At 41.9% G+C, this 60,903-nt stretch overlaps 2 protein-coding genes across 3 annotated transcripts; both read left to right on the top strand.

The window, feature by feature from the left end:
• The first annotated feature begins 17,718 nt into the window (after positions 1-17,718).
• On the top strand, positions 17,719-28,962 carry mier2 (mesoderm induction early response 1, family member 2). Of its 2 annotated transcripts, none has more exons than XM_029501032.1 (13): positions 17,719-18,716; positions 18,951-19,119; positions 19,862-19,975; positions 20,718-20,829; positions 21,733-21,812; positions 22,159-22,228; positions 22,318-22,469; positions 22,616-22,697; positions 23,701-23,795; positions 23,929-24,059; positions 25,208-25,350; positions 25,962-26,058; positions 26,592-28,962. In XM_029501032.1, exons 2-12 carry the CDS (start codon positions 19,093-19,095, stop codon positions 26,015-26,017), a joined length of 1,062 nt encoding a protein of 353 aa, XP_029356892.1. In that variant the 5' UTR covers positions 17,719-18,716; positions 18,951-19,092; the 3' UTR covers positions 26,018-26,058; positions 26,592-28,962. The 2 variants fall into 2 exon arrangements, with proteins under 2 accessions (XP_029356892.1, XP_029356893.1); XM_029501033.1 differs by having other exon boundaries at positions 17,724-17,859.
• Positions 28,963-33,223: 4,261 nt separating this feature from the next.
• On the top strand, positions 33,224-52,539 carry plpp2b (phospholipid phosphatase 2b). Its single transcript, XM_029500901.1, has 6 exons — positions 33,224-33,652; positions 46,207-46,358; positions 46,559-46,821; positions 47,024-47,081; positions 48,228-48,404; positions 49,322-52,539. Exons 1-6 carry the CDS (start codon positions 33,577-33,579, stop codon positions 49,478-49,480), a joined length of 885 nt encoding a protein of 294 aa, XP_029356761.1. The 5' UTR covers positions 33,224-33,576; the 3' UTR covers positions 49,481-52,539.
• Positions 52,540-60,903: the final 8,364 nt, after the last annotated feature.

Here is a 60,903-nt window from a genome sequence, read left to right as displayed (position 1 = left end):
ATGAAAGTTAACGTTCTTTATATTTAACATGACAAAGTTGACGTGTTGGTATTACTGTAGCCATTACAATTAAGACCATCTTATCAGGATGTTTTCCTTAACCAAGGCCTAACCCTAACCCAACCATGACCGTTCTAATAGTTATCATAGCGATAAAGGCGGGAAGGCCGCTGTCTGTACACGTTCTGCATTTATTATTGTAACTGTGAGAACCCGGGTCTGGTACTCCTGTCGTCATCGGGTCACTATTTCAGGAAACACTTCCACGGTTAAAATAACCAGCCACATTGGTTGTTCAGGCTGGAGACCTTGTTGGTCCAATTACAGTGCACAGGCCAGGCCATGAGGTCATCTTGATGTCAGTCAGTCTGCAAAAGTGATGTTTTATTCGCAGCAGAAACGCTAATTGTGGTTGTGCGCATTAAACAACTACCTCAATGTGTCTGAGCTGGAATAACTCACCAGAACTACCCGGCAGCCGTAAAAACAAAGACTGCCATTATGCCAGGCAGAGCTTATGTCATCATATGAAACCTACATGACATGAGCTCTGTCAAAAATATAACTCCATAAACAAAACTTGTCATTGCGTACCATAGTATACCCTTGTGCGAAGCAGTGAGGCACGGGATGTTGTGGTGGATTGGGTCGGACATGCTGAGGACAGAGGTTTCAGCCATTCAGCCCTCTTCCTCTAATCTTCTTCTAAAGAGTAATGAGTTTGGGGGTACGCTGCGTGGGAATTAAGGCTGAGCACCGTGACGTTTCATTGATTTGGTACATTGACTGTTTACATGCAATTTATGACGATTTTCCCACGACAGTCACTGATTTTAGGGCCCATGGCTTCACTTTCATCCTGAGGCATCACTACAGGATGGAAAGATTCAGATTGGCGTCTTATGTACCAATTTATTTCTTTCAGATTGGCACCTCAGCTGGTTGTCTTCAGGACATTAAAGAAGAAAGATACACAAAATCTTTTCTGATTTTATTTTTGTATCTGACTCCTTTCCTTGTGCGATGGGCTAAAATAGCACAGGACAGGCCATGAATCGAGACAGTGATGGACGACTAACAGAGATCGAATGCATTACAAAAAAAAAAGGGAGGATGGAAGAGGGGCTAAGTAACAAGAGAACAGTCAGTTTTTTGTTTGTTTTTTGTCTTTTTCTTTTATTTATTTCTAGCAATCCCTGCAGTATCACTGATAGTGAAAGGTTGTGGGCAGTCTGGCCTCCTTGTACATGTCGGCACATGCATTGCAGATTAATGAATGACCCCCAGAACTGTTGACTTTACCCTGAGCAGCCAGAGATGTACAGACTCTCTGACAACCCATTTATAACTGTATGAAAACACCCCAGAGGTCCTGGCTCCATGTGATTGCAACACACTTCCTGGATGTTTGGTGCAGTGGTGGAAAGAGGAAATGTACCTACAGGTCACCACATCAGGAGAAATGATGTTGTTGTAAAGTCCAGTAAAAGTTTGTGTCACAACGGCACCATGGAATGTGTGTTTGTGTGTGTGTGTGTGTGTGTGGGGGGGGGGGGGGGGGGGGGGGTTGTGTGTCCATGTGCAGCAGCATTGTGAGTCAGGGCAAACTGACGCAGGCCTATGTGGTGAGTTAGTTGTTTGGGAATGCAAAGTGCAATGGGAAAGAAGGAAGAGTGGAAAGAAGGAAGGCCGTCACCTCACTTCCCTCCGCTCCTGCAGTTACCCAACCCCACTGCAAACTTTTCTAAAGGAATTTTACAAAGATGTTGGTGGTGAGAGACTCTTGATGCCAGGAATTGTTTCAGAGATATTAGTTACTTTGCAGTGCTGGTTTAGTTCCTGGTGGTATGTCTGGTTGTACAAGAGAAGGAAGTCTGAATTGTGGAGGAACTGAATATGATTGGCTCCTGAGTACATGGGACAAAAACTAATAGGAAATAGTGCATGCTTCAAACCAAATAAATATATGATAAGGACATTTTAGCTGTCTTGCGTGTAATAGCATTCATATTTAAAAATAGAACTGATTCCTGACCCAGCGTATTAAGACGATTAAAAATGACAAAACATTCTTGAAAAGTGTTACATCGATACTGCTAACCACACTTATTGTTTTCATTTGCATATATTCAGGATTCAGTTATTGCCATTTGAACTACATACTGTACAGGTAACGGTAGAACAAATTTACATTGCAGTGTTCTGCGTTTCACAGATCTTCTGCTGCGTACGGCCCCGTACCTCTTCCCTGAGGGTAGAGGGGCGAACAGTCTGTGGCCGGGGTGGGCGGTGTGTTGGAAGAACCTTGTGGCTTTGGACAGGTGGCAGCTGTGGGAAACTTTCTGCCGAGCCTTCTTCTCCACGGCACTGCAGCTTTAACGTCAGACGGAGATGCAGCTGGTTAATATGCTCTCCACAGTGCCTCTCTGAAATGTATGATGGATGGAAACGGGGAAGGTGGGCTCTTTTCGCCTGTGGCAGGAAAAGCAATTGTTGGTGGGGTTTTTTTTTTTTTTTTTTGGAGGGGGGGGGGTTAGATAGGTTGTATTCTGGGACCAGGTCAGGTCTTGGTGCTCTGGACAATCTCCACAGCAGCTTTCCCCTGAAGGTGACAATTATCTTCCTTCACTTTTTCAACAGGCAGGGCCAGATTATTTTGGCGGCACTCGTCCACCAAATGTTTTACCTCCTCTCTGTACTCCAGCACCTCATAGATGAGGCCCAGTACTGCCATCCCATCTGCATTTATTTTCCATAATTGTGATTATGGTCTGACCTTATTATTGTACATTATGCACTTAGTTGTTGTCTTTGTATGCAGCTAATAAGTGGACCACCATTACAGGAATTCAGGTCTAATTCTGGTTTAGGAGTCCACTTTGGTTCCAGAAATATTTTGTGCGGTGCACCTCAAGGTTCAGCCCTGGCCCTGTTTCATTTTTTCCCCTGTCTGTGTACGTTGCAATAAAACCTTGTCAAACTTGGGGCATGTTTCCACTGCTGTGCCCTATATCTGATGATCTACAGTCTGTCTGCAGTCTCCCAAATTACATTTCAAAGATTAGTCATTAAATGGCTGACTCTTTTTGGTTAAATAAGGATTAAGTTTCAGGGAATAGGCCAAAGGAGATAACATTTACGTGAAGCTCAATACAGAGATGGCAGTGATGAGTTTCCCTGTAGAGCTTTGAGAAGGGGGACCTCACTGAAAGGAGATTTCAAATTAGTGTTGTAGCGAACAATTACATTTTCAATTAACATAAAGACGATAAAGGCAATAAATAAAAATCTTAATTAATTTAATGAATGTGCATATTACCACACAGATACACTACGTGGTGTAATTTAAGCATTTATTCATGCTCTGTGGCAGGTATAAAATTAAGACCCTGTTGATTCTGACTGACTGGCAGGAGCGTTAGTCACAAAGACATCACAATTGGCCAGTTTTCTAAAGGGGACACTACATTTAGATTTATCTGCAAGACTGAGAAAATATCTTGCTTATGCCTATTTGAAGGTTCAGCGGTGCAACAACTGTATAGGCTGATGGACAAAAAAAGTAACATGCTCAAATGAGAAAATATCCAATCTTGTTGTACAATATCCACTATGTGTAAGCACTCACAAGACTTAAAAATGCATGATCTCTCCCTTATTTTCACCGAAAAATATCGCTTAACATAATCCAGCCAACAATTCTGTTGCCGGTGCCACACAACTGTAACTAGGAAAACAGTTATGTAAAATATACAAATTTTTTCCACGACATTGATACCTGCAGTAAATCCCTTTTTATGCACCTCTTTTTTTAGGGCTGTATTAATATGGTTTTCTTGTATCAGTCTTTTTGTGTGTAAAAATCTTTTGCGAAGCAACATTTCACCTTTTCTTGTTCAGAACGCCGGTTACATCTCTGGAGGAGGTGAGCAGAGTGCTGAGGACTGATAGTGTATCTAGAGCTGCGGTGCTGCTGGCGGGTTATCAGTGGTCTCTGCGAGCACAAGGTGACTGCTTGTCTGAGAACCGGCAATGCTGCTTCTGTTAGATAACCTTTTTATCTGCATCCAGCTCAAAATACCGACATCAAAAGATGCTCAGATGGAAGGATAAATGAATGGATGGAGGACCGATGGGGGCGTTTTCATGGTTAACTGGTAATATAGTTTACTGACCTGTGCAGCCAACTCTTATGATGATACCTGAAATGATAAGAAAGTGTAGATGGAAGGCAAAGAGATTAAAATTGATATTGACTTCATACTGGTCGTGAGCAGATATCTGGACAGGGGCACAGAAAGAGAACTTACCAGCAAGAAGGGGAAAAACAAGTAAACACAGAAAGATGAGGGTCATAATACTCATCTTAGGGAATTTGTAGCTGGGAAGTGGTATGACTCAAATACCATAATTTATTACTTTTCTTGGCGTGCAGTAGAACAATATGAAGAAGTTTGCAACCACAAAATAGCATTAAGTGCTCATAAACATCGTGCCATAGCTGACTCTTGACCACGACTCCTTCATCTTTAAAATGTCTCAGTGGGTTGTCACATAATTACTATGGAGCTAACAACGTCAAGATCTTTATGGCGTTATTTATTTTCTTTACGATAGAGGGCTGTCGACGTTGGACAGACTTTGAGCCCTTGCTTTGCCAAAATATGTTAAAAATAACTTGGACCTCAGTCATGTAAACAATCATGCCTGATTTTCTCAGAACTGCCTTTCTGATGTCTGGGAAAACTTGTTCAGGAATCCTGTGTGTGTGTGTGTGTGTGTGTGTGTGTGTGTGTGTGTGTGTGTGTGTGTGTGTGTGTGTGTGTGTGTGTGTGTGTGTGTGTAAGACTTATTAGTGTGTGAATTTAAACAGGAAATAAGGTGACTGTGGGCATGATACATGTCTGTGCCCGTTCACATGTGTCCGTGTTTGTGTATTCTTTGTTGTCATTTCTCCTTCACACCAAAACCGTGACTCCGTTCGCTGAACACACACATCAAGTGGGCGGCGGCCACTGGGGGGGGGTTGGGGGGCATGCAGCACCCTTTACATGCAGGAATTTCAATGTCTTGGCGGTACTTTGTCTGTCTCTTGGGTCAAAGGTATATTTCCCTTGAGACAGGCACAAATGATCACAGTCGATTGTGTGTTGCTCTGTACATGACCCACTGACCACCAATCGTACACCATCTACTACCCCCGCCTCGCCACTGATGTTTCTGAGTCCAGAGACCTCCCTTGCTCTTGCCCCAACCCCACACCCTCAGCGCTCTGAAGAAATGCAGCGGGAGCCTGAGAAAGAGCTAACCCACTGACAGAAACAGACCAGACTCCATCTCCACATGCCATCAGCGCATATTTAGAATCACTTCAACCTTTCAAAGTCGCTGTCGTGCTTTTTTTCCCCCTTTCACCATATCTTCACGGTGTAAGGTCAGGCTTTTATAGTAAGCAATGAGACCACAAAAACAGAACCCCAGAAACATTTGCAAGAGAATCAGACAAAGAAACAAAATCATTAGTAAACGTCGGGCATGCTTGAAGGTGAGCTTTGCTGCTCTTTCCTCTTTACTGTCTTCGTACCAACCCAACAAGCTGCTAGCAGTAAACTAGCCCTTTAATATGAAAATAACTTGATAATCGATATTACACTTAAGTGAATAAACTGCAAAAAACTTAATGGTTGTTATGATTATTATTTTCTCAGGCTTACGCTTGGGGATGACTCTCACTAAGATGATATTAAGATGAAGAAAAATTAAAAATACAGAAATCCATTTTTAATTTAAGATTTGAACAGATTTCTAAAATGTGCCACTGTTATCAGGCGAGCTGTTTGGGGTGGACTATATGTTGGCCTCAGGAACGTGTAGTTTTAGTAAGCACCCATTTTGAAGTCTACAAGTAATGTGAAGCAATTTTGTAATTAATTTAAGAGTGCTTTGTAACAAGATGTGTACCTTCTCATGGGCAGCCTGCTTTTCCATATAGAGTGCAATGATGGATATTGTGGGTCCACCAAGTGATAAATCTAAGTGGTATACGAGATCGGGGGGTGGTAGCAAGCGCATGTCTATAAATTATATCACAATAATCCAGGACAGAATGAAGTAAAGCTTCAACAATTCTTTGACCGCTGGAGACAAAAAGCCATTTCTATTCCTCCAAATGCAGCTAAATTTCATCGCCAGATGTTTTTTTACAGATTGTCAACATGAACTTAAAGTAAACTCAGTATTGATCCAGGTGGTTGAATATTTAGAATGTGGAACTTCTTCAATTGTGGTACGAAGTAAAGTCCTAATCTGGCCTTTGAAATATATTTTCCTGTACAGTTTTTCTCTTTCTCGTTTCTCAAAATATCTTTTCATCTAAAAGATTATTGCCAGTGTCAGCACATTGTGTGGTTTTGTTACACAATTAGTTTATTCTAAAAAAAAAATAAAACTACTAAAAATGGGGCCACAGAGATCTTCATTCCCACACCGCATTACTAAAGTCTCATATAAAGAAATCAAATCCATGAATAACATTGTCAGACGAGTGTCCTCATTGTTAAATGTTTCCAGATAAGCACAGTGAAACCTTTCAGTAATCTGAGAGTTACACACACACACACAGGAGTACGTGGGTGCATTCAAATTCTAGAGGTACTTTCCCAGCATGTGACCCAACTGTAATGGCCTGTGTGAAATGAATGGGGCGTGTTTGTGAATGACTGACTCTGTGAATCAGTCACAGCCGGGCTAACAGACTGTCCCTGACAGAGGGCTCTCTGGCCTGTGTGACACGGTGATGCTCCATATAAAGAAAGATTTCGATAGAGATCTGCAGAGGTAGTAGAGGCCACCATGGTGACCGCTCAACCAGCAACAACAATAAGACAGGCCGGCCATCGGGCACGGCCATCCTAAAGCTCCCTGGCTCCCAGGCTGAAAACACACTTCACATCTCATTAGACAGGGCTGCCGTGACTGTTGACCCGAAAGCCCACAGTGAAAGAAAACTCACCAAAATATTTATGACCTTCAAAATGCTAAATTTTAATTTAGCCAAATCCTGAAGGTATTTAATGGTCAAATTTATTTGACAGCTATATGAATGACCTTTACATTTTAAAAACAGAAAATATGATCATTACGTAAACTTTAACTCACTGCTAGCAATAAAAAATCTCCAAACGAATATAAAGTAGTTTGGTGGGCGCATTTCACTCTTCATTCAGTCAGTGTTTAATCAATGCAGGCGGTTAGCAAGGTATTCATATTAAATCTCCAAAACTCCATATCCCACCAACCGGAAGAAAGTGATGAGGAACATACGTTATTGGTATTGTATGACTTGTCAGTTGCCCTGATGTGAGGCCTTCCCATGAGGCCCTGAATCCCTGGCAGCATCCCCGCTTCCATCAATAATTTAAAAAATGACTTTCTGTCTTATGGATGAGCCCAATACACTTTGAGAACCCCAAAGGATGTATCTGGAAGGCAATATGTGCCTCAGTGAGACTCCAACACCATCAACAAGATCAATGACTGTTTATAAAAAACATGGACACACAGTGCAATGGGATAAACAGTGTCTGAAGACAGCTAATGCTCTTCATTTTGAATGGTCAGATGCTCAACGGTACACAGCCATGATTAATCCCGTTTTCAGAAACTGTCCAGATGAGATTTTCAGAGAAGTTCTGGGCAGCTGTGGGCCACATGTGGTTGAGTCTGGTCAGTGTCGCAATACATACTCCCTGGCCTGCAACACTGCACTGTTTAGTCCAACACATCACAGTCCAGCACACTGCTGAGATGGCAGCAGTCTCCTCCTCTCCTCCAGGGCCAACTCATTTGCTGCAACATCTGTCGTCCTGACCCATTCAGTGTCCTGTGGCAGCTCTGGTAGCGTGGATCAGCCTGATGAGGTCCAATAGCAGCATGCTTCAGCGGTGTGGGAGAAAGGCTGGCTGTGATGGTCACGGGTTGTCTAATGATGGAGTGTACGATGAACCTGGGAGCAGTGAATAGGGGTTACCGCGGATACGTGATGTGAAAATAAACCAAGACAACCGCAAACTGAGGAGCCTCCAATGGTCTCGTCAGATTCAGACCTGTCTGTAGTTTATGTGCCCTCTGTATAAACACGACAAACTGTCTGCTTTCTGAGATCATCATTTCCAACAGGTTAGCTTTTGGGTTGTCTCACTGCAAACCCATTATCTCCCCAACATCTCTTCAGTAGTTACTCACACACAAAAACACACACACTGCTGTTGCCATGCCCTTGCCTTGGACCTCTGGACCATTTTCCCTGGAGCCCCAAGAAAAACAATCAAATCACTAACACAGGAAAGTGAACATATGTCTCCAACACATCCATTGCCGTTTCAAGCCACTCACAGCTCACACTTGTTTCTCAAATGCGATTCAAATTCAACAAATGATCTTTAAAATAAATGATTGAAGCACTGCAGCCCAATAGATGACACAGACGTCTCATCTCGTACATTTCGGTTTATGCTCGGCTCTGTCACTAACATCTCCACTTTCCCCTGCTTCACCGCGACGCTCGCCTGCACTATTTCTCCACCTTATCACCAGGCTGAGGGACTCCTCAAGTTTCAAGATGGAATGAAAGAAAACATATTGAAACTTGTATTTTCAAAGCACTTTGGCTTTGTCGAACAAAATATTTTCTCTGCAGCTTTCACCCCGGGTCTGTTTTCCATGGATGCCAACCAAAAGATAAAGATATGACCTCTCAGTGGACTGCCAGCTCTACAGAAGAGTCACCACGAAAGCACTTGCTCACTTGGCAGTCATGGTGCCTTTAAATTCAAATACAGTCCGACTGTGTTAGAGGGTTGGAGGAGAAACACTGTAGATCGCAATCAGAGCTCTATTGTTAAAACTCACAGTTGGGTGACCCTGTCTGGAGAGGCTGATTGTTTTCATTAACATCACATTTTTAAAATCTGTAACTATCACAGAAAAAATTGTTAATGCAAATATTTGTAAGTTTTTCTATTGCCAGTTAGCCTTCTTTCATCCATTGTTGAATTTATAGTTCAAGAGTTTATTATATGTTGAGCTGCACTATTTCTTCAGGGTGGACTGAAGGCTGCAGTGATTTGGTCTCGGGCTAGCTGGTTAGCAAGAGTGGACAGTAACAAAGTAAATTTACTTGAGTACTTTACTTAAGTGCAGTTTTAAGTTTTAAGTATTAAGTATTATTTTGGGGGAATACTTTTACTTTCACTTCACTACATTTGAAGGACAGATATTGTAGTTTTTACTCCACTACATTTCTATTGATGCTCTCGTTACTCGCTAGATTTGTGCTCATCTAACATTACTTGTTCATTGTTCATTATACATCATGGCCGTATTATTACATGAACAACTCTTGCATTCAGATGAACACACATTAGCTTGTAGCCAGAGTTTGGATGTCTTCTGTGGACATCACTACAACGCATTCCAACTCCTCTCTGTCTCTTCTTTTTTGATGGAGCTACCAAGCTGTTTCTGTCACATTGTGCTCATTGTGGCACATGAGACATTGTGCTAAAACATTTGGTTAATGTCCACACAGCTCCACTTTAGGGGATCCGACTCCGGCTCGTTCACTTGTCCCATGGCTGCTGAGCATTCCCCTTTAAGCAGGTGGGCTTGTGGGTAATGTGTGACGTGGTCAGCACGTAGCCATGTTGTGTTGCGTGTTTGTCCCTCTCTCCGGTGAACTGTGTGAGAAGTAAGTGTAACTGTAGCCGCTGTAAGCTTTATAGTCAGTGTGATGAAACTCCTAAAAGTCCTGCGTTGTGATGATTGAACAAAACCGCCTCTCCTCTTAGCCCGGACTGCTAGTTACCATGGTTACCAGCATCAATGAGCCAAGCTAAGGTGAAACAGACTTAACTTTATAGCTAGCTACACTAGCATTAGGTGAGCTAGCTAAAGTGCGGAGCCGCGACTCTAACTCACTGACTCTCACCTCTGGACTGGACCGGATCCCTCCACAGACCGGTTCTTGTAGAACCTCTTTAACTGGAGGTACTTTGAGCTATAAACAAGTCTGTAGCAGAATCACATCATGATAATAAAGCTACTTTCCTTTTCTGTATTTCATGAGGTATTTTTTTAAGCAAATACTTTTGTACTTTTACTTTAGTAATATTTTAAAAGTAATAATACTTTTACTTGTATTGGAGTAATATTTGATAAGGAGTATCTGTACTTTTACTCAAGCAGTGAAGTTGTGTACTCTGTCCACCTCTGCTGGTTAGCACGCTAACTTTAGGAGAAGAAAGTTAACTATAGAAGAAAAACAAAATGGCTGCTTTCCACCACAAGAACAGAGCAGAGTTCATCAGCGGTGAGTAAATGAACATTTTGATTTTTAACTCAGCGTCTCTGATAAGTAAAGTGCTGCCAATGCTAATGTTGGCAATGTAGCAAACTCAAAACATACAAAAAGGTCCTTAAAACACAAGTTTTTACTGTAATTGATACAAGAATGAAATTGGGTCAAATGGTATGTGAAGTGAAACACGAGCCATTTGGAAAGCCAAGCTGCCGTAAAGCATGTGAGCAGCGTGTTTCACATTTTACGAGGTAATGTCTTATGATTTATGATATTCAGGGTGTCGAAAAACTGCGACTGTTAGGTAGTGATGTAATATTTCAAACAGCATGTGTCCACTCTTAACTAATATGATTGTATGCAGGTAAAAGGAGGCTGTTTATGATCGCGGATTAACGGAGGGTCGAAACAGTGGGGCAGTTGTGCTCTGTATCTAAGCCGCATGTGTGCACGCACACCGGTGAGTCCTCAGCGTGAAAGGCCTATGTGTCTGGGCGCCATGACTTAATGACAGCACTTACTGGCCTAATTCACACTCAGGTTTTTGTACATATTGGGAGGGAGGTGGGGAAATCCTACCAACAGAGAATCAGTTGTGTCAGTCAGCTTGGAGATGAATGCTCTTCAGGTTCATGTTTAACCTCCTTTGATCCTTCTTCGGGGTCAAAATAGAAATATATTTACTCTTTTAACTTACCGACATCATTCAACATGTTTTCGCATTGCAAACCTTTCAAAAAACAAAATGTTTCCTGCACCCCAAATCTGCTCCTGAGCAGCTTGAAGTGAATCATAGCCAAAAATGGTAACTGTAAGGAAAAGAGTAGTTTGGCCAGAGAATCACAGAGGAGACGCAGCTACAGGGGCATGAGCGTGGAGAGAGACTAAAACAGGAGAGGGCAGAACACATCTTTCCACTCCCGTGTTTTTATTTGAGCTTGTTGTGTCTCACAGGAAATATGTCCAGCAGTTTTTCCATGAAAACCTTTTCTTTCTCTATGGTAAATATCAAGGGGACTATTAATAAAACAGTAGAACAGAACACACTTTGACTATGGTGGTTTTCCTGCTGTTCCTTTTTTACTCTGGAAGACTCCCACAAATGACTAAAGTGATGCTGCAATCTGCGGTTGTTGGCGTATTTGTCAGATAGTTGCAACAAACTGCCTTTATTTTTATTTTTTATTTTTGTGATTAGTTAACTGACACTTGTGACTATGTTTCGCCGTGAGACAACTTGTGCTCATGATTCAGACCCTGTGCTCTGCAAGCCGCTGCCCAAGCAGGCATCTGATTATTAACTGTGGTGAGTTCACACGCACAGCCGCACAATACACGGAAACCCAAGTCTGCTATTTAATGATATCACCTTTGAACGTAACAGTCATGACAACCTGAATCATGAGGCACAGCGAAGCGCAGCACTTGCTGGCTTTATAAGGCTTTATAACATGTCAAATATGGTCTTCTTTAGATATAAAAAAAGTGAGATACTTAGAGACATGTCTTTTGATTTCATTGTTAGTGACTTCAGTGTTAGTAAATTCATCACTGCAATGGCTGTATTGTACATAAAAAGAGGGTTTTGACAGTCCAGGCAACAGCAGCTCAGGGGAAGTGTGCTGTCGGCTGTGTGACCTCCTGTGTTTTGTTGTCGATTGTGGTGTGTTGGTTTAGTGGGGAATCCAAATGGAAGCCCTAAATCCCAGTTAATCTGTCACTGCGCTGGGAGAGCTGGGCACTCCACAGCCACGCTATCTGATCATCAGCTTTGTACTGGCTGCCCCACTGAGATCCAAACATCCTGTTTGGGGAGGGAGTGGGAGAAAGAGAGAGCGAGAGAGAGGGAGGAGGAGAAATTCCACTCCAAATCGTCACTAAACAATGGCTGTGCAGATATGCAGGGGAAGTCTTACAAATTCTCTTTTTTTTTTTTTTTTTTGGCCACAGTAGCACTTTTGGTGTCAGTGTTTGTTTACTCATTGCTTGTTTTTGTTATATTTTTTATTGCGTTTCATCGAAGCACAAAATGCTCAGTGTAGACAGAGAGTAATATTAGTATGCACGCAGGAACCCAAGGGCAAAAGAGCAGCCAGCAGACTGAAAATTAGCCCAATTATGACTCCGCTCCACTGCCAGTAATCTCTTGTCCCATCTGTGCCAGCTAGGCACAAAGCATATACACCAAAAAGGGAACTGAGAGAGGAATGCTCATGATAAACTGCCATACGATTAAAGTCAATAGTTTGTTGATGTATATTCTTTCTTGAAAGACAAATTAGAAAAAAAAATATAAGTAGAAAAAAAATGTCGCCATGAAGTTTTGACAGAACAGCATTGCCCCCTTGTGGAGTGGTAGCTACAGTGATATGAGATAATCTTACACAATTGAGATTGAAATGAATAAAAGACTGCTGCAAACAGGTGTAGAAAATGGGCAAGCCATAGAATGATCAAAATAAACAACAACATGCAAGATAAGCCCTCATGAAGGGTTTTTTCATTATGTTTGATGCATGAACGAAGGCATGCAGAATGAACGAATGAATGAAGAATGAAGAATAAAAGAGCAGAATGATTCTCTCAGGAACAGAAACGTATATATCAGCACACTATAAAACAATCAACATATTTTAAAAAGTGTAAAAGAGAAAAATGTGCAACCAAGGGTGTAAATCAGATCTGCTTCCTACAAAGGAAAGTTGAAACAATGCATAACCTGAATAATTTTATGAAAGGAATGTGTGCAGCTCACAGGCAAGTATTGTCACGAAGGGTTTAATATGAGGATGTGGAGTCTAACTTGTTTGTTTTTGCCACAGCAGCAGATCCAAAGAGCTATTATGAGTTGAAACAATGCAATCGACGTGTCACAGTTTGGCCGACAAAAAGGTGTTTCCATATAACATTACATGAACGCTTTCTCTTCGACTGCAGTGCTGAATGACTAAATGACCCTCTGTGAATGGTGCCATAGATTTTAACTGCCAGGTCTATTTGGCTTATTTAACTCATCAAGCATTCATGCAAGTTAAAAACACAATGGATATCATAATAATGGATGCTATAATCCAATCAACCTCTTCTAATCGCAGAGAGGAGCCAAAGTTTGTTTTAACCACTTTTAATATTTGACTGCAGTATTCATCTTGGAAAGTCATTTTGCCATTGTGGACATATTGAGCTGGTCTGCACAGTGACTTTTGACCGTTTTGGTCAGTCAATCAAACAGAAAATGCGATGTCATTTCTAGGAAGTGAAATAAACCCTCGGTTCAGGTGTCAAGTGTCTTCAGTTGAGTTATGAACAACAAAAGTGCTTATTTTAACTTTGGTTGAGCAGACATGAAGGATTGTTTAAAATGTCTTCTGTTCCCCCTTTGCTGCTCAGCTTCTCAACACCAAATTGAAACTATGTTTTTTAATTAGTGTTGCAGTACAGTGCAGTCCATTTTAAGTCCATGATGGATTTTACCTTTACCAAATAGGCAGTAATATAATAAAAAGGCACATATAGTTGTGACACAAACACAAATCAAGCAACGAACTTCGTTTAATGTTCTTTAGATCATATACGTCCATTAAGTATGTTAGTTTCAGTCATTCATCATAAACCAAAGTAAACAAATTTAGCTTTTCACTCCTCAGGTGGAGGTATAAATAGTCATGCTTTCTTGTGACATATGGATGACATCCCATTTTGTGGCAGCACTTGTGACGACTCAGTGGTTTTCATGGTGACTCATGCTGTAGGCACTGATTTTATTAGCGTGTGGACATCATCTGTTGACAGATCCAGGAAAGGTTTAACTCTTAGTCAAGTGGGTTCAGACTGAGCCAGAAAGAGAGTTCAGAAACTCTTCAGTGCTACTGATGGTGACATAGCATCTTTAATTGACACCGCACTCTGGGACAAAATGGCGACCCATGAGGTTTGACTTGTACCCTGCAGCAGATGAACAGGAACTCTGAGAGGAGCATGTTAGCAAAGCTCTCAGGCGGACAGGTTGAACCTGCTTTTGGATCTGCCACAGTCCTCAAATCTCCATCCTCTTCTCACCTCGAGCAATGGCATCGGGATTTAAATAGGCAAGAGCAATTGAAAAACATGCTTTTTTAAAGGAAAGAAAACAGGATGAACGTCTGTGCTCAAACATCTCAAAGTCTGAATGTCCGTAATCGTCGCGGTCGTCTGCTTTCTGCTCTGCGTGTCCACATCTTTTATCTGCTCTCTTTGGCAAAATGTCTTTGAAGCACTGCAATGTAACTCACTGCGCCTACTTCATGCACCACAGACCGAACAATGAAGGCATGGTGGTATGTGTTATTTATAGGTTTTGACACAGCACTTTGGAATGACAGCAACTAGTGCACTTTATGGAAAAATTCCACAAAGAGAGAGCGACAGAACGTAACAGAACGGAAACAACTTTTTAAAAACACAAACGGGGGAATATCTGTTACGCATCACTGCCTGGTTCCTGCTTTTCAGCCCATAACATGTTAATACTCCTCCCTGTGGACTGAAGTCTTCATTACACTCCCATAAAGCTGCAAGAGATGAACAGTTGCTCGGGTGAGAGATTGCCTCAGGCACCATGATTTATTTCTGTACAACAGCTCAACGTCTGTTTCTCAGCTGTTTGAATAGTAAATGTTTTAAGAAACTCCCCGTGCACATTGAGTTTCTCAGTTTGCTCTCAGGCTGTTGTAGTAACCTTAACTTCCTGTGGATAGTCCTCACTGACCTGTCATTCCACGTGCTGTAGAGAGAAATACTGACATAGCACCAAATATATCGGGGTAACAGTATTTGCACACGCTGCCTTTCCCTTTCAGAGCTTCCCTGTTACCTTCAGAGCATCAATTAAGCACAAAGTACTCAAGAAGAGCTGTGTGATGTGTTTCCATCTTGACTCAAGGTGGGCAGCCATGAGTGAGAGCTAGAGTGATTAACGAAGAAAGTAGGAAATAGCGTTTCTGACTGATGGAAACACGTCACTGCTCTTTTTGCTCGCGTATGCTCGCCAGTCCCTCGTGGAGAGAAATCTAAAGGAACTCCTGTCGCCCTCCCGTTTGTATGTAAGTAAGTTACGGAGAAAAAAGGATCACTGCTCACCAGAAAGTCAAGAGAAACAAACATAAGCAAAGGATTTAACATGACATTATAGTTGAAATACTTTTGGACAAATGGAGTGGAGATAATTAAAAGATGGAAAGAACGGGAGGGTTTATGGTTACTGCAAAATGAAGGAGGCCTTGTAATGACAGAGACTGAGCAGTCAAACCTTCACAACAAATGCTTCTTCCAAACTTTTGAACGGTTCAGTTGCACAGACTGTAACATCAGATGCTTTTATCTGTCTATTTATTTTGGGGGGCAAAATACAGCATTCTGTCTGTTTCAGTTCATGTTTTCATTCAAAACTTGGTTAGTTTTAGTCTGTTCAATACATATATATTTATTAAAATTTTTTGTTTTTTCTGTTTGGCCCACAACCTAATGTGTGCTATAAGTTTTGGCCCTTTGTGTGATTGAGTTTGACATTACAGGCTATAGTCAACACAATGTTGATAGATGAATATCACTTTGTAGCTGAAGTTGAGCTTTAGTTAGTTTATTTGAGCATTTTGCACTAAAGACTTTTTTCCCCAGCCTCTACACATGATTTTATCTCCTTAATCGGTCTAAATCCATATCTGGTGCAGTTTTGAACACAGAGCGTGTCCTTCAAACAGCTTATGTGAGGTTGCCATATCATATCCTGTTCTCATTCATTTAACACTTGGCACGTGGATATTTTGCTGTCAGTTACTTTACTTTGCGCTTCAATTACCACCACAGATGTTCATTGGCGTATTCACGAGTTGGAGCTTTTCAAACAAAGAAATGTATTCACTTCTCCTGTAAGCTCTGCTGTGTAGCCTTGTATTTTAATGCTCATGACTCTTTAAACTATGCAGATAAATTAATACCTGCTGTAAAATTATTGGTCTAACTAACTAATTTGAAAGCAACTTCTGTGTTTGGCAGTAAGACTGATTTTGAATGCAAATTCAGTTTGTTTTTTCACACATATTTGCATCTGAGATTATTCATACAGTGGTTGCAATCAGTGACATTTGGTGATCCTACTGTTTTCATTTTAATACATAAGGTTAATAACTTAAAGTCATGTTGTTATATTACAGCACATAGTGACTCGAATGATGTGTAGTCTATATGTGAGGTCCAACATGGAGGGACCAGTCAGTCCTTCCTGGACATTTTGTGTCTTGATGTGAAGGTATTTTTTTCACCCACACATTTTTGAGTGTGCTTTAATGTCCAAGGAAACTACTTAAATTGAATAAGCTCCAGCTAAGTACAACACGACCTCTAAAGTAGTGGTCAGAATTTTTTTCTAACCTGTTGCTTTGATCCACAAAGGAATCAAAACCATCTTAAAATGAGATCCAGTTGCAGATGAACTGAGACCAGAGTGGCTTCAATACATCTTTCCCGTTTTGGGTAAGCTGATTTCTCAGTAACTTTTGCCATCTTGGAATTGATCCTACGGCACAAAATTATAGTGTGTCTCACCAAAACTGTTATCCTTAATGTAATCATTCATCTAATATATTCTAAGTATTGGCCAAGCAACGAGTTACCTTCCTGTTTTGATCCTGAATTATTGATGTCATTTATTCTCTTTGGTGTTTTTGTTGTCTTCATGCCTACTGGCTTCATGTGTCTCTCCTCTGGTTGATCAAAACAAATCATCATCCTATCCAACTATAGCTCCGTTGTTGTGGATCTGGCTGGAAAACATCACGCGTAGTCAACGTATGCCTTAACTTTGCCTCTCCTGTCTTTGCACTACAGGCAGCTGAGGACAGAGTCCTATAGTTTTATCTGCTGGGGCCAAGTCCTGCCCCCTCCCTCTTTCAGTCATACATCACATGCTTCAACATATGTAACCATAGACATGTCATTGGTCACATGGAGAAATACATGAGCTCTCAGTCGGTGTAAACACATTTGTGTGTTCATTATAAAATATGTTAAATAATAAGAACAACAGATTTTCAACTAATTTAGATATTTGGCATTGGTAAATACATACATTTCTGAAATACTCAAGTTTGTTGGAAAATGCTGGTGCTCACTCTTTATTATTTTATATACTAAACCCAGACAAAACATACACAAACAAAACACACAAAGCAAAAATACAACTTTACAATTAATATCGAAAGTGGAAAGGAGGCTGTTAAAAAAAAAAAAAGAAAAGAAACAAAAAGAAACAAAGTTGTTCTTAACTGAGAGGATCGGCTGCGAAAAGAGACACAAATAATAATAATAATAATAATAATAATAATAATAACGACAACAGCCTAATTTGTTAATAGTTGTGCACCAAAGTGAGTCTCGGTCGCTGTCGCTGAATCGTTGAGGCAGTAAAAGAGAAGACCTACAACATCCGGGCAATAGGCAGCCTGCGCAGAAACGGAATGGCGGAGGTAAGCGAGCGAAAACGAGGAATGCAACGAACCAAAGCGGAGCGAAACCGGACCGACAGGGAGGCCGCTGTCAGCGGTCTGTCCGGCCGGTCAGCGCCGGGGTGAAAGGGAGCTTACGGGGGGCATTAGGAACCGAGAGGGGGGTTGTGTGTGTGTCTGTGTGTGTGTGTGTGTGTGTGTGTGTCTCTGTGTGTGTATTGGGGGGGAGGGGGGTCGGAACGGAGGCAGAAATGGAGAACCGGAGTATCGCCGCTCTCTCTCCGTGTTACTCGGCTCCAAACAGCCGTGCCTCCCCCCCCTCCACCCCTCCACCCCACCTGGAGACCCGGAGAAAACAATAGGCGGCCCGGCGGGGTTTTGGGCTGGACCCGGCGGTGCTGAACTACTCCGGGTCGGACCGGAGAAAAGTTGGGAGAGATGTCACGAGTAGCTTAAAAAAAAAAAAAAGAAGAAGAAGAAGAAGAAACAAAAACCAAAAGAAAAGAAAAGAGAAAAAGAAAACAAAAACTCCCCCCCCCCCCCTCCGTCTCTCTCGGAAACATTGATAAGAAGTTATTTCCTTCTTGAGCCGCTCGCTCGGAGGAAGAGGCGTTCAGCACCAAGTCACAGGAAAGCGCCGCCGGTCACACCGCCGCCGAGACGTTTGTGTGACATTTGGTCCGATCCAGACCATCACATGGGCTCCCTGTAGCACACACAAGTGCTGTTTACTCTTTTCACTTCTGCATTGAAGGCTTTTGTAGCCTCAGACTGATTTTTTTTTTTTCCTCCATCAAGGACTCCAGTCTGAATGTGTGTGAAAGCAGGTTGTGCTCCTGTTGTCACAGTGGAGGAGTAGATGAAGCTAAATATCAGAGGTGATCAGCAGGATGTTGTAGCTTTGTGTGATTGTGTGACACTCGGGTCACAGCAGCCGGTCTCAGAGGTTAAACACAGGTGGTTTAAAAGTCAGGAGTCAGCTGAGCTGTAATGGGATGAACTGGGATCAGCTACTGTTTGATCCCACGGTTGTGTGTGCATGTGCTGGAGAGGCATAGACTCTCCCATGTTGTTATGCACGGCTGTGTACATGTGTGTTTGTGTGTCTGTAGGTGGATGAGAGGCCGATGAAGATAAGCGTTTAGGCCTTGGCCTGGTGGAGAGAGGACGAGGAACGGCGATGAAGGCCCCCGGCAGAAGAAGCAGGAGTCACGTCAGATCTTAGAGGAGTTGGAGGAGAGCTCGCCTCGCCCCATGAAGATGGCAACACAATCGCACACAGTATGGTCAAGTTGAGCCGCACACATGTCAGCGCACATGTTTTTGTATGGTTACGGGAGCTGAATAGCTAAAGAGACTTTATTAAAGTGTTCTGAACACTGTAGGCAGTCTTAGTTCCAGGTTATCCCTGCATGCAGAAACATTATTTAGCCACAACTACGCAGTATACTGCAACTAGATACATCTGTCAGTGTTTTCAGTCAACTTTCTTCGGCGCAATTTCACCAGCAAGTACAGAATAAAGCGGCACCACAGCCATTTGTTCTATAATTTCATAGTACATCTGTTCTGTGATGGTGAGAAATCATCATATCTAAATATTACAGCTGAGATTGTTGTCCTCCTCCAAAACTCCAAAACTTGGATCAGAACAAACATTGTCTGAGTACAAGAAATATACTATAAAACACACTGCTGTTCATTTGGTTTTCATTAGTTTACTGAGTTATCTGCACAACTTTAATGAGTTAATTCCTCCCCAAAATCTGAAGCAGCGATTCATGTGAGTAGACGTGTTGTTGACAGTGACGCTGCAAACTGAGGGAGATTTATGGAAGTATTTGGGCAGAGGTGGAACAAAAATGCCAAGAGTGCCCTCGAGATTACTGGACAGACAGGTATCTAGAGGTCATTCTCCAAAAATGTGGGAGTAACTGAGTAAACGGGAGTAACTGTTTCTGTGGTTTCCTTCCATTATCTTTACCATCTGTCTCCTCCCGTCTCTGTCTTCCTCTGTTTGCAGGCCAGTGAGCTTCCTTTGGAGGAGCTGCTGGCTCTGTATGGCTACACGGTGTCAGATCCAGAGAAGGAGACCTGTCACATGTCTGCCAGTCTGCCAGACATGACACTGGACAAGGTGAGATACCATGCAAGGTGAACCGGCATGAATGTGAGGCCCCATTCAAATCTTCAGAGGACTATCGGGAAATTGGGTTATGTCAAAGAGGAAAATGTATCAACAAAGAGAAGAGAGTAAGATTATGTTCAAAATAAAATGAAGATATAGGATATAGAAAAGACATATCCATAAGATGTCAATATTGGCTCTTAAAGCATGCTTTATGAAGACTATGTGGTAGATAAAAATAGAAATGTGTAAAGAACAGACAAAGACAACTGCAGGATAATTGCACAGCAAAATAAATAGAAAATAAAGAAGCAAGAATCACAATGACTGGGGCACTCTGAGGGAAAAGTTGTAAAGTTTGATAACTTCCTGTGGTTGTCCGTGGTGGAATTAGTCTTAAGCACATCGTGGAGTTGGGGATGAGACATAGTCCACAATGGTGTGTGAAACTGGGACGGCATCCAGCTGTCTGACACCACCAGAGTGTCACAGGCCTGCCGGTTCATTTTGAGTTTATTAGCATCCGTTACCTTAAACCTGATGTGCCAGGACACAACCATGAACAGGATGACCCTCACCAACTCCAAGAGCACCCCATGTGATATCCTTAATCTCATAAATAGCTCATTTGTGTTGAATCTTAGTTGCATTAATGGAGCTGGTGCTTTTGAAAGAGAAGTTTATCTAGATGTTTGAGCTCTGCTATATTGAGCTATTCTGTTGCTCTTTCCTTTTTTGCTTTTCTGCTCAGGATCAGATAACTGAAGATCTCTTTCCCGGGGAGGAGGAAGAAGAATCATCAGCTGATGATCTCACCCCCTCAGTCACCTCAAACACCTCAGATCTACTCCGCCGTTTCCAAGGTAATACACACAAAATACACACGACTGCATAACATTGGTGATCTCTACTAACAAAATAAAAGTTTGGTTGAAATGGAGCAGGTTTAGATCCACTTGCAGACTCTGGGGCCTTTTTCGGATGAAACCTTGCACAGTTGTAATGAAAGAAGGGACATTCTCTGAACCGTCTATTTGTGGTGGACTGTTTTCTCTCAGTTGCTCTTCTGAGACTGCAGCTTGTTACATTTAACTCTGCTGCATTTCAGTGGCTTGACTTGCCTGATTTTATTAGGTTAAGTTGTTTGATGAAACCTTTGAATTTGCTTGCTGCGACAGAACTTGTGGCTTTCTGTGTCTGATGTCAAACACACTAACACTTTTCTGAACTGAGGCAGTTTCAATATGTTCCTAAACCCTTCCCCTTGGGATCACATTTGAAATGAGGGACAGTATCGGTGCTGAATCCACAGACATGAAGGAAAACTTAATATGTGGCAGCTTCTGTTTTTGCTGCTTTTGTGTTCAAAGTGTTTTTATTGGTTTGTACAAATTGTGCAAGTATTTCAATATATTTCAACACAATCATACAATAGTAAATGTGATGGACGCTGGTTTTTTGTCCTTTTATTTATCTGGGAGCGATTGTCTGAGAACGCAGTTTCTCTAAAGGTAGATGACAGGAGAGGCCTTTTCCCCTCTTTGGTTCTCCTCTTTTCAATTTGCTGCTTCTCCCTGAATTGTATTTTATACTGCATTACAGATATAAATATATGGAATTGTTATTTTCATATCCATTCTGTCTCTTTATCACATTCAGTTCCACCAGCAGCCATTGAAGTTTGTATTCACGTATTCGCCTTATGGGATCTGTGCACTCTTTGAAATGATCACCTGGTCCTTCCTCCTGATGTGTTGTTTCTAAAGGTGGAGACAAAGACACATCAGTCAGCTCATCAGATGACGACTCTGATAATGCCTCTGTTCCCTCCAACGACGAGCACAAGGTAGCTACAGACAGCGATTACAGACGACACGGTGTCTCTGAATCAGTTTACGTCAAAGATAGTTTAAGTCTATCATACATCGTAGGATTATTGGGTCAGTCCTGGGGTGACGGCGCTCAGTCAGGTGACCCCTTAACCTAAACTAACCCCGAGGACTTACTGGTTTACTGGTTTTGATTGGTCAGCAAAAATATTGATTATTAAATGAATGAGATCAATATTCTGTTTGGTTTATACAATCGAGAGAAAAGACCAGTTTGTCAAACCAAACCATGCAGCGTTTATTTTGCCGTTATTCACTTCTATGACATGTGAGTTCTGACTTGGTCTTCAATTTACTTCTCAGGAGATCATGGTTGGCTCTATGTACCAAGCAAAAATCCCTCCATTCAGTCCATACACTCATCAAGAGAGAGGTAAAGAAGCCTGTAGAAAGTAATCCACGTCTTCTGCCCTGTCCACCGCATCTCTTTCCTCTCACTGCTGTCTTTTTTTCCACCCCCAGCCTACAGCAGTGACGACCAGCTGCTGTGGAGGCCAGGTGTACTGCCGGTGAAGGAAGTGGAGGAATTCTTGCTGAATACACAGAGACCACGTGGCCAGGAGGGGCCAGCATGCACACTGATGCAGGGGACCACTGTCCGAGACAACGAGCAGGTATGCTAACTGGACTTTGCGCTGCAGATGAAACCTGGGGACCAGTTTAAATATCGACTGAGCTGGCGAAATCATCTGGCTTCTGATCAATAAACATTTGGAGAAATAAGTTTTTAAAAAACATTTTTTCTCCCTCTGAATCTTAGGCACTGTATGAATTAATAAAATGCAACTTCAATGCAGAAGAAGCACTGAGACGACTACGCTTCAATGTGAAGGTGTTTAGTGGTAAGAACCTTTCTGCTGTCTCGGGCTTTCCAACTTCCTGTTTGTTCGTTGTGTGACTTTTGTTGTGAAGAAAGAGTGTGCTGCAGTTCTCCAAACACTACCTGTTGACAGATAAGGAAAGCAGCATCTGAACTTTGAAGTGCTTAATACTCTGCAGCGTAAGAGGTCGCTAATGAGACTAAAGGCGTCATTCCTCTGTTAAACAACAACACACTTCTTATTCATGATTCATCGGGAGTTTTACTCTGTTGGTCTGCTTTGTTCGTTCACAGAAACTCTTTTCTGATAAAAGATGCCACATTTGTTGATGCTGCTGATGTGAGAGAGCTTTTCTGCAAATGTAAATGAACAAAGGCTCTGTGAATCATACAAAGTGACAGACCCTGTTAGGAATTGTACAGGAGGGGCTCACACACCAACTTGGAAACAATAGTAGCGTTTACTGCTCATTTAGCGGGTGTCTGATGGTGAAGTGAGTGGACATACAGCATGATATAAAAAGAAAGTCATTTTCTATGCGAGGATACTGCAGAGAGCGATACAGTGGTGCACTTATCATGCAGCCACATGATAACTTATTATTTTAAATAATTGAATAAACTGTTGAATTTAAAGTTCCGTTATAGTTCAATAATATTGGTACATACAAAAAAATTGTAACTCAATAGTTTCTTTCACTTTTATAATGCTGCAACTCAAATACCAACTCAGTTACTTTTTGAGAGAAGTAGCTGGTAATTATAGCTAATTACTTTGTAAAGGTAATGTTCCCAACACTGGTAATGAATCTGCAGTTTAAGTCCGAGCCCATCTCTGTAAGATGAGGCGGCCCTGGCCGTACACCATACATTTGAGGTGTAATTTTTCTGTTGGCTCAGCTCAAAGCCGAGGGGCAGTTTTTACAGTTGCTGCATCGCTTTTAATCACCTGCAGCACAAAACTCTGGTGATATTCATCTTAAAAATAAATGTAGACCTGCACATAATCCCCCCGCTCTCTTTAGATGAGCTGTGTGCCTGGAGTGAGGAGGAGTGTAGGAACTTTGAGCACGGCTATCGAGTTTATGGGAAAAACTTCCACCTAATTCAGGCTAATAAGGTGAGCACACAGTTAATATATATTGTCCAAACATAAGTGACGATGTACCCAATGTGTCCATATGAATATTTAATGAAAGAACATTTGTCTTACGCAAAGAAAAAAAAAAAAACTACCTCTTCCATCTCCTCAGGTACGAACGCGCTCTGTGGGCGAATGTGTGGAATATTACTACATGTGGAAGAAGTCTGACCGTCACGAGTATTTTACCCAGCAGGCCACTAGGCTCAGTCGAAAGAAATACAGCCTGCAATCAGGGAGCATGTGAGTAGAGCTGTGGGGGACACTAATGAACAGTCACACTCAGGATGCTGATTTGCTTGATATACATGAAATTTTTAAAACGCTCTCAAGCACGGTGTGACTTAAAATGGTCAACCATCTGTCATGCCAGGCTCTACGGTAAATTCCCCGCAGCGTCACTACTGCTAGGATGTGAAGAAGCTGCTCGCCAGATGGGAAATACTTTAAGTTTATTCATTTTCCCTCATAGAAAATGCAACACTACTGTAATTTCTGGTTTTCCGCACGCTGGAGTCCAGACATAGAATATAAAATCACTCAGAAAGGGACTTTTGGGGGCAACAGGCCGACTATATTTCTTTGGGTATAATTTATTCTGTTTGTACCTGCAGGGATTTCCTGTACGTGCTTGTCTGAACTTCCTATTGAATCTTCAGTATGACAGTCCTATTTGGAGAACCTGTTTCATGAGGGGGTTTCTTATCAATTTGATCATTCATTTGTTGTAGTTTCAGTCAGCAAAGGCTAACAACAATCCACTGGGTATATCATCATTAAAAACTTCCTCCTCATATGATCTACTTTATGTAAGCAGCTGTTTTTTTTTTTTAGAGAAGTGAAACCTCTTCAAAGGAATTCGCATTCACACTCGTTTGGTGAGCTCTCCTCTGCTTGTGGGCCTTAAAGGGTCGTTTCACCCAAATTACAAAAGGGCATTGTGTGACAGCTTTTGCTGTAGAATTACTCCCCGTGATAACTCTGTGATCTGTAGCTTATCCAGATTTAACAGGCCTATTGTCTGCAGAAAAAAAGTCATGTGGAGTTTTATTTTTAACCAGAATTCTTTTTCTTATGATTTGTGCATCAAAACAAATTACTTACAGTACAGGCCAAAAGTTTGGACACACCTTCTCATTCAAATGAATAGGAAAGTGTGTCCAAACTATTGGCCTGTGCTGTACTTCGGGGATGTTGGGACGGCGGCAGATATTTCAGTAGGAGGATGAGAACAAGGATTTAGGTCTTCCATCCAAGATGATTCTTGTTTCTGGGGATTCTGAAACTAAAGGCAATAACAATATTTTGCTCTCAATATGAAGTTGTATGATAACTTCAGCTGCTGACGCATGTGTTCATGGTGTTGACAGTGATTGTTTTTTCTGTTTCAGGGAGGATGGAGACCAGGATGGGGAAGTTGGAGAGCTGGAAGGAAGCAACAATGCCTCCGGCTTGTTGTCTCACAGCTCCTTGAGCTCTGGGCAGCTGGAGTCCCCGTTACCTCCACAGTCTAAATTGGACCTGGACAAACGAGGTAATGCAGTGGAAGTCTCTCAAAAATGTCTAAAGTGAGGGTCAAATCTGTGAAGTAGTTTTCACTCTGCCCAGCTTTAAAATGAATTCATACCACAAATGACATTACAACAAGGTTCTAAGCTATAATGACCTAAAACATGAACCTGAACGGACCTCATGTGGTCAGCAAAGGTCGACACGGAGCACTCAGCTTCACTTTGAATTCAACACATAACAAAGACACAGTGTGCCTCTGGGATTGGTTTTGTTTCTGACAATTTTTAGATCGGGAAGCTGTGCATCTGTACATTAACTGTTTAAATGATATCAGGCACATTTTCTGTTACCCATCTTGTTATATATGTAGTGCAATGTATTTTGTCCCTCCAACTTTTTATTTCAATGGCATGGTTCGACTTTTGTTTTGACATCACATATTCTTTTTAATTCTGTTTCTCCCATGGCCGTTTTTTTTATTTATTGATGTGTTTCTTTGTTTTTTTTTTGTCCTCCCTGTGTCCTTGTCCTTGACGTCTTGTCGATGCATGAATGTGTATCTGTATTTTTGTGTTTGCGTTTGTGCGTATGTGACATGATGGGCATGCTGTGCACGTTGACATGGTGCTCCAGAGGAGGAGGGCCGTCCCCGGCGCAGGCGAACTCCCCGCTTTCTCTTAAAACCATGAACTCAACCACACAGGCCACAGAAAGCAGGCTGGGCCTGCAGGTAAAGAGAACAGACGAGTTGTGATTGGGATTAAAATATTTTACATGTGGTATACAATCAAATTCTAACTGAAGTCAAGAAGAGCAGGATTAATGGAAATGGCCATGCAGCATCTTCTGGCTATGCAGTGATAAATTTCTTTATAGATAATACAGATGGAGTTTCTGAAGAATTAATTCCCCCTTGGGCCTTTGTGTTTTGGCAATACATATAAATTGGTCCAAGTTGTTAATTTATTGGCAGGTAAGGGCAACTCAAGGGGGCTTAAGCAAGTACAAGAATATTATTTCCACAACTGTTAATTCAACTATTTACTATGTGTAATTTTTATTTTTCTCACTAATACCATAGTATATAATTAAAGAAAAAAATCTCTGTCAAGATGAAATACGTGTTTTACTTTCATCTAAGAGCGATGAAAGCCAATGAATGGTTTCTGAATGTAATGAATCTCTTATCTACACAAGCATACTGGACTCGTTTCACTGTAAACCTGTTTTATTAATCGCTCTGTGCCTTCTGCATCTGCTCAGATGGCGAGCTGGTGATGGGACTGTCAGAGCTGTGTGGAGACGGCTGTCCTCAGCAGCTCTCCGACTGTCCTTTCTCTCTGCCGCCCATGGACGACCTCCAGGATCCGGGCTCCGATCACCGTTGTCCCCCGCCCTCCACTTTGAGTTCCCAGTGTGCCTGCGAGAGCCCTCCGTCCTGCCACAATGACCACTGCTTCCCCGGCTCCCGTTTCTTCCAGCTACACACGCAAGATGTCCCCCCTGTTTCTCATGACTCCAACTGTGGTGCAACGAGCTGTGGGAGTGGCGCCCCCTACGGGCTGCAGGTGGAATTTAGCCTGCCACCTCCAACACCTCCTTCGCCTGCTGTCCTCCCATCACACTTCCACCCATTTGGCAGCTTGCTGCACCCCTCTCCTGTCAAGCATTTCCACCCTCTTACACAGTGAAGCCATGCAGGAAAGTCAAACCCGGGCAGTCATCTTTGTGGGTTCACCTCCATTAAAATCATTGATGAGTGTTTTCATTTACACCAGCACAAAAAGCGCGATTCCCTCCATTCATGAAATAGGATGGACCTACTACCTTTGCTGCGGGGTGACTTTTGTCTATATTCTTTTAAAATTCAGACACTTGAAACTTTTGTCCATTTTGGAAGTGTTAATCACTACTTTCAGGTGTTGATCATGTGTTTTCTGACATTTTGCAACATCAACTTGCACCAGAGGAAAGCCGTCGATTGGCCATCGTGAATACATACGCGTGAAAGCGCAGTGTGAGTGACAGAAGCACGTTCCCTACGGTCCACGTTCGTCCAAAAACAGGACGGTGATAAACAATGTGAACAACTGTGGCTTTGTTTCTTAATTTTTCAAGATGGAGATGTTTGGCTTTTGAAGTTTGATAATGTTTGTTTGTGTTCTGCTGAATGCTCAGCACCATTGCTGCTGCAGGCCGCTCGAGAACTGTCTCTAACAGTATGACAGTGAAGAGGCTGCTGGACATTTCAATTCAAATTACATACAAAAGTTTATTTAAACGTCGTCCACTCAACCTGTCTCTTTTCGGTTCTTCTCTTTCAGCCTCCTTCACTCAAATTACCTGTAAATCTTTGGCACAAGAGTCAATTTTACTTAAGACCTGAAACTAAACATATCTGAGGTTTATTTAAACGAGGAGCTGTGTATAAGCAACAACAGGGACAGTAATGTTGTGATTTGATGTCTTTTGGGTTTTGCTTTTTTTTTTTTTTTCCCTCATCTTCCCTGAGAAATTGTGAAGAAATTTAGGTGTTTACTTTGTCATCATTTCCAATCACCAGCTCGATCATATCGGTTTTTCTTTAACACCACAAAGAGCCTGTTTGACTCTCAGAATGAAATGTGTAAATTAAAAGCACAAAATCGTTCATCAGGGTCTGACCCTCAGTGAGAAATGAGAATCTGCACAGTCATGTTTCTCGGCAAGAGACTCACCTTGTCTGTAAAAATCATGACAGAGGTTTATGACATCCTTTGCCTCCAGTTTATTGTAGGAAAGTCCCACTTAGGTCTTTGAGCACCAGCAAAAGAAAAATCTTAGTCAATCCCTACTTACTTTGAAAAAAGAAAGAAAGGAACGATCGTCATATTTATTGAGTTGGAGTAAAACAGAGTACAGATTCAACAAATACAATATATCTTCTCTTTTCCTTGAGCATTTTTAATGGCCTTTGCAGGCACGTTGAAATGTACTGAAAAATGTCACATGTATATGCATTTAAAATGTCCCTTGTACCATGAGTTATTAGTAGAATAATTCACGGCTTTAACCGTTATTTCACGCTTCATACTTTTCATGAAATGTGGAGGAATCTGTGAATTAAATCTCTAGACTTAGTCATGATGTAATAGAAATACTGATGAAATGCAATTTGATTGTTTTAAATTATATAGAACAGAATAAATTGAGCTTTAAAATGCTGTTTCAAAAGATCATGTATTGGTTAGTGCCCTGATTTATATTTTGCATGTGTGGTTTTTGCCACTGCATGTCAGGACATTTCAGTCACCCTCATGTCTCCGAAGGAAGGAAAGGATTTTCCTGGTTGATCCTCCATTCATCTGTCTATTTATTCCATCTTTCTGTCCATGAATATGTGAGCTCTTCCTGTGATCCTTATTTAAAGTTAATTCGGTTTCAGATCAATGTTTGTTTTGTTTTTGACTGTTTACATGAGGGGCTGGGGAGGGGGGGGTCAGGACAAGACCACGAAGGCAGGAAAAGGAGTAGAATCACTGCCTTCTGATAATTCTTTATTTCTACTTTAATTTTTTTGCAATTTATATATTGCACTGCTTCTGTTATGTTTATAATTATTCTATTTTGTAAAGAAGAAAACAATTAAAATGAATGATGAAATATTAAGCTTTTTTTATGTCCATCTTGCTTGTGGGATGAACAAAAATAATAGTTGTGTAGAAGATAATCCCAGGTTACTGCTGTATGAAGTACAAACACCCAAATATAAATGTTTACTGAAAGTCTCCAACATGTCTTCAGGACTTCAGGACATAAAAAGCTTTTTGAATTTGTTTCACACAAAATCCGATGATAGATTTTACCTCTGCCAATATTTGGAAGCTCTGACACGCGAGCTGTCTAGAGTGATATTTGAAAGATTAGTGAGAGAAAGAATTAAACTTTCAGAAGATTTCAAAATGACCTCAACACATTTTTTTTTACTGACACCAAAAAATAAATTGGAGTGTTATTTACTTGTGAAAATCAAGGGAAGTTTTTGCACTTTGTTTTTGCACAAATTGTAAGTAAATCCTACAAGAGCAACCATGAAGTAAACTTTCAAACCTCAGCTAATTTTACTGATGATTTTTAATGTGGTTATTGAATTTCACTCTCTTCTTCTTTGGAAGTTTTACGTAGACTGACTGCATCAAACTGAAAAATCTCAGCTAAAACCAACAAGCTGTACAAGGTCATTTGTAAATCTTTTTTCTAAGTCTTATTTAGGTTTTGTGGACACACATTCACAGATCATACAGATGTATGGTGGCCACAGTTAGCAGATGACCGTCAGCTGTGTTAGCTTTCTGGCTGATAGCTGAACCGGAAGCTCGACTTTCTGAAGCCGCAGCATCATGAAGGAAGTGAAATGAGGGAAAAACCCTGAAAGACTTAACTCCGAGAGGACTCATCCGCTCCTTCCTCCATCACAGCTGACCGCCATCTTCATCGGAAGTGAAATGAGGAAAAACCCTGAAAGACTTAACTCCGAAAGGACTCATCCGCTCCTTCCGCCATCTTCATCTTCTTGGCTTCTGGCGGGCAACGAAGCGCATGCGTATTGTATGTGCGTCACAATGCGCATGCGCGGATTAAAATCACGCAACTTGGCCTCATTGAGAGATCACGAAATTAGATATTAAAAATGGAATAACACGGCACTGGCCGACATTTGTATATATAGATAAATATAAATTATTCTATTTTTTTCCTTTTAAATAAAAAGCAACGTATCTGTCGGGAAAATGCTCGGAGAGGGTCACTAATGCTGAACTATAACAGCTAGTTGTGCCGCTCCAAATTCGTTTATTTTCATCAAATTATTTTTGCAACACATTTTGAGGCATTGTGGCTTCAACATCAGGACTCGCACTCAATGAGTCACCCAGCTTAGTGAAATTTTAATTTGTAGGTAATCATGTTCTCAGTTAAACCAGGACCTGGACTGAGCCTGATTCTTTCACTTCACGCTTGATAATTGGGTCGTTCACTTTTTGGGAACAAAATAGGTCTGTTGAGTGGTTTTTAAATGCAAGGAAAGACTAAAACCCTAAATTTACTGCAGTTTCCTTTTTTTCTTTTTGTTGTAGCATCCATAGCGGGCAGCTTCCCTCCGAGCCACCCACTCCCCTGCCTGGCCCTCTGCTGCCCCCTTCTGGTCCCTGACTGCAGGTGAAGCAGCATGGCTTCATCATGCAATACAACTTCTACTCTCAGCAGGAGAATAACACAACATATACACAACCAATTTAAACATAGTCAAACACATTTTTAAACGCATTGCGTTTACTGCTTGGCTGGTCTGTCTGGAGCCAACCGGATCCATGTGATGCCTCACATGGGGCCAGGTGAGGGAAGAACCAGTCCATCTCTGTTAGTCACTGTCGATAAGTACAAACACTTCAAATGCATTACTTCTGTTTTGACTGAGCGTTTTTTAAATAACATGACGAATGAACTCTTTGTGACTTTGACTGAGAGAAAATACTCAGAGACAGTCATCCTGATTCGTGTCCTTCCTGTGGTCATCGTCACCTTCAGCCTGCAGCATGGAGACTGAGGTGAGATGACGATGGGCCGATGTGCTAAAGCCAAAAGATCTTATTACAACTGCAAATCCCGTTATAAAGCATTTTAAACATTTCTCATTTTCAACCAAAGCCTGGCCCTGTCTCTCTATATGCTGATAATTTACCTTAAAAGGGCTGAAATTTGTCATACACGTCAGCGATTGCTGAACATCAACAATTTACTCAAGTGTTACATCAGCTGACTCCTACAACTGCTCACCTGGATGGTAGATTTACAGCTACATTAGCACTGGTTTTTAATGCCTGTGAGTGATATGAGGGGATTAAGTGTGTTTGTGGAAGAGCAGGAAAAGACCTCATACAAAGTGACTGCAACTGCCACTCTATCTCATGTGGCCTCCTCCTCTCCAGGCCAGGTGGCACTGACTGATTAGGAGCTACACTGTAAGTGTGTAAACTCTTCATTGGGAGAGAATAAATGCACGTGGCAGGACATGTTGATCTTTTTATTGTTCTGCAGCTCTAAAACAGAATGTATTTCGTACAAAACGTAATAACCAGGCACAATAGATTTGTTTGAATAAAAGTCCAGGAGGCAACAACTCAAATGCTTTCCCTGTTTCAACAGCCCTGCGTGTAAACGTTACATTGATTTTATGAGAGCAAATGAACACTGTGTGTTAGTGTGAGTCTGAAAATGTCATTGTAATACTGTGTCGTCTTGTTCCTAATACTGTAACTGACGGTGAAGCTGATACTTGTTACTGACCCTGCAAGGAGCAATAAGTGTATAGCTCAGACAAATGTTGCAAAACACTGAGGCTTGCATGAAAATGATCTAATTGGCACCGGAGAAGACTATCACAGGTTCAACAACATCTTGAATATTTGTTCCAAAGGTTAACGAACAAATGTAGAAGCTTTTATATCGCAGCGCAGTTAATGATCCTCAAAATAAAAATCTAAATGTCACCACCAACCTTTTCTGGGGCTGTTATGCTTTTCGTGACTCTCAGCAGCCTGACAGCCTGGATCTCCATCTCTGAACACAACAAATAAATTCTGACATTTTTATAAAACACCGTATGATGAAGAAAAAATTCAGAAAAAATTCAGCACCAGGGCCTCAAAGCAAAGCATTCCCTTAAATGCAGTAAAACACTGATAAATTATTTTAACTTTTTGGTATCTGAAGAGACACTTAAGACAAACTGATCATTTCATCCCTTAAAGGGAATATTGACGGTGGTTTTTAGCTGCCCCACATGTGCAGAATTAAGAAATCACCTGAACTGACCTCACATCTGGTTAGAAACCACCAGAAGGGGGCAGAAAAATATCAGTCTAAGATGCTTTCCTTGTTCGGATTCACCAAAGTATTCATGCACTTCCTTTTTAATAACTACTTATTTATTTACATGTCACCGCTGTGGCAAATGTGGAGTCACATAAAGATGGACCTCAGATAGTGTGCATGTGAAGCTTCTTGCTGAATCTTCAGTCTTCGGGATAAACATGCTGTTTGTCAAGCAAACAGAGCTGATTGTTGATACACACTTGTGGCTCTGACACGCTGGATGCAGCCAGCAGGCGATGGCCTGGTGTTAACTGCTGGCAGGGAAGCATCCTGACCGCCTGGAGGCAAAGTTATTCTGGCTTGGAGTCATGCTGGTGTTAAGTCACGTTAATTTAGCAGAGCCTGTGATGGTCCCTGCCTTCAATGAGCTGGGGGGGGGGATCCACTTACTGTAACATGAAGGTGTTGACTGGTATGTTTGGACCTTATTTAAAATGTGTTTGCCTTTTAAGGCCACTTCATGAGAGGAGTGGGAGGAAGGTGAAGTGGCTTACTCAGCAGAACTGAGCGGCTGTAGTGGGCTCGAATGAGAAGTGCATGATGGGATCAGGTCATGTAGGGCTCTCATCTCAGAGCTGAGTCATCGCCTTAGCAGAGCATTTTAATCCCCAAATGCAGGTGAAGTGTTTCAGAAAGTGACTTTTTCATTATTCCTTCCTTTCTCTGAGCTGAGTCTCCGAGTCTGTCCCCGGTTTACTCTCCCATGCTCCTCTTTCTGAACTGTAAACAGTGTTTGAATCTGGGGGTGTGTGTGTGTGTGGGGGGGGGGGGGGGGGGTTGGTTTTAAAGGCAGAAAACTGGCAGATTTTTTTTTTTTTTTTTTTTTTTGTGTTTTGTTTGTGTTTTTTTTTTGTTTTTTTTTGCTTGTGTGTAAAAAAAAAACTAAAAAAAACCAAAAACCTTGAAGCCTGAGATAGCATGAGGAGGAAGTTAGGAGGAGGTACCAACGCGCGTGTGTGTGTGTGTGTGTGTGTGAAGGGACTTCACACTGGATATACTGGACTCTTCCAGCTCTGCGGACTCAGTCCTGGTTTTGGACCCGTATTGCGCGCAAAGACACTCAACACTGCGGCGGTTCTGCGTAACTGAGCGGACATATCTGATTTATTTTTAGAAAAACTGTCGCTTTTAAGGAAAAAACTGCACACCTTTGCTGTCAATGTCAGCGCAGGTAGTGAAGAGGATCCCGGAAGAACTCGTAGCGCAGGTTGCCAGCTTGTTTGCATAGCCTGCACTTTTGTTACACGGCGAGCCTGCGAGCGCTCATGGACTCTTTAATCTTCTCCAGAAAGTAGCCCGATCCCTTCTCGCTGTGCCGTTTGACTGTTGGAAGTGGATGAACGAGAAGAAGATGAAGGAGCTGATGAAGAAGAAGCTGTACGTGCTGATGGACGTGGTGTGCGTTTTAGTCGGTAAGTTGTGGACACCGAGTAGAAACCAACCGTGCGCTGCAGCAGGTTCTGGCCTCCATGGCATCGACCCACAGGTTTGTGTGTGTCCACCCCAATAAAATAAAAATGAAGCACGTTTTTATAATTAGAAGTTATTTGGTCCCAGTGGAAGGGACTGGATTTCCAAAAACAGCCCGTCACTCCGGTTGTTTGTGCAGATCCCAGCTGGAGTGTAGTCAGGGGCTGAAATGGGATATGAACTTTCCCCGTATGGCCAAAAACACAAGAGGAAAGATCATTCCCATTTCCCGCTTCACAGTCTCTGCACGCTGCAGCCCGACTTTCAGGAAGCTGGCTGTTTGTTTATGGAAATTTGATATGCATGTGTGCACCCCGCTTATTTCTCTTTTTCTTCAGTATTTTCTCAGCCAGGAATCCTCTCAAGAATGTGCAGACCTCTCCACATTTTCTCAAAATGCCTCTTCCAACTTTATTTTGCATCTAAATTCACTTAGGATTCATTTTCCAAAGAGACACAACGAGTTTCTTTTCTTTTCCATCTCTGTGGTAACTTGAGCAGATATGTTTTGTTTTTTTGTTTTTTTGTCTCCTCCTCCCTTCTGGGCAGTGAACAAATAATGAAGTCTTTTTAAAAGATGAATCATCAGAGTGACACACATTGTGGTTGTTGAGATCAACACCAGTTTCTCTGTTTGAACAGGAAATGATTTATGGAGAGTTCTGAAAACTAGGCTAAATTATTCCATCATAAGAAAAAAAATTATTCAGTTACAGATTTTAAACATGAATTTAGTGAGTGTTTAATCTATATGTGTGTGGGATAAATAGTGTAATATATGTTCATTTGTTTTAATCAGTTTTTATGACGTAATACAGAAATCTAACATTAAATTGCTAAAATAAGTTGAGCACCTGAACAGGCTCAGGATGCTTTACAAAGATAGAGCTATTTTCATGACAGGTTCAGTCCTCCATGGATGTGATGATAAGCTTCTGATCCTGACGTTTGTATCACAGAAACATGTCTGTTTTCAGATGCCCCCCCTCAGTAATAGTGTGTGTATGAGGGATGTACCGCTGTGGTGGGACGTTGGTTTGTCATGTATGTCACTTTCCTGTGACAGACAGACCTGCGCTGCGTAATGCTGCGTGGTGTGTGTTGTGTGCTGTGCTAGTGATGGATGCAGACGGTGATGGTGGCTCATGCGTGTGCTGATCTGCTCTGCTGTGTGGTTTTCAGTGCCCCCCTCTGGCTTTTCAGAGAGCTTAGGGATATTTTGCTGTCTGCGGGAAAGATCCACAGACTGCCGAACTTGATAAGCCCCGGCGTTTCGCAGTCACAATTCTGGGATTAACGTCTGGGTCGGGTTTGGTCGGTCATGTCTGGATGACTGCATCCCACCCTTTTGCCCCTCCCTTTCCTCATGCCACCCACGTCACCCACCCAAATCATTATCAACTCAACCCCAAGCTTAGGTTGAGGTTGCCCCAGCCATGTAAGAATAACATGGTGGAGTGTGTAATTATGCCGACCATTAGTCTGTATGGAAACGGATCTTTGAGTTGCATGTGTCTGCACAGTGGGAATACTTACATTTTTAATGTAAAATTGCATGATTGCCTACTAATCTGACTAGATCCCACTACTGTCAACATTTTCTTCCATTTTCAACTGAGGCCTTTATTTCTCACACAATTACCTCTGACCCAAAATATTCACCTCCACTTTTATGCCGTACATCCACATGTCATCAGCCGTGCTTTCTAAAGGACTCTCAAAGACCGAGTGATTTCCATCGCCAAGCTTTCTGTCACTCACACCCTTCCTCCCTCTATTTTTCTTTTACAATGTTATGTGGAATAACAAACCCTTCACTGGAGAAATCTGATGCTGAGCAGCCGCCTAGAGTCAAGGAGTGGTTTGCTAACATTTTAGACGGCGGGTCTGACGTATCATCGGTCTCATTTAAAGCTAATAAGCTGGCGGGATCGATCTTGAGGGAAGTTTGAGTTGTAAAAATAACTGATAGTTGACTTCTGTTGAGTTTGTTGTTCATTGTGAGCTCTTGCCTTCTTTCTTCTCGTTTCTTTCCCTGGTATATCCCTCCCTCCTGTTCTGTCCTTCTCTGGCTATGCAAATTTTTGTTCAATGCAAATAGATGGCTGGTGTTGGCTCAGAGCACACACAGAAAAGACGTGTTTGTAGGTGTGCTGCTGCAGGTGTGTGTCATTAAAGAGTCAGAGGAGAAGCAACAAGTCATATCGCCCAGTGACTGCGCTGCTGTGTGTTATGAGTAAGTAGTGTGTGACTAAATGGCTTTGGGGCAGGCTATCGATGAAACACACACTTTTTTTCCCATGTGTACAATCTTTGTTTAGATGTTGTGTACATTGACACAAATCAGTTCTCATTATATCGGTGATTATGGACACACACAAATTGAAGGTTCAGGTTAGCAGGTATAATTCCCATTAACATACTTAGATTTTTTTAGTCTTGTATTCCTTAACAGGAGTTTCCTTCGTTCTTGGTGTCTTAGATATAATATCACATAATTACAGTTGCAGTCTGTTGAAATTGCTCCAACTCACACTACAAGAATTTGGCAGCTGAGTTTCTGATTCTCCCATGATGCTTGGTTATCAAATTGTTCTCAGTGTTTAATTTTGTCAATGACTGATTCATTATGCAACACAATGCGGGTTGATTCCCAGAGTCCCACAGCAGTAACACTGTTAAAAAGTCATTATGTATTTCCCCACATTATGTTCAGCTCCCATGTTCTGTTGTTTGACCTCACCGTGTACCGAGTGGCTTGTTGATGAAGGCGCTGCAGTATCTTCAGGGAGCTGGCCCCCCCAGGCAGCTGCGTACTTGGGAAGACTGATCGTCCTGAGTTCCCAGAGAAAGACATCTGATGGGAATTGTTTTCCTCGGGAGAGCTGTGCCGTGGAAACCGAAGCCCTTTTAACAAACAGGCACGTCTCTCTGGGAAATATGAGACCAGTTTGTTGTGGTTGTTTTTTTGTTTTGTTTTTTTGTTGTTGTTTTTTGGAGAATAATTTTAATTGCACAAGTATTCCTGGTTAACCTATAAAGTCTTTTATCAGTCATCCTGAATGAGGAGCTTTTGTCAGGGTGGTTTGTTTGAAATCAGGAGCACTTTAGTTTTCAGATATTAGAGCTGTACAGCCCAGGACACAGTTGATCTGAAAAACTGCAGAAAGCTCAACTGGCAAAACATTGAAATCTGTGAATATGTATGTCTTAGACTTGACAGTTATAATAATTGCTGTTGTTTTAAAGATATTATTGATGCAAACGTTGACAAACTCTTGGTTGTTTCGTACCAGCAAACATGTGGCGTCTGCTATTTTCAGCACAAATATAGCCTATCAGTGTCTTAATGATGGATGATTTCATGTGTTTCATGTGGCATCAGCGCCTTCAAATTTGTGTTATTGATTTTTCCCAGTAAAGATGGAGAGAAAATGTTGGAGAGAAAATGAGATGTTTCTGCCTCTTAAAGGAAGTTTTTCCTTGCCACTGTTGCCAAGTGCTTGCTCATCGGGGGATCTGTTGGGTCTCTTTAAATAAATTTATAAAGAGTTTGGTCTAGACGTGCTCTATATGTAAAGTGCCTTGATGTAACTTTGTTATGATTTGGCGCTATACAAACAAATCTGATTTGATTTGATTTGAGAGAAAATGTTTAAATGAGAAAATGGAGAAAACACTGATATTAGACAATCCAAAGTGATTGTTTGGTGAACTCGTTGGTTTGTGAACTGCCGTTTTAAAGCTTTGAGTTCGTAATGTGGAAGTCGCTGTTTTGTTTTTTTTTTTTAACCAGGAGAAACCATTTCTGGAGGAGAAGTTGGAGCTGAGGTGAGAGTCTGTCAGTCCCACACCAGCCGCGCACTTTATCATCTATTGTTCTTTCGAAGGGGCTGAAAATCAAAAATGAACATCGTGTTGTATTGAAGAAGACTTGAAACTACAGAGTCCATCAGGTCACTAAGAAAACACTTAGTGAGGTAATAAATCAAGTGAAAAGTAGGATCATTGTCCCATAGATTTCAATACAAACAGATATCTTTTTGCTACAAGCTGCCCCCTGATGGTCATTAGATAAACTGCAGGTTGTGTTTACTTTGACATACGGCCCGTGGAGACAACAGCTCAACATAATTCCACCTGTGTACAGCAGTTTTACTGAATATTTGGCATCAATATGCTGAAAGATGACATTTAGGAAATCTTCAGAGAGAGCTCTGCACCATCCTGGATAGTCGTACACTTGAACTCTTCCAGCAGGGCTTTTATGATTTAGCTTTAAACCTGTGTGGCCCAGTTCTCCTTTGATTCCATCTAAACCCAGACGCTTTGATTGCCAGTCCAGATTTAACTTCTCTCCCACCAAACGGTCCAACCTCGCCTGCCATTCTGTCTCCTTCCGCGCTGCTTGGAGCTGAGCATGCATGAATGATGGACGGAGTGAAACAGCAGGATTAAGAATACAGAATGGGCCGCAGCAGCAGGATCTGGTGTGACCGGTGAAGTTGGGCGTTCCTCGTGTGAATTAGAATTCCAGAGGCCAGCGTCGGCAGAGGTTGTAGGCTCAGCACATACCTTCCACATTAGTCAGTCGGGCTTAGGGTGACAGTCGGAAAGAGGGAGTGTTAAGTTGTTTTGTTACTACAAGTCATCTTTTTATCTGTAACGTCACCTGTGTTGGGAGACCGCAGGGTTCATGCTCGTTTTGTCAAATCATGTTTTGAAGTGAAAGGAAGAAACAAAAGATGGAGGAGGGGACATGGAGTGGGGAAAAAAAAAAACACTGACTGCTGACAGCTAAAAGAAAAAATGTCTGCCTCTGCACTAATCTACAGGAGGAGGAGAAGAGAATTGGAGACTGAGATAGAGACTTAATGATATGGGTGAAAAATAAAATAAATAGGCAATTAATGTGAGAGCATACAAAGCTATGGAAAGAGGGGAAAGTTGGATCAGGGGGGGAATGCGAGATACATAAGAAACTTGTGCAGTGACCTTGGTGCTTGAAAGTGGAAGAGATTAGATGGGAGTGTTCTGGCAAATGTTCCAGCTGTGACCCTGAGGGAAAGTTTAGTATCACAAGGGGCAGCCCAGGGCCATGAGAACACCTCTTACACCGCGTACGCAGGATGTACGTGCTCAAAAGCATAAATAGTAAAAACTCATGGGTATGTTTCTCAGAGTAGAATAATTGTCCGTCCATGTGGTTCTGCAGGTGCAGCAGGTTATGTCGGAGAAACCGGGGGAGGTAGGTGTGAGGTACTCCCACAACTATTGGTGCAACTTCTAAACGCTCGCGGCAATTTAAGTCGAGGTGTGATTTTGTATGTTGCGGAATAACTGGAGCACAGGTGTGGATGGGAGTGCGTGAATGAGATGGGAGAACGAGAGCAGGAAAAAAAACAAGGCAGAGAGAAGACGAGCCTCGAATCTCAGCCCCAGAGTGCGATTGTGGTCCAAACGGTCCTGCGTAATTGCACATCTACCGGCTAAATAAAGCACAATCCCATTCAGGCCTCTATATTTACACCAGAAGGATAAGTGTGTGGGAGGATGCTGCAATCAAGAGAGTGACAGACAGGAAGATGGAGCTGCAGAGAGAAGAATGAATGACTTTGAAGGAAAGGGGGAAAAAAACCAGAACGGAGGATGTGAATCAGCAGTTGTGGAAGGAATGAAGGACAGAAAGAAAAACCCTTTTTTACACTGGCATCTTTGTTCGTCCATGCAGTTTCATTCAATGCTAAAATCTCCCATGATGCTCTTGTTTCATTCTTCAGACCTTCTTTGATGCGCACTCAGTTGCTAGACTAATACCCATTGCAGCAGGGGAGACACCGAGGAAAACCATTGTAGATGGATGATAATTTGCAGCCAGATAAATGACAGGGCTTCAACTTCTCAAAATAGATTTGAAGCCTTTAAAATGTGCCTTGCTTAAGCTGAGACAGGAAAGCTCTGCATCCTGCAACTTCAAACATGCTCCCATTAGAGGCTCAGGCGGGAGATTTCTGACTGGCCCCTGGAGATTAACTTCATTTCATCCGTAGCAGCAGGTGTCTAGGGAAAAAAAAAAAAGAGTCTCCTGTTTCCCAAACAAGGACCTCAAACTTTGGCTTTTCTTGCCATAAAATGTCAGAGGTTAGCCCAAATCAGGGACGCTGCTCGGCCTTTAAGTGGAGGCAGCTCTGGAGCGGTGTCAGTTGGGGTTGTCTTGTGGTATCCTGGGGATCTAGTTTGTCTGCCGTTGGATCTATTTTTGCTTGTAAGCAGTGTGGCTATGTCTACTCTCCAAGAGTGACACCGATCGCAAGACGGACAAACACACCCACAGCTCAGGCTGTAACACTCACTTATGGCCATGGGGGAGGTCCAGACATTCCCCATCATTTCATCTGAGCACTTTCATTTTCATACACATTTATAATTTACAACCAACAGGTCAGATGTCAGCTGAATTAGTGGCTCATTTCTAAATAGAGATTCCTGCTTTTTTTTTTTTTTTACAAGCCAGGTGAGAGTTATATAAGGCCAGGTGCCCTGACTTCATTCCGTCTGTGAACAGTTTGGCAAATTGGCTTTTTGTAAGCCCCCCCTTTGGCCAAACAGATGAATACATGTGACTTGAGAATTTAATGTCGATGATGACGGCCGTGCAAAAAGCTGCTGGCGCCTCTCTTTGAAGCTTTTCACTTAATTTTTCTGCCACTTCACAGTGATTAATGGCTCCACTCTGTGAAGTGTTAAAAGCTTTATAAAGCAGTTTGAAGTTACAATACTATGTGACCCCAGCATCGAAATAATTACGTCCTCCTGCTGGTTTGAAGTGACATTAACCATGCCGTATTAAATAAACAAACATTCACCCAGACTTTATCCACCCCAAGCTGAAACAAACATTGTTGTTATACATTCATATGTATATTTATATGTTTCTATCTACTCAAACAGTTCTTTCCCTCCAGTTCCAATGTGTACTTAGAGTAATCCTAAATACAACAATTTCATGCAGATGCCATCCTACCATGCTTCACCATATCCCACCAGCTGTCGTGTGAGAAAACCGTGGTTTCAGCCCCAGGTCTCAAAAATAGACAGTTTGCTTTCATTTCTGGATGTTAACTCCTCGATAAGATTATGTGTCTTTTGTGTCCATAGTGGACAAGTACCAGTGTATGGAAATGTTAAAAATCTTATTTTTCTTCCTCAGGAAGATAATCAGTCCTTCAGAGTATATATTTATCAGAACCTTAAAGCATTTGTCACAATAAAAACATCTTTAATGAAACTCAGAGTGCAACTCCTGTTTACCAGGAAAGACGCACCGTAACTGTGGCTTTTTGACTGCTTGACTGCTGGAAGTCAGATGCGAGACACAGATGCTGAGACTGCCACCCATGAGCCACATGAGTGAATCCATGTCGGTGTGCTCCACCAAGGTGCCGGAGACAGGATGCCAGTTAAATACAAGAGACCCGACATATCAAACAGGATTCTGGTGTGGAGTAAGGCTTTATAGCCCTGGATCACCGTGTCCTGACATGGGTGGTAGATGTGTAAAATGGGGTCCAGTGGGCATGTGGTGGTCAGACGGCAGGTGTCAGGCAGCTGCTGTGGCAACTTACAAATGGAAATCTTTCACGTTCCAAACACCAGGAAAGCATTACAATTAACATATAAGTTTAACAGCCCCCCTTTGCAGCCATCCTTTTATTGCTTTGCTGAAGGCACACATGAGGCAAAAGGCCTGAAGCAGGTGAGTCTGACAGCTTTTCATTTTTCAGTAAATTTCAATGGGCATATATTTCCATTTCAGTTTTGTCTCAGTTTTATTCAGCACGAGTTGAGTTCCACCGAAGCAGTTTGTGTTGCTCGATAATCGCAGCAAATGATTCCTCCTCCACTGGAGCTTTTCATGTCTCCACAGTGTTGAAATGAATTGCTATCTCTGTTGGTGTTTTGTTTCCTTTGTTCCAAGGTCAGGACACCAGAAGTCCATGTGCCATGATGTGTTTATTCAATTGAACACTATTGTTTATTCTCCTAAAGAATAAACGTCTGTTTTGCAGCTGTGCTTCCTTCCACTGAGCCAATGAGACTCTTTGTCTTTATGGTGTCTCTGACTAACATGTGTGCAGTTGGCACATCAATAAACAACGTCTGTACTCATTTCTTGGGCTACACGCAACATCACGCAGGAACAAAACACTGCATGGCATTGTAAAGGTGCAATACACTGTTGTCATGTATATCGAATTACAGTATTTATTTGGGTGGACATGTCGCAGGCTTTCTCTTGCCTTTTTTTGCGACATAGGAAAATACAATGTTGTGAACAATCTGCTCTGTCCACCTTTAATTGTCTCTGCTCGCATTTACAGTCGGCTGTTGTTCTGTAAATGTCATGAGAGGTTGCTGGGTGGAGTAAGTTAAACCTGGTGTTCACCTCAGCTACACCATCCAGCTCAATGTTTTCCTTCAGTCTCATTCTCAGTATGTGGCTCTCATCAGTCCTACTGGAGTTATGTCAGCTGCAGACACTTTTTTATGAAAGAACGGGAGTGGTGCGCTGCCCATTTACTCAGAAATGTAATACTATTGGTGAATGCAGTGCTTTTCCACTACAGTTTATTTTTCTTTGTTTGTCTGTTTGAGGGGTTGTGTGTGGGTTTTTTGTTTTTTTTGTTTGTTTGTTTTTTTTTTGCACTTTAGTATGCGGCCAGAGGTGGACAGAGTACACAACTTCACTACTTGAGTAAAAGTACAGCTACTCCTTGCCAAATATTACTCCAACACAAGTAAAAGTAGCTTTGTCAAAATATTACCTAAGGAAAAGTATAAAAAATACCTCTGGAAATACAGGAAAGGAAAGCAGCTTTATTGTCATTATAAAATACAATGATGTGATTCTGCTACAGACATGTTTATAGCTCAAAGTACCTCCAGTTAAAGAGGTTCTACAAGAACCGGTCTGTGGAGGGATCCGGTCCAGTCCAGAGGTGAGAGTCAGTGAGTTAGAGTCGCGGCTCCGCACTTTAGCTAGCTCAGCTAATGCTAGTGTAGCTAGCTATAAAGTTAAGTCTGTTTCACCTTAGCTTGGCTCATTGATGCTGGTAACCATGGTAACTAGCAGTCCGGGCTAAGAGGAGAGGCGGTTTTGTTCAATCATCACAACGCAGGACTTTTAGGAGTTTCATCACAATGACTATAAAGCTTACAGCGGCTACAGTTACACTTACTTCTCACACGGTTCATCGGAGAGAGGGACAAACACGCAACACAACATGGCTACGTGCTGACCACGTCACACATTACCCACAAGCCCACCTGCTTAAAGGGGAATGCTCAGCAGCCATGGGACAAGTGAACGAGCCGGAGTCGGATCCCCTAAAGTGGAGCTGTGTGGACATTAACCAGCTGTTTTAGCACAATGTCTCATGTGCCACAAGTATCAACATATATTTCAAGATAGTTCCCCACAACTGAGCCTATTTTGTGTTTGTAATGCTGCTGCTTGCTGCATCTACCGAGCATGCTGATCTACCAATTTATTTATTTTTTTTAATTATTTTATTTTATTTTTTCCTGCCGTTTAAATGTGCGCAGTATGGTGGCGTAGTGGTTTGCGCTGCCAACCTGTAATAAGGATGTTGCAGGTCAATTGGAGTGTTTGGGCTACATCAAGGTAAAGCGGATAGTAGACAGATGATAAACAGGACATGGTAAAGTTGACCCCCCCACACCCCCCAACAAATGGTTTGGCCACCGATCCTTCTCTAAGCCCCGCCCCCCTTGTTTACTGTTGCTATGCCAGGCTGTTTTCTGTTGTCTGAAGTTCGGTAGGAAAATGTCCAGTCAGCATCAGTCCGGTGATCAGAATGGGAAAGAAAGGAGAATATTGGAAAATAAATGGTTCTGAAATTTCTAAACAATTATTCTTTTAAAAGGGGGTGACGGTGAAGCTGGGACGAGAAACGTAGAGCAAGGTAAGAAACAGCGCAGTTAGCTTGTAACGTAAGCTAACTGACCAGCTCTAATGCTAACGCCCATTAGCCTAGCTTCTATTAAAGCCCGACACAAAACGCTATCTTTGACAGAAACAGCTGAGTTTGGTAGCTCCATCAAAAAGGAAGACACCGAGAGGATTCAGACACAACACACACAAGGACCGGCACATTACTCGTTGTTAATGTTTTTTTTGTGCAGAAAGACAGACCTGTATTAAGCTGTGAGTGATGAGGAGTTGGACCGTGTTGTAAGTGATGTCCACCGAAGACATCCAAACTCTGGCTACAAGCTAATGTGTGTTCCAGGTAATAATACGGCCACGGTGTAAAATGAAGAATGGAGAAATAATCCAGGTAGGATGAGTATAATGGCCATATTCTTACCTGGAACAGGCACAGAGGTGGGCGAGTTACAAAAACAATGAACGAGTAATGTTAGATTAGCACAAATCTAGCGAGTAATCCCCAAAAATAATACTCAAGTAAAGTACTCAAAAACTGTATTTAAGTATAGTACTCAAGTAAATTTACATCGTTATGTCCACCCCTGTTTGCAACCATAAGGTGTTCCATACCATAACAAGGATGCCAGCTCCTTTTCTCAATTGTTCCATAAATATAGAAAGAATGTGGCCATCTGGAGAAAGGGGGCTTCTCTTCGTTTCTTTTTCTTTTTTTTTAAGCTCTAGACATCTTTTCTATAGTTAAATCTCAGAACTTCGCAGAAGTGACTTATGCGTCAGCACAAATGCTTGTTTTTCAGGTCACCAATCAGATTTAGTGGGATTCATCAATTTGCCAACTGAGAAAATGGAAGAAGACTTTGTTTTAGCTGTTTCTGTTTGTCCAGACCTTATGCCATGTCAGATAAAATTTGCCACACACGGAGGAATCCAGCGCCCCCGCTGACAGGGCAAGGCCAAAAGGATCCATATGTAGGCGGCACGACTTACAGTCATACCCACTTTGACGTTAAAAGTTATGCTCCTCTCTTACAGCCTACAGACAGAACCTCCCTCGCGGTCGAGACACTCCTCAGCGCTTCTCTACTAGAAAAACATGGCGTATGCACACACATCCAGACTGACTGTCTGACTGCGATGGTGGGGGCGGATGTCAGGGTGAAGAGTACATTCCATACCAGGGCTGCAACTCATAATTATTTTTCATCAGTTCAACCATTATTGACTACCACTAATAAAGAAAGCTATCCATCACAGTCTGCCAGAGCCCAAACAGTTTGTATTGGATGTTTGACAGTCACTTATGGAGACTACAAGTCTGCAAAATCCCTAATTCATGGAGCTGAGCTGTGCAAATGTTTCACATTCTCACTTGACCAAAATGATTAATCGATTACTTGCTTAAATGAAGGGATTTGCCATTCTTCTTCATGTTCTGTGACAGTAAAGTGAGTACCTCTAGGTAATAGGCCGATTAATAGGTGATGTCGTAACTGCTCTTTGCAACCGCAATTGGATAATTTATTAATTGACAAATTCTTTGGCGTTGCTTCACCTTTACCAAGGCCAAAGGTTGGAAAAATCATTTCTGGCTATGCAGCTGTGCAAATTAGATCTTTCTCCCACATCCTGAGTCTGCCAAGAGTCACAGCCCAGGCTGAATCTCTATGAAAAACTCCCCACTTTAGCCTTGGAAAGGGAATGTAAAACTCAGAAGCTGGGGCCAATTTGAACCACAGTTAAGTTAGTAGGTATCAAAATGTCTGCAAAATGCATTCATATAACCTGTGTTTGTATCTCATGCTGATCATTTATCTTGAAATTCCTTTTCTTTCTTTCTTTTTTTTTTAATATTAGTTACTCTGTTTAAACTCACAAGCAAAGGGAGTTGGTGTGTCGACGAAAAGAGTGAGTTAGTGAGCATGTGTGGGTCAAATGTTTCTGAACATCTCAAGGACACCATTTGTGCCTTCAGCAGTTACATTTGGCCTTATTTCTGCACACAGCCACATAATCCGAAAGGGCATGTGAATGTTGTGTCTGCAATAATTTGTCAACAGCATGTTTGTACAATCCTGTGCCTGATGTGTAACTTTACATATGCCTGCGCATGCCTGTGGATATAAATGCTATTTTTTGTTGTTTATTTTTGGAATTCCTCGCTGTGCATTTCCACCGTGAAATTAAACCACCAAATGTTTTCTTTCCTCTTTGTGGGTTGTTTTCTTCATTGTGATTTTATTCCTAAAGGTCCAGAGGGAGGGAGAAAACAATTTGGCAGTCTTTAAATGTTAGAGAAACATTTTGACTTCCCATCTTAGGAAGCAGTGTAACGTCTGAAAACCTGTAGGAAAAATGAGAGATGTTTTTCCAAACATTTTTTCTCAAATATCTAAGTATATTAACTTGGGTTATCTCGTTTCTGGTCTTGGCTTCAGAAGTTACACGCTGTTTCTCCATATATATACTGAACGTCCACTTTGCTTCAGTTATGATCTAATCCAGTCTGCTTTGTTTTCACGACAGCGGCACTGCCCTTCATCATTATGACCGTCGTGTTCAAGCCATATGAAAGGGGTATTTACTGTGATGACGAGAGCATCATGTACCCCCTAAAGCCGGACACCATCACCCACGGCATGCTGGCAGCAGTCACCATCTCCTGCACTGTTGTCATTGTAAGTTTGACATCGAACATCAATCTGCCCTTTTCTTCTCATGGCCGGTTTTATTCCTTTCCACCTCGGTAAAGCCCATATCCTGGAAAGTTCACAAGATTTCACCCATTTAACGACATGCTGGGCTGTTTGTTCATTTCTAAATGGCTTTTGGGAACTGAGCAGGTGTGCATGTAAAACTGCTCTACTTCTCCCTTCAGATCTCCTGTGGGGAGGCTTATCTGGTTTACAGCAAGAGGATTTACTCCAACTCGGACTTTAACCAGTATGTAGCTGCACTCTACAAGGTTGTGGGCACCTTCTTGTTTGGGGCCTCGGTCAGCCAGTCGCTGACTGACCTTGCCAAATACACTATTGGCCGCCCAAGGCCTAATTTCATGGCTGTATGTGCCCCTAAAATCTGCAAGGGATACATGCAGGTGATCAACTGCACTGGGGAGCAACAGCATGTCACAGAGTCCAGGTAGGAAGAGAAGATCTGGGTATTATGCTTAACTGTAATATCATTTCAATAATACATCAAATTCCACTTGATTTAAGAAAAAAAAAACAAAAACATAAGAATTAGATAAATTTTGGCACAAAGCTTCTTCAATATCATTTAAGCAGGTTTTTTTTTTTGTTGTTGTTTTTTTTTTAAACAAATTTGAACTTCTCTTTTCCAGATTGTCCTTCTACTCCGGTCATTCCTCTTTTGGGATGTACTGCATGCTCTTCCTCGCAGTAAGTACAGCACAGGAACCAACACTAAAAGTCTTACACAGTGTAAATGTGGGTCTCTTTGTACAGTAAATATGAAAATATGTCAGTGTGAATCAGGCATAACAGTCCCCAGATGGGCTCAGCTGACAACAGAGCTATGCAGTTGGATCTGTACTCACGGGCTAATTTCTGAGATGAAAGGGCTCCTAAAGCAATTTTGTGCCTGTGGACACAGAAAAGACAAGGCAGGAGTTCAGAGGAAGACTGTGGATAGTGAGAGGAGTGATCTGGAGGCCTCTGCTGCCTTTTTTTTTTCCCAGAAACGATGAAGGCAACGTATGAGCTGTGTTCTGTCTTCCAGGTCTGTCCAGTACATTACCCTTGGCCTCATCTCTTTCAGTCAGAAGCCAGGCACCAGTGTTAGACAGCCAGTTTCAAGGGGCCAAGCAAAGCAACATTGTTCAGCTCAAAGAAAACAGTTTCAAAGAGAAAACAGAATATTTCCAGCTAGTGTCCAGCCCAGCCAGTGGTTCGGACTGCTCCCTCTGATTTGCCAGGCAAAAACTCCAAACAAACGGCGCTAAGCTGTGATATCCAGTGAATCCTGGGTTGCTGAAAAAGCCTCCTGCAGTGTTGAGTGTAAAGTGTGGCTGCATGGCTGAGGGGACTGTAGTGCGATGCCAAATTTTGTACCTTCGACGGTAGGCTTAGTGTTAGCAGCAGAACGCCTAGCAGAAGCTCACAGGGGTCTGGACCATTGCCAGGTTTGTAATGTTTTGGCATCTGCTGCTAACCGGTAAAAAAAGCAGGCTTCAGTCCAGAGAGGACATAAATAAGACCAAAACTCAGCACCTTATAACACTTAAATCCAATTTGAGGAATGCCAGCCACTGTTTCTGCATGAGAGACACATAAACTCATGCTCTAAGTAAATACACTTTTATTATTGGTGTCTGGAGTGTGATACCATCTGCCCTGAAATTGTACAGCAGGGCATCTCCCTATTTAATCAGATATAGACAGTGCAAAACAGAAATTTGACTGCTTTATTACACCTCTGTTTATGCCCATTCAAATAAATATTTAGCTGTCTCTTGTACCCCCCCACCCCTTATCCCTCAAAAAATCCCCCTCCTCGCCTCTCTTCCTCTTCAATCCCCACTCCAGCTCTATGTGCAGGCAAGACTTGTGGCAAAGTGGGCCAGACTTCTCCGGCCCACCATCCAGTTCTTCCTGGTGGCCTTCGCAGTCTATGTGGGTTACACCCGAGTCTCTGATTACAAGCACCACTGGAGCGACGTGTTGGTGGGGTTGCTGCAGGGCGCACTTGTTGCTGTACTTAATGTGAGTCTCTGAAGACACATCCTTCAAAGAACGGACAAACTTTCTTCTATGTGACTGCATTAGTATGAGGGAGATGCTTCAAAAGTGGCCATTTAGTGTTGACATCATCAACTGTTACCTAAAGAATCTAACTGTTATCTTTAGAAGTAATGCTCCCATTGAGAGCCTTTCACTTTCTGTGAGTCATTTACAGCCTGATACCTGTTGACATTTTAACTTTTCAGGCAGGAAAATCAAACCTGGGTGGGACCGTCTGGCTCATAAGAAAGGCATTTAATGGGAAAATCTTACTGTTAGCGATACTCCGCTTCAAAGCACAGCAGCTGCTGATGTGTCCATATTTCAGCTTTATATCATCCTTGCAGAAAGAAATATGGAATATGTGTGAACAGGAAGTCTGAAGGGAGCGAAGGGTAATTTCAGCAAAGTGTGACTTGATACAAAGCCACACACTCACACTGGCAGCTTCTCGGGGCATGAGGTCCATTCTCCCCCCCATCATCCAGCTGGGCTTCTTTATTGTTTGGCCCCTTACCTGTTTTGATTGAACCACTGTCAGCACAGCCTTGTGGAAATTCTGGAAAGGTGTGTGTGTAAGTGTGTGATTAATTGGGAAGTGAGGCCATGTTTTGGCCTTCACAGTGTTGTGTGTAATTAGAGACCCTGTTGGGCTTGGTGTTTTATGGCCTACATGGTTTGCGCCTGCTTTCTGTGTGTTCCTCTCAGATGTGCATGAGTGTGCACGTGTTCGTGTGTCACTTAACAGCTGTGCACAGACCCGTTCAGACATATTTAATCACAGTTTCCAGCCCTGGCCTTAACTCTTTGTGTCCTTCACATGTTGACACTCCAATCTCTGTATGGAAAATTGCCCCCTAAGTGGCCAAACCTAACGTTGTCTCTTGTCTCCTCCGCAGGTGTACTTTGTGTCAGACTTCTTTAAGAAGCGTCCTCTACGCTGCACTAAGAAAGACTCAGTCGAAAGCGAAGAGCCGGAGAGGAAGCCCAGCCTGCAGATCACAGATTCTGAGCACACCAACCATAACAACTACCATCTCCGGCCTGGTTGTGTGTGATAGTGGGACTGACACTGGGGAATGAAGGCTGCAGCCTGCAGACCCCCAAACCTGTTGGATAGGGTCCAACCCAGTGGCTTTGACCTCGATTGTGCAGTTGTCAGTGTTTAGATTAGGGAATAACCAGACTCCCCTGCGATCCTGACTCTGTAGGCTGCTCACTGCTGACTCCCAGTGTTCTGCGAAACACTCTGAGTATGAAACATTAAATTTGGCGGTTTCAATATAAGTTTCTGTCTGCAGGGAGTAAAGGGTGTCAGACATCTGGTCTGTAGCTTGCAGCCTCGAAGCCCCCCAGCACCCTCCCTATGTGTCAACCACTCACACCCTACCTGCTCCCCCAATCACTGGACTGACTGAGGGGGCTGCCTCCCAACCCCAGCTATTTGGGTTCCCTCTCAAAGACACCATGATGACTTCCTTTTCTCCTGTAAGAGAGAGAGGAGCAATTGTTTGTTTGTTTCTTTCTTTCTTTTTTAGACATCATTGTTGGTGTTAAAGTGTATTTGCTTAAAGCTTCATTAAGTGAAAAACTCCAAACCTACAGCAGCAACGGTATGCTATGCTTGTAGTCTTATGAAGTGCCTAGTGGGTTTTAGCTTTGGTCCACAAATAACAGCAGAAGCTAAGACACACGGGTATGTAAAGTACAGTCCTTTTTCTGTCAATCTGATGAATGTAAGGCTGATATTCACTGTGTGCGCCTGTGCTGGCCTCCGGTCTCACCCTCTTTGGCATAGTCACTTGTTTAATGCTCTTTCTCATTGCATTGCTGGTGTCAGTTGTCAATAAGAGTGGTTTGATTTTTGTGAAATGAAAACAACCTTGAAGTGCCAGAAAAAGTGATCGTATTGATCTGGGATTGGAAGGCTGTTAGTTCACAGTGAGAACAGCAGCACTAGTTACTTTTGTACATCAGTCCCTCTAGTGCTTAATGGAGCTTTAATATTTTTTTTGTTTGTTTGTTGTTGTTGTTTTTTTTTTTTTTTTATTGTTTTCAATATAGAGTTATGTTAGTTCATCTTAAGTGCACCTTAACCTGGTTCCACATTTGACAATTGTTGCAAATCAAAAGAAAATTTTGAAATATAAGTCAGTTCACAGTTCACAGATTTATTTTTTGAAGCTCTCCAGACTAAAAAATATCAGCTGTAGGCCACACCAAAGGAGATGAAGCTATGTCAACTCAACCAACAACCCCAACTATAAGATTCCATGTTGAGATAATACTTTAATCTACACTCAGCTGGTAATGCATACCAGGTCTCCTAACTGCTGCACAAACAGGTCTGGGTAAATTTTTGTGTGTGTGTGTGTCTGTGTGTGTGTGTGTGTGTGTGTGTGTGTGTGTGTGTGTGAGATCTACAACAAAGCTGTTCATCAAGTGGCTAGTCAGGTTTGCCATTCCTGGTGACTTATTCTTCAGATGGCGCCTGACTCACGAGAACCAGCTGTTATTCTACGCTTTATTGATCTCCATGTTGTGTTTCTGCCCAAGTCCAGATATGTGTGTATGACCTATCTTTCCATACATAACAATATTTCATGACAGATTTATGTCCAGACTTGGTCAGATTCATCTTCAACAGTGCTGGAGTTTTGCTACAATATGTAAATTTAATAGTGCAGTTATTTGATTTGTGTTTCCCTTGTGTGTAACGGACTGCAGAGGTAGAAACAATTGATGCAGATAACTTTAATTTGTATTGGACTTAATGTGCCATACCACTACAGAAAACTACACTGCCAATGAAATATTAACAAATGTGGCCTCTGTTTTATTTAGTTGTTCTTTTTTCTTTTTTTGGACTTTTCGTGTGTGTGTTGTTTTGGTTGTTTTGTTTTTTGTTTTTTTTAGCGCTAAAATAATAATAATCAAAGAAGGATGAGACAACCATTTTGAAAATGGTAGTTTAATTTATTTTAAATGCAATTCATGTATTAACTCTAACAAGGTTTGAATTTCCAGCACTGTTAAGGTTTTTGTGCAATCATCCCTGCTTGCCACTATGAGCCACAAATACTGTCCTATGTTCTGTCTGCTCATGCCACGAGGCATGTTTCATGTTCTGTGAAGGATCTGAAGGACACACATGTGTGTGTGTGTGCGTGTATATATGTGTGTACATCTATATAACATATATATATATATATATATATATATATATATATTATATAGATATGTTTTTTACAAGTAGGTAGGTTTTCAGTTTTCATTTTAGACCCTGTTTTCAGTTTTCATTTCACCTGTACAGTGTGCTCTGGCCTGTGCCTTCACGGACCGGTACCTACTTGGGTTGCCACATGAGCAGATCCTATTCCAGGTCCAAACATAAGCCAGATGCCTTGGCATGGCTTTTAAAGGGCTGTAATGATAAAAGGTTACATACCCAACTGTGTTTTTGTAGGCGGAAACACTCTCAGCTCTGTTCCCACTTCAAAGAATAGTTTATGTTCCTTTTCCCCTTCCTGTGTTGATAGATGGGGTTAATTTGTGAACGGGGTCTCCGGTACAGTTCTTGTACAGCATGTAGATGCCCGGAGGATTGACAACGGATCAGGCAGAACTAACACTCGATAGGGGAGTAGACAGGAAGACGGAGTGAATCTCACCTGTTAGTGATTTTGAGGCCCCGGAGTAGAGCTGGGTTTTAGGCAGAGGTGGCTTTAGGAGTCATGGTGAACTTTGATCCTCGGGGACTTCTGCACATTTAAAACACAGATTTACAACAAGAAACAGCTGGGACTAGTTGCAGTGAACTTCCATGCAAACCCTCTCCTCAGCTCCCTTCATCTGAATCATCCATGCGTTACTGCAGCCAGGCTAATAGCCCAAATGGATGTAGACGCGTCATGGCCTTGATTCCTTTCTACTTTTGTGGAAACTGAGGTCTTCTGCTGGTAACGTGGCTTCACGTGTTTTATGCTTTACTGGCTCGGTGCTTTAGCACTGCTTGGCCAATCTTTTGTTCAAATGTCAACTTTTGTTTGCTTTTGTGCCTAGATTATATCTATAGTCTCTAAATCAGAGAATTTAATAAAGGAAGATATAATCCACATTCAGTGATTATTGTTTTTTGTTCAGCATTTAACACACCTGATTTTAGGACGCTACGACAGAAGGCTCTCTGAGATGGTCATACGAGGATGTGAAGCTTCATGTCTGCAGTATTTGATGCACAGTTGTGGCAGACGTGCCCTGCAGAAAGGTTTGTTCCCAAAGGTGTGTTTTTGGACACCATCAATACTTCGATATGTTCTTGGTAAGTTCACTTGGCAAAGCAAGGTTTGTTTGAAATGATAAAAATTCACACACAATTGAACTGACAAGGCGTGGAAGGTTTTTTTTTTTTGTTGGTCTTTGTATGGCTATTGTGTCGTTCAAAATGGATCCGCATTTTCACTCAGAAGCCGGAACATTCGCAAGATTTCCTCACTTTCAAGTGCTGTTTTCTTATGCAAACATTTCTGGCCTCTTGGTCCCATATTCAGATTTGGTAATGGTCGCCTTTAAGATTACTTCAAAATTACCATCAGACATGAGTGGAGTTTAGTTTGTGTTGTGAAAAACGCAGAAACTGAAGAGCAGCAGTGATGTTCCAGAAATTAGGACTTTTTAGTCTCTTTGTTGTTCTTTTCTGTGCGTTTTATTTAACTTTACGGATTCCAACAAAGTTGACCAACATTTTCATTGTTTCCCTGCAAAGGGTGACGCTGTACTGTTCACTTGCTGTCAGAAAGCAGGCTGATGATGGTCAAGTAAAAGCCAAAAGTATCCTTTACACAGTTTCCTCTGATTGGGACTTCAGGACGTGACGTTGCATGGCAATGGATGGATTCAGGAGGGATTAATCAAGGCTGCCTCGGCGCATCCAGGCAGGAGAATGGAATGCTTTGAGAAAATAAAAGTGTATTTTTAACAAAATAAACATCAAACTCATGGGGAGATTTGTAGATGTTTTGTTGGCAGCGGAAAACAACTGTCATTCCCAATTTAAAGCAAAATTACTCAGTTGCATGTTGTGAGAGCTGAGTGTATGTGGGCCTCTTTTCTTTTTTTTTGGGACTGTAATGTCAAAACAACTGGGAGGGAAAAACATTGAGGTGTTTTATTGACTGGCTCTGTAGCCATTTAGCTTCTTATTTGAGTCTTTTTTTCATATTTATATGGTCAAGTTCACTGCTGTATTGCAGTTTTCAGGAAATGTGCTGTACCCTTACTGAATATAGTTCCCCTGAGGCGTTATGGCAAATTTACCTTGTTACTTTATGAGATGGGGTCTCTGATGTAATCAGGCTGTGTCGACAACATATACTGCATGTGGTTGTTATAGTAAGACTATATCTGAAAAGCATTACCTAACACATACATCAGATGTCCTCTCTGGCTTAGGGGTTAATGAAGCAGAAGAAATGGACCAGATAGGTGGATTATTGTGGCTAGTCATTATTTTCATACAAACCATCATCATTCTATGAGTCAATTTGGATCTATGGAATAAAAAAAAACACAATATCAAACATTATTCAAGACAGTCTCTCGTGAAAGGCTGCTAGTAAAACAGATAGCTCCTTCCTTAGAAACCATCACCATGAGTTCTCTGGTCCACAGGGACAGAACTCTGTGAATAACCAGGAGCGTGGGGAAGAAGAAGCGGCTTTGAGATGAGCGGTTTTGGGAAAAAAAACCTCAGCACTGGAAGCAGGAGAGCGTGACAGAAAAGATGTGGTCTCCAGTATTTTCATGCTGCGGTGGACCATTCTGGATGTTACACATTCACCCGTTCAGCCCACTTTGGTCGATGTCCCTGTGGCCGACTGCCATGCGGTCTCGAAGTGGAATTTCAGGACCAGAACCAGTAGCACAGCACAAATGTGAGACAGGAGTGCTGTAGAAAATAATGGGATCCTTAACATCTCAACTTAGAAAAGTTGACTTTGGATGCTGAAACAGTGAAGATGTGCAACTTCTTCTCGTTTCTTTCTCGGCCTGACTGTAACACCGATACGACAACGCCTCAGATGGGAAATTTGATTGATTCAGATGAAATTCAAGTTGGAGAAATAGTTTAAAACATAGACATGGAAGCGTGCTGAAATGGAGTGGATAAATGGGATACACAAACAAGGCCTTGCTATTGAAGTTGTAGTCTCCGTTGAGCTGGAGCTGTTAACATCCCTTGTTTTGGCGCTTGTGGGGTAAAAACTGCCTAAGTCACTCCAAAGAAACACACCCAGTGTGCTGCTGCAGAGAAGCTACTGGGGCTTCTGAGCATCTGTAGGAAATACTTTCACTGATTAAATAAAGGGACGAGTGAATGTAAGTGGAATCACAGCCTTGTGATTTTACATGAGCGTCTGGGATGAGCGGTCAGAAACTCGCAGTGCAGTCATTTCTTCTGTGTTCATGTGACAATTTGAGTGAGGGAAAGAAGAATTTGCGAAAGATTAAACTCAGATGTGCACAATATCAGAGACAGACTTCCTACTACATGATTTTTTTATGAAAGAAAAAGCACTCTGCCTACAAGCCATGTATTGCAGGAAGCTTTGACAATTAGCAGCTATCTGCAGATAATGTTTCAGAGGTGTTGCAGAGAGGAACTTTTCTTGCTTTCTCATGCTGGAGGCCAGCAGAGACATTTTTAGCTTGGCGCTGTATTCTAGCAATTAAAATGCCTCCAGAAATGAGCAGCTACACTCTGTTGTTTTTCTCTTCCAATTATAGACAGCAGCTAGTCTTCCTGCTCCAGAGCCCAAAAGTATTGCTTCTGCAGCGAGACATATTAATTAACCCTGTTTCTACTCTGCACACTAACACGTATCAGTATTACTAATGGCTCTTCAGTCAGTGTCATGCCGGTGTGTAATTTAAAATAATAGTAGGAATATATTCTTTGGTAATTACGCCCACCACATTTGAATGTGACAGATGGTCTGGATGGTGCTGGACACACAGACTTCTACAATTGATTTTTGAACTCTTCTGTTTTCTGTGCTTTAAATGTGCATTGGTGACAGATCAACAGGAAAGCATGACGCAGGATCATTTATCCACAGTCCTACAGCATTTTAAAATCAATATTGTCTCTATTTCTTCATACCTGGAATATAGTTAATTGCGCTAATATAGTTTTATTTCGTTTCTTAACCTTTCTTTTGTTTCATAATCTGAAATGACAGAATGACCCTGCAACTGTGACTCATTTTAGAAAATCTCCTTTCACAGCAGTGATTGGTCACAGCCGCAGATATAAAAGACTAAGATGGAGGGAGAAGCAAATGAGGCCGAGGAGTCAACGATGATGATCGCTACCTGATGAGTCAGCCACATTGGAAGGTACTGGCATGTTTCCCAGGGTTAGTGAGTGAACTAAAGCCCCCTTTGAGGCCTGTGCTATCTGATATTATATACTGATGGACTTTGCAATGAACTTTTTATTATTTTATCATAATTACATTTTTAAATTCTGTTTCCAAATGTTTATTTTGTCTTTTTTAGTTCAAAAACAGGTCTGGACCAGAGATTGTTTGTTGTTGCAGGTACAGTTCTATAATCGCGAAGATATCTCATCTGTTTAATGTATCTAATATCATCTGACATTCTTAGTTTAACTTGTTATGACTATGGATGTTCAAATCTGATTTCATCAAATGTTTAATTTGATCAGTGGTCAGCTTAAAAGACAATGTTTCATCTCTAATGCTAATTGATTATGAATTTTGTATTGGCTCAAATTTAATCTCCTAGAGGTGTTTCTAACGTTGTAACGCTTTTCTATAGTTGAACGTCAAAGCAGTCGAGGTATTTTAGGCCATTTCACTCACTGGCAGTGACCTACTGGAAAGAAAGAAGCAGTGAGGGAAAGGTAGTGAGGGAAGAGAGGTTTTTGGCCGTAGTAGAGGTGGTCGTAAACAGTCTGAGGAGGTATCTAAAGCTCTCTAGTCTCCAGCTCCCTGTCTCCAGTCTCTTGGCCTTTGCATGTTGTCTTGGACAGCAGTTCTGTGCTCAGGGGCCCAGCTATAGGGGCCTCACTGGATAATGACACATTTCTTTCACACAGCCTTGGGAGAGAGAGGCAGAGAGCGGGAGCAGAAGCAGCTCGTCTGGCTCCGAGCCATCCTCAGCACCTCCACCGGCGACCCTGATGAGGGATTTATATATTTATATATTTATATATTCACACACACCATTCCTCACACCTCAGCCACGGGCTTCGTGTCAGTCCCCCTTGTCCCTGCAAGTCATGCAAAACATTATGGATTTATGGGCGAGGGGGAAATGCATCCTGCTGTGTCGCGACACAGACAGGTAAACAAACCTCTGGTACATCGCTAGTGGCCACGTGTGACGGGGCTTCCATTGGGAAACATCGTTAGCTCCTGCTTGTGGCTGGAATGATGTCATACCAAAGGGAACAGCAGCTCATAGTTAAGGCCAGATGGATGAACTCAGGCCCTGGTTATTAATGCACATGGACAATAATCAGGAAAGGTGGAGTTTAGTTTCTCTGTCACTTGTTTACAGAAAAAAAATGACGTAAAAATATACAGTGGCATTGGTGAAGCATTGGTGCGTGGCCTTGTGAAGAGACCACCCATAACAGCTGTATTACAGCACAGAAATACTGCCGTTATGTTTAAATCTACAGTGTTGCGTTATCGTATTGGGCTGGAGAAGTGATACAGTCCCAGCATAACGGGTGCGTGTGGATTTAACCCATCAGCAGGCTGAAAGCATGATTCACAACCCTCCAACTCAGTATTTGCACCTACATTTCTTCTTAAACGACATTTTAACTATATTTTTTTGAAACCCAAACTTAACGGTCTAACTGCTTACTAAATCAGGACACAGTTAATCACCCTCAGTGGGGGGTACCAGGGTGCTATGTCATCCTGAGCTTGTCATTTAACACCCCCGTTTCAGTATTGCTCCAAATGTGGTCTTGTGATAACATAGTTTTAAGCTGGTGATAAATCCCAGAGGTTGGATATACTGCCATTACAATAGGACTCCATTTTTTTTTTTTATCCTGAATACGCCGGATGGCCTCTACCCAACATTTCAATATATATAATTACAGCAGAGACAAAAACAGAATCAGGACTCTACAAAAGTGCCTGACATCTGACTCTTGGGAGAGCTCTCATTCGTACTTTAAATCACATTAAATCCATTTTTCCCCTCTTTGGATAGTTGGTAATTTATTTTTAATCACAATAGGGTTAAAATAAACTTTTCTCTTGTTACTGTACTGTACTGCTGTAGCTTCGGCAGAGAAAGAAGGACCTCAAGGGGAAGTGGGAGGCCTGGGCCTGCTCAGCAGCCAGCTGGCCTCGCCTGGAAAATACAAGATGCCTTCCTGTGCCAGAAATCTGCAGAGGGAGAGGGAGTAGTGAATGAAAGAAGGGAAAATGTTGGTGTAGATGCTGCCAGCCAAGAACGAGAAGGAGAAGATGGCTCATATTCCCAAAATTCAACAACATAAGAGGGTAAAAGCACAGGATTGGGAAACGGACCGATATGAGGTAGACATTAAGGTGCTGGAAAAGGTTATCACTGGAAAGTCTTCAATTTGACCTGATGATGAAGCACTTGGAACAAGGACTCCTCCTTCACTCACAGAAAGTGGAACACAGACTTCACAAATACGTTTACATTTTGAGTAACTTGGCTTTGCTTTGGGAATTTAGCAGCAAACAACACCTTGACACAAATGTCATGAATTTGCACCGAGACGCTTCTTTCAGTCTCCGATCAGCTCGAACAGACCAAGTGGCACCCTCAGATCTCTTTGTATGGGTGCAGCTGTAAATATACCTGTGTTCTCAACATAATTATTACAGTTTCTGTTCATTTTAAAATACAGGTCAGCAATTGGCCTCTAACATTTAACTATTTCCATCTAAAGTTATTTGAAGAATGTAGAAAAAGCTGAAACCACAATGCAGTTGATTGTGATGTGCAAGTTGAGGTTGCATATAATTCTATTTTATCATTATTAACATTAATATTCACATGGAGGGAATCACTGCATCTGCCACCTGGGATAAGATGCACACGTTATTACAGTAAATACAATACAAATCTTTTATTCATAACAAGAAGTCATACTGAATTAGTGACATTCATAAAACAATCTTAACAATCTGACAAATTATCTTTTAAAAATGAGCCAACTGGGTTGTTAATTGATCAAACTGCTAATTAAACCAGGATGGTTGAGAAAAAAAAAAAAAAAAAAAAACTGCTTAAAATAAAAGTTTGAGTGGCCAAATCAAAGATTGAACCCTTTATTGTGATGAATATCATCGTGTGAAAATATTACACTGACTGGGTGGTTTAGGAGACTTATGAACGAGTTTTTGATTTACTCTGTGAAACTCTGATTTTCCAGATTTAATGTGAGACTAAGTCCCCTTAGTCAATGTAATGTACTTCAGTATCTTTGATAATGAATTCTTGATTGACTCTTTAACAGCTCAATTTTTTGCAGTGCAGTGGCGACACCATGTGGCCCACCTTTGTGATTGCAGCCCACTTCCGGAACAAGGCGAGAACGAAAATATAAAAAGTTTTGAGAATTTTTTCATGGAAAATGGCGGCGAGTGATGGTGAGAGCAATCTGTCCAATCAGGGTGGTGATAATGAGCGGCCTAAATTTAAGATAATAAAGTTTCTATCTGTCCATCTATCTATCTGTCAAGTCAGTCCGAGTTTCCTTCTGACAATCAGCCTGTTCTGAGGTCAGTGGATAATCAAGCCCAACAGCAGCCAGTGTGGCCTAAAAGCAAATATATTACATTTTGAAAAACATTCATTCAGGTCCTGCCTACTTTATTCAGAAGTACCTGTCTTGAACAGCAGGTGGCAGAATAATGCAGTGCAGCTTTTCAGCCATGCCTGCAGGTCCATCCCTCGAGAGACCCTGCAACAACACTGTGTTTGTGTTTGTGTTTGTGTTTGTGTTTGTGTTTGGGAAGGCAGGTATCACTTTTTTAAGGCATTTAACCGAAGTGTTTCTAACAATGGCAATGTTGTACTAGCGTAGTGTTTTCTCTTTGTGAGGTTTTTAATGGTCAGTGTTCCCAGAGTTTGGTCTCCTAACTCTTATCTCCTGACGGTAGTTAAAGTCTGTTATTTAATAAAGAGAGGTCATATCCATTTTTTAGTGATTGGACTTCACTATGGAGCCATATTTTCTAAACATCCAAAAGATCATTTCACTCCCTGCTGCATCGCTTGTCCTCCATTGCGGGAAATTTTAATTTATATGTTCTCTGTTCTGTTTCAAGTGCTTAAACAGACAAATTAACACCTGACCCCATGCTCTCCAGCTTGCCCGCACTTGTGTAAAGTGGAAACCTGTGGCAACAACTGAACACTTTTGGCAAGAGTGTGCATCAGTCCGATGTGTGAGATGAGTGACGGCACATGCAGTCAGGAGCATTTGCAAGTCAATGCTCAGATTTAACCGCTTCACTCTCCACTCCAACGCAGATTGACTGCCTGAATTCAAAATGACCCTCTGAAAAGATGCTCATTTCTCACTTGGCCCTTTAAAAGAAGCAGCACAATATGAGTCTATGAACCACCACATTGACCTTGTCTAGGAATTCCACTGGCAAATGTGAATTTGTCCTCTTTTTCTGCAACAACATGCCATGAAGAAACTCTAATTCCTAACAAAGCCTCTTTGCTTTATCATTACCTCTGCAAGCATGCGGTGCAATTATGGGTTTCCTGGCCATATTGTGCAACCCGGTACAGTTACCAATATTTGTGAATTCAAAAGCATATCTTACTCCCCTTCACTGCAAAGAAATACAAATCACTCCATTGTTCTGTGTTGTGAGGGGGGAAAAATGCAGTAAAAAGAAAAGGTGTGTGTTCCCTCTCCCTGAGGAAATGACGGGGTTTGATGAAAGCAAAGAAAGAACTCTTTAGCAAAATATCACAGGAGGAGGTGATTCACAGCATTGATCTCTTCACTGCTGCATGTGGTCCAAAGACTGGAGGAGACTTTTGAGTGAGGAAACAATGTTAGAGCACGATGCTGGAATTCCTGCGTTCCCCCATACACATGCCTGTGGGCGTAAATGTGTCAGCGTATGTTTTATGTGTGCAGATGTGTGTGTATGTGTGTCACAGAGGGTGTTTATCTCTATCTGCCTGCAAAGTGGAGGGTGTGTGTGTGTGTGTGTGTGTGTGTGTGTGTGTGTGTATGTAGGGGTTCTTTTGGAGGGTTAAGACTCAGTTTCAGGGTTAGAATTAGGTTTAGGTTAAGAGGCTACAGGATGCATTATGTCACTGATGGGTCCCCACAAAGATAGTCGAACATATGTGTGTGTGTCTGTGTCCGTGTACATGTGTGCGAGTGCATGTGAGCATAGCTGCTGCTGATGTGGGTCATTACCCC

The sequence above is a fragment of the Echeneis naucrates genome, chromosome 4, assembly GCF_900963305.1.
Source record: "Echeneis naucrates chromosome 4, fEcheNa1.1, whole genome shotgun sequence".
NCBI lineage: Eukaryota > Metazoa > Chordata > Actinopteri > Carangiformes > Echeneidae > Echeneis > Echeneis naucrates.
This window is presented reverse-complemented; position numbering and strand designations above follow the sequence as displayed.

Excerpts from the sequence above, each read along its gene's own strand:
- mier2 (XM_029501032.1), top strand. The coding sequence starts at position 19,093 with ATGAAGATGGCAACACAATCGCACACA. Across the intron at positions 22,698-23,700 it reads CAATGTGAAGGTGTTTAGTG|ATGAGCTGTGTGCCTGGAGT; the intron begins GTAAGAACCTTT and ends CGCTCTCTTTAG. Across the intron at positions 23,796-23,928 it reads ACCTAATTCAGGCTAATAAG|GTACGAACGCGCTCTGTGGG; the intron begins GTGAGCACACAG and ends CCATCTCCTCAG.
- plpp2b (XM_029500901.1), top strand. The coding sequence starts at position 33,577 with ATGAACGAGAAGAAGATGAAGGAGCTGATGAAGAAGAAGCTGTACGTG. Across the intron at positions 46,822-47,023 it reads CAGCATGTCACAGAGTCCAG|ATTGTCCTTCTACTCCGGTC; the intron begins GTAGGAAGAGAA and ends TCTCTTTTCCAG. Across the intron at positions 47,082-48,227 it reads ACTGCATGCTCTTCCTCGCA|CTCTATGTGCAGGCAAGACT; the intron begins GTAAGTACAGCA and ends TCCCCACTCCAG.